Source organism: Cervus canadensis, chromosome 12 (assembly GCF_019320065.1).
Source record: "Cervus canadensis isolate Bull #8, Minnesota chromosome 12, ASM1932006v1, whole genome shotgun sequence".
Lineage (NCBI taxonomy): Eukaryota > Metazoa > Chordata > Mammalia > Artiodactyla > Cervidae > Cervus > Cervus canadensis.
The window spans coordinates 8,328,042-8,400,130 of NC_057397.1; the positions used below are offsets into that span (position 1 = coordinate 8,328,042).

Here is a 72,089-nt window from a genome sequence, read left to right on the forward strand (position 1 = left end):
AATCACAATAAGGTGCCTTTGCGGATCCAAACAATCGGAGACCAAATCCTGGCCATACCCCTGAGCAATCATGTGACCTTGGGAACATATCTTTACCATCACCTTCATTAAATCAAAACCGTGGTACTTCACTTTGCGACTCTTCAGTTTTGTATGAGAAAATCGTGCTTTATGCTTTATGTGACCGGTGAAAGTAGGGAAACCTGGAGACTCGTGCCGTGGAAGAGAGAAACAGCGAGAAAATCGAGTTGCTGAATCCCAGCGTTTCAGAGTTGGGAGGGAGGCGTTCGGTCGCTAATTTACCGAGGAGGAAGCGGAGGGGTGACGTGTCCTCGAGTCTCATTCAAGACACGGACACAGCTCTTTATTGAGGACCCGGGGGATTGCTATGGTTAAACTGAAGGCGGAAACTAACACTCCTTCGAAGTCAATTTGAGAGGAGCATTTAGTTACAAAAAACTGTCAACAATTCGGGTGTAACTAAGTTCGTTGAGGAATGCATCAAATGAGTCAGCTGTCAGACCCGGTGAAACCGAGTTGCTTAACGGAACTGACTCTTTACTAACAAGCCTTCTATAGAGTCCACTGACTCTCTAGCTTCGATTCACAAACTCCCGCAATGCTTCCCGAAGGACACGGAAAGCTCCGAGTGCCGCACGAGGAATGGAAACAGGAGTCCGGGGCGCGCCACTCGAGGGGCGGGGCAGTCGCGGGGTGGGGGCGGGGCATTGTGAGTCACGTGCCTGCTCTCTGAGGCGGGCGCGGGGAGGAACCTCTGTGTGTGATTGGTCCGTCGTAACCAGGTGACCGAAGGACGCGTTCCGGTTGGCAAGGGCCAGCCTGGCGAGCGGCTTTCAGTCGGGAGGCGGCGGCGGAAGGAGGAGGAGCTCCGACCGCGCTCTCTCCCGGCAGTGGCTGTGCGTCTCAGCGCTTGTCGGGTCCCCACCCCTTTTAAATAAGCCGGGCTGGTCGCCGCCTTCACTGACTAGTTGACTCCGGGGAGGCGGCGGCGGCGAGACAGCGGGGGTGCGGCCGGGCCCGGAGCCCTGCCCCGGGCCCGGCGGCGTGGCGGACAGGAGAGAGGCAGGCGAGGCCGCGTCTACATGTGCGGCGCAGCCCCGGCATAGCCCGGGTCTGCCGGTGCCCGCCGCGCCATTGTTGGGGGAGGGGGCGGTCTCTGAGCTTGGCGGAGTCCGGGGCCGAGCGGAGGCGACGGCGGCGAGGAGCATGGGGAACACGTTGACCTGTTGCGTGTCCCCCAATGCCAGCCCCAAGTTGGGCCGGCGCGCGGGGCCTGCGGAGCCAGACTACGAGTTTGAGGTCTACGAGGCGGCGGCCGGAGACGCGGTGGCCGTAGCACCGGCGCCGGCTGCCGTGGAACCCACCGAGTTGGATTTCCGAGCGGGTGAAGGCCACCACCTGCAGCACATCAGCGACCGGGAGATGCCCGAAGGTAAGGAAGCGGCCGGCGCGCCTCGCCCCTCGCGGGGCCGGCGCCGTCTGCTCTCGGGCTTACCTCTGGCCTCCGCCGACCCCCAGGTCCCCCGGGAGGAAGCCGCCGCCTAGGGCTCCTTCCTGCCTGGAGTTGGCTCTCTCGGGGCTGGGCACCAAGGACGGAGGCTGGCCCTGCCTGGCGTCCCCACCCCTTATTCTTTCTCCGTCGCGTCCGGCCAGTCTTTCTCCCTCTTCTCTACCCGAACGCCCAATTCTTCCCCATTCCCTTTTCGCAACCCGACCCAAGACCCTCAAGTCTGTGGCTCCTGTTCGTGATTCTATTTAACATCTTGTGGGACTTTGTAAAGACTTTCTGATGTATTCTCTCTTTTCTCAATGAAAACTTAAATACTCCCAACTTCGGCGATATCCATCCCATCTTCCTATCCTTACCTATTCAGATGGTACCTAAGAGAAGGAACGAGGTAAGGATCTAGATACACTTCCACTCGTTAGGATAGTTGATACTCGGGACAATTAAGACAGATTTTAGGGTTTGTTATTTAAAATCAAAACTGCTATCGACAGAGTTAGTGTGGCGTTAAGTAATATTCTGTCTAGAGTTGTCCTGATTGAAGCGACCTTATTCTAACTATAATTTGAAAACGATAAGAAAGAAAAAGGTTAGAGGGGGTCTTAAAATAACTGAACGGTGTGAAACGTTACTGCAACGGCTGCAGGGAATAGTTTTGTTGTTGTTGTTGTTGTTTTTACCCAAAGACGATCCCACGGAGCTCTGATTAAGATTCCCACTTTGACACAAAAATGTCTTCAGCTCCCCAGCTTTAACCAACTTCACTTGCATGTTGCCTCTTCTAAGGGAGGATTGGGGGTGGTTCCTGAGACTGTTGGTCAAAAGTTTCAAAGGAGAAAAAAGAAATTCAGACTTTAATTTGTAATACAAAGATTTGGCAGTTAAGATGGCAGATCCTGCAGGAAAGTTGTCTCCATGGCTACCTCTCCTTCCAACCCCCTCCTGCCCGTGGAATCCTGTTCAACTTTTATAATGTTCAGGGTAAAATTCTGAAGACGAAGTGGCTGGGGGTGGGGGTGGGTTGTCATGGAGAAGAGGAGAGAGAGGAGAGGAAATGTTTGATTTTTTTTTTTCCTCTAGAATTTTGAAACTGGACGGCTCTAGGTTTTAAAAAAAAAGATTCTGGATGACACTGTGGCTCATTAATAAAGACTGTGTTCTTTAAAGTAGAAAACATTGTGCCGTGAAGATGTTAAAGCCCCACTGGCCCACTTGTTTCATTTAAATGCCAGAGAGTATTTCTTTATTTCATAGAGGAAATGTCTTATAGCTCTTCTATTTAAATTTTATTTGGGTTTACTTAATTTCTTTCAAAGTTAGAATAGGTAAGCCTGTGAACTCACCCATATGATGGACATGGCTTTGTAAGTGGAAAGTACTCCCTTTTCAGAATAGTCAGATACTGTGAAAGAACAAATTATGTAAATTAATTGTAGCTTTAAAAACAAAGCTTGTGCATACCTGTGAAAACTGCTCAGCTTGTTGCTATAAGGTAAGCCTCTAAGTGATTTTAAAAAACAGTAGTAGGCTAGTGTAGGGAGACCAAAGTTGGACTTCTGTATGATTCTTTTACGATTTACAACGTATTTTCGGGTGTATTTCACCTGACCCTTCCATCTATAAATAAGGCCTGTGAATATTCTCCCTGTGATGCCAATGAAGAAGCCAAGACTTAGAGCTCTGAAATAACTGTGTAACATAGCTACTGAACAGAAGAGACAGACTTGAGAATGGTAGATACACCAAATTCAGTTGTTGGGTGCTTAAAAAAAAGTTTGGAATGCACTTTTTATTTTATAATTTATCCATAAGATAGGCCTAACTCAACTTCAGTTTGGTTATTTCCATTTGAGTTTATTGTTCACAACTCAGAAGCAACACATACCTCTGCATTCTGTGTCTGTACATTTCTTACAATGGATAGGAATAAAAGAAGTCGTGAAATAGCCTCAATTTACCAGTCAGGTAAACATGTTGGTATATTTTAAAGAGTTTGTTCTGCTGACTCGAATTGAAGCCGAGAATGCCCTGGACAGAGGGACATTAGGAGAAACCGGTAAGGGGGCAGGTAAGGTACGAAGCATTTAGTGAGGGGGAGTGCTGAGTCGGGAACTAGAAAAAGAGGGTTCATGAGCACAGAATTTACCTTTTTATGTTTGACATGATTGTTAAAATTTTACTTAAATTTGTCTCTCTTTTTTGGCATTCAATAAAGTGATGAGAGAAACCTCAATTTCAGCATTTGCCTATTATTAAGTTTCCATAGATACGAGGTCAGAACACGAATGTAAAGTGCAAGCACATTGGAAGTTTGCTCTTAATGTTTTTATTTCAGACAATTTTATATCAGTTTCCCTGGAAACTGAGAAATACCTGCATTGATATAAAACATTTTGGCTTTTCTGCAATGAAGAATTATTTGGTTACTTAGACAAAACCAAACATAAATGATGCTGTGTGTTTTTCTTCAGAAACCTTTGAGAAGAACATGATTTCTTCAAGCTGTTTCAGTTAACTCCTACGAACCTAGTATAAATATCAGATAGACTCAAAAGAATTTTGTGGCTATCTTGCCTTTAACAGTGTATCTAATGTAACTGATGTTAGTGTCAATAATAGAAAATAAGATGCTAAGGTCCTATTATCTGATTTTATTATTATGCATCAGCTTTTCAAACAGCCTTTATATTCTCCTCTTAGGAACTTTGCTCATTCTCTGGTGCAAGCTGCTCTCTCAAGTGATTCCTTCCTTCCATCCTCCAAGGAGCGGGTAGGGAAGGAATTGACAACGTAATGGGGGAAAACCTCTGAGCAACAGGTTTTTCCTCCTTTCAGTAGCTATTATAAACACTTTTTTTTTTTTTTTTTACTTTTTTGATACCAGTAAACATTTGGGGTAAAAGATTTGCAAAATACTAAAAAGTCATTCACTCATACTCAGAATATCCAGAATTTTCATTAATATTTTGGTGTTGGTTCTTCCTGAACCTTTTGTATACGAATAAACAGAATGTTGTGTTTATTGTATGAGATCGTTCTTTGTGTGCCACATTGTAACTTTCTCTTGTAAAGTGAAGACGGGAAGCTCCTGGAACCGTGCTGACACCTGAAGCGTGCCCCAGGATGTATTTCCACGCAGCTGCATGTAGCTGTGCAGTCTGCTTTTTACCACCTGTTTAATGGTTGGAGCATCATTCATTTACCCACCCTTTATGGTTGTCTTTTATAATCTCATTATATTGCTTTAATCTGGGCACAGACATAAAAAGTGATGTATCGTACTTCCCTGCAGAATTCTGGTCTTGTGGCTTTGTCTTTCGACTTAATTAAATTCATAGGGTGAGTCATTTTGTAGTTAAGGTATTTTAACATTAAATGTTCTGTCCCCAAATTAAAGTTACCATTGATTTGTCACTGAACAGTAGATTTCCTCTCTTAGGTTTTTGTGGGTCTTGGTAACCTGTCGGTGTCTTTGAGTCTGAGTAACTAAACTACCGCTCGAAGAGATCTGAAATTAATGCTGGTCTTGGGTGACAGACCCATCAAAGGACAGCATTAGAAGAAATCTTAGATGATGAAGGAAAATTGGGAGAAGCATAAATGATTTGGGGTACACTGAAATGGATGATTATTGGGCACGATTTAGGGGCAGGACAAACAGAGGTTATACTGACAAAACCCAAACCCTAACTCTGGTCTTTACTTCCTAGAGGTCCCTGGGGCCTGTTGACACAGGAATAATGTCAAGTAGCGAAACACTGAGAAGAAAGAAAAGGATGGTCATGGACTGGGGAGGGGGCAGTGTTACTGGGGGTGGTCTCCTTAAGTGACAGTGAGCATCCTAGGAGTGAAGGGGAGCCCTGTGAGGTCCTCAGAAGGAAATATGCTCGGTGTAGGCAGAGGACAGAAAGAGGGTGGCTGCAGCTGAGTGAAAGAATGCCAGGAGGAATATCAGGGGGTTAAGGCCTTGTGTCTAGTAGACCTTGACAAGAAAAAATACGGATTTTAGTCTAATTGTAATGGGAAACCATTGAAAGGTTATATGCAAGGGAATGGTGATAATTCTTAAAGAAGGGGAAGGAGACGTGGGGAGAGGGGAGGGAGATCAGACGAGCTACTCGCTACTCTCACGTGGGCAGGGGTAGAATGAAGCAGGGAGACAAGCTAGGAGGCTGGTGTAGTCACTCAGCTGAGAGCCAACAGTGGTTTGAACAAAAAAGCAACATTAAGAAGGGCCTAAAATAGGCTGACTTGAAGAAACTGAGTGAATCTAAAAGTAGGCTAACAACAATATGAATGGGATAAGTCACAGAAAAAGAAATGCGGATGGCTTTTAAGCGTATCCTCACACATAAGAGAAATGAAAATACAACTACTGTAGCTTGTGTTGGGAGAAAATTCAGAAACTCGGCACTGCATTCTTTGGTGATACTGAGGAAAGTTACATTCATATATTGCTGGTAAAAATGGGAGATTGGTCAACCCTTGAAGGGGAAGTTGGCACAGTCTCACTTAATCCAGAGATCCTACTAAAGGAATTTATTCTGAAGGTATAGGCTGCATATGTTGCATTATCTTCAGTAGCAAAATACTGGAAATAATTCAGATGTCCAGTAAGGGACTGGTAAACTAGCACATCCAGACACTGAAGAATTAGGGAGCTGTGAAGGAGCTCTCTCCACTGTTAATGACTTCATCTGCAGGGGATGTTAACCTGAAAAAAAATGGGGAGAAAATATACACCAATCTCCATGACAGAAGCAGGAGAAATGATATGTATTTGCTTATTAAAGAAGAAAAAGGAAGAACACTAGGAGAAATGCTTGCCCTTGGGTACTCTTATCCTCTTTCCTTTAGTGGGTGGCCTGACTCAATGACATGAGTTTGCACAAACAGAATCGTGTAGGACTGGGAAGCCTGGCGTGCTGCAGTCCATGGAGTTGCAAAGTCAGACACAACTTAGTGACTGAACAACAACAAAGCACTATCTACTTAAGATGTTATTTGGCTGAGGGTGATAAGTGGACATCAGTTTTCCTATGAAATGCTAAATGTTCACTTTTGGCTTTTGAGTTAATTTGTGAAAGCTGTGATGTGTCATTTATTATGCTTTATATAGTATATCCCCTCATGGATTGCAGCCTTGTCATGGTGAAGGGGCTTGTGTAACTCTGTGAAGCTATAGTGTATGGATTGCTCTTGAATTTCATTTGATTCTTATCGTGTTCTGAGTTAGGCAGTGTAGGGATTCTTCTCTGAGGTATAGAATTGTCCAAGGTTTTACTCATTTTTAAAACCTTGATAGATCAGGACTGTAAATTCCATGTACATGACATATAGGGATAAAATTTATTGATGTCATTTTGTGCTCTGCTTTGAAATACTACCTTTTTTCTCGCCCCTTTTAGAAAAATTGTTTATTTTTAGGGTATTAAAGCAATAAAACTTGAAGAGTTAAAACAGTAACATTGTATGATGTGAAATGAAATCACCATAGCTTGCAACCCAGAAAGGTTCCTAAAAGTCCAAGAAGCCCGAGCTAAGTACTCCTTAGAAATACATAAATCCAGGTATACTTACCTGTCTATCATCTCTTGGTCATCATCATTACAGCATTTGATTGAGGATTAAGGTAAGGCAGGACTGAGAACCAAGTTAGAGGCAAGTTGAGAAGCAGTTTGGAAGCCAGGTTGGTCAGAAACTGGGGAAGCAGGTCAGTTGAGGGGGTTGCAGGAGCATGCTGTGTGCCCTCCGGTGAGACAGCCCAGGTCAGCATCTGCTGGCAAGAACCGCTTGGCTAGGGTGTGAAGTGTGGACTCAGATGAAATCACCGGATGACTGTAAGACATGAAATGTAATATTAGCCATAAAACTAATATACTGTACTACTAGGGGTGATAGGGCAGTTCAGTAAATGGAGTAAACCTTTAAGTAAACTGGAGCCCAGAAGTTGGCCCAGAAAATGCTGACAGTCCTGTTTAATTGCAATATATTAAGTGAAAAAGAACTAAAGAGCCTCTTGATGAAGGTGAAAGTGAAAGAGGAGAGTGAAAAAGTTGGCTTAAAGCTCAACATTGAGAAAACCAAGATCATTGCATACAGTCCCATCACTTCATGGCAAATAGATGTGGAAACAGTGGCTGACTTTATTTTTCTGGGCTCCAAAATCACTGTGGATGGTGATTGCAGCCATGAAATTAAAAGACGCTTGCTCCTTAGAAGAAAAGTTATGACCAACCTAGACAGCATACTAAAAAGCAGAGACAAAAGGTCCATCTAGTCAAGGCCATGGTTTTTCAGTGGTCATGTATGGATGTGAGAGTTGGACTATACAGAAAGCTGAGCGCCAAAGAATTGATGCTTTTGAACTGTGGTGTTGGAGAAGACTCCTGAGAGTCCCTTGAACTGCAAGGAGATCCAACCAGTCCATCCTAAAGGAGATGAGTCCTGGATGTTCATTGGAAGGACTGATGTTGAAGGTGAAACTCCAATACTCTGGCCACCTGATGCAGAGAGCTGACTCATTTGAAAAGACCCTGATGCTGGGAAAGATTGAGGGCAGGCAGAGAAGGGGACGACAGCGGATGAGATGGTTGGATGGAATCACCGGCACAATGGACATGGGTTTGGGTGGACTCCGGGAGTTGGTGATGGACAGGGAGGCCTGGCGTGCTGCGATTCATGGGGTCGCAAAGAGTCGGACTCCACTGAACTGAACTGAACTGAAGTCAGTATGTTGGCATTAGTCTCCTCCTGTCAGATGATTTCTTAGTCACTACCCTCTCTCTGATATTTTGACAGGGAAAAATCATTTATTGACAGTTTGACAGCATAATTTTAACACTTTTAGGCTTCAGTAATGCATCTTGTTTGTCCTAAGTGGCCTTTATTTTCATATTTTTAACATCTGCAATTGAGATGGATCTCACGATTGATAGAATGTTAGGTTGGAGGAAAAGTAATGTTCAGTGACCTGGTATTTTACAGGTTTCCTCCTGGGAGTGTTTATATTAAGACCCCAACTTAAATTTTTTTAGCCATCCTTTTTCCACATAAGTCTATCATGCTGTCAAATAAGTTGCAATTTAAATTGGTAATATAAAAGTGATGGGTCTTAAAATATAACTTTAATGATAACCCCTAATCATAAGCTCAAGAATATTTCTCCTGGGTTAAAACATTCTTAAAGATTGCTAGAGAAGTAATTTTAGGAAGAATTCACATATAAAATGCACAGTAATTTCTCAAAATACCTCTAACATTACTGTGTGTGCTTGTGGGAGAGGGGATGAGGGGAAGTGTGGGTGGTAATGCTTTGCTTCAGAGTTGACAGTCTTACCTTTGTGACAGTGAAGAGTACGGTAGGTTTTTTTCATCGTCTCCTTAGACTCTTGGCAAAACAGTTAATGGAGTGTGCAGAAATATTGTGTGTATGTATGAGTTTACTGTCTAATGGCTTACCTGTCAAGTCTGTTATAAAATAGTGATGTAGTTTTCACTGGCAAAAAGTGCAAGTTGTATAGAAAATTGTTATATAGGCTGTAAACAGAAGATTAATATTTTCTGAAAACCTCATGCAAATTGACAGCAGTAAGGCCCTGGTATGTTTAGTATGTATGAATGATAGGCAGCTCACCAAAGTGGAAATGATGCTGATAATTATGGGAAAGTAGTAAAAACTGTGTAATCGAAAGAAATACAGATTAGATCTACAGTGCTGTTCCTTATTTATATTAGTAGAACTTCCCCCCCGCCTCTCAACTGTACAGAGCAGGGGTCGGAACTAAAACTGTCATGATTGGTAGTATTATACATTAATGTGGCCCCACCTTCTTCAGGAAGCAGTTTAGCACTGTACCTTGAGCCATGAAAATGATCTAACCTTTTGGCTTAGACATCCCACTTTTGAAGATCTTTGCTAAGGAGATAAAACCATTATTTATTTAAAAAGCTGTATAACTATAGATGAAAAGTTTCCTCATCAAAGAATAGAACGTTGTAAGTACCTAAACCCCAGCAATAGGGGATTGGCTAAGTCCAGCACAGGAATAACGCTTGATGGACTGTTGTGTATTCATTAAACAGTAAATATGCAACAGTGAGATGTAGAAGGGTTGTTAGTAACAAGAAGACATAAATTATACACTAATTAGAGCTTTTTCTAATGTATAAGGAAAACAACTAAAAGTAAGGGTTGTAAGTCTGTGGGTTAATTTTTAAATAGGGTCATTTTGGCTCATGCAAATTTTTGTTCATGACATTTGTTAAAGGAATGAGCAAGTGACTTTTACCTTTCCCCACCTTCATTGTGATCATCAGTACTGCTGGTTAACCAGGTCTCTTTCAGTTGCAAGTTTGAGAAAATGTCTCAGAATAGCTTAAATTAAAAAATATATATATTGACTTTTATATAACTGGAGTTGAATGAGTAAATTAAGCAGTACTTGACCCAGGAGTTCAATGACCTCACAGCCTATCTCAGTTCTGCTGTCCTCTATTGATCTCTCCTGAAAAGCCTTTCCCCTCATGATGGCAAGAGGAGTGTCCAGCAGCCCCAGACTAGCTAAGGGTCCTAGGGCACCCCTCTGCCTTCTTCTGCTTCTTGGAAAGTTCCAGGAAAGCTGTGATCTGTCAGTCAGTTCTGGGTCATGTGCCCACCCTTGAAACCTCTAGGGTAGGGTAGGGGGAGTGCCAGCTCTTTTCTGATCACTTGGGCAAGTTTACTTTTTTCCTGCATGTTGTCATTTCTTTTATCCCAGCCTTCTTGATTTCTATATATAGATCCGTAGTAGCACATCATAGCATACCTGTAACACACCCTGGTTTGGCAGGGGTGTGTGTGTGTGTGTGTGTGTGTGTGTGCAGGTGTGTGTGTGTGTATGTTAAAGCTTGCTTCTCTTTGATCCTGACACTTATTTTCCCTGGACTTCCATTGACTCTTGTTAAATTTTGCCATTCCATAAACCCTGATGAAAAATATGGCTACTTTGCAAGCATTTCTGCTTATTTTTTAGATTCCAGTGTAGTCTGTTTACTTTCTGGTACAAGTAAGTAGTCATGAATCCTTTCAGAAGCCTTAGGTCGAAAGTCTGTGCCTGTCAACTTTGTGTATAACTGAAATAATTTATTTTCCCAGTGTCCCACTTTTCAAATCTGTAGGGGGGAAAAAACTTTAAAATAATTTTATGGGTCTTTTACATAAAACTGTTGAGTAGAATATTTTCTCCAAAAACAGCTTAATAAACTCCAAATGCAGTGAAGGAATTTTCACGAAGAACAAAGCAGTCGGTTTAGCTATGTAAATTTCTAGTGCTGGCAGTAACAATTAAATTCCCATTAAACCAGGAAGTCCCAAATTACTGTTCATGCAAAATTCTTTCTTTGGGGAAGAAAAGGCTTCTAGGTAGATAACATTTGTTAAATGCTGGGTCAGACAGAATTCACTATGGGACTGGTTAGTTTTTATTTATTTTTTCATTTATTTTTATTAGTTGGAGGGTAATTACTTTACAATATTGTAGTAGTTTTTGCCATACGGGATGGGGAACACATGGTTAGTTTTTAATATATCAATGTGTATATTCTTTTGATTCTCAGCGATAATGTGTAAATCACGTTGACCACCAAAGTCCCCTTTAAAAATAGGCCAATTATTATGTGGTTTGGGAAATGCTGCCTTAACTGTTGCTCTTTAAAAATCTTGGTCCAGTTTCTTAAAAGATTGTTTAATTGGTTTGAGGTGGACTTCACTAAGTAACTGCCCATAGGGCTTTTACGTTTGTTTTAAACAACAACCTTACTGTCCAGCATGGCAGCCTGTGCTTGCTTGATATTTCTGCCTAAATAGAAGACTGTCCCACCTTGGTGCAAGGTGAACTGCCAGCAGACCCACCTTTTTTATGTAGGTATGGGCAAAATTTTTTTCAAGCAGCCCTTTGATGTGCTCCAGGAAATACTGTTACTGAAGCCCTCTATTAATCATGCAGCATGAAAGGAAGAAGTGAGAGTTTAGCTTTGGAAATAGAGGGCAAAGTTAAAACTCACTATCCTGGAAGTGTTCCTATGGATCAGAACATTGAACTCTTATGTAATCCTCTTAAATCTGCCATGATGAATAGCCCCTAGATAAACGGCAGCCAACTAAATGAGTTGGTTTGTTGAGTGTAGTTGGAATTAGCCATTAGATTGTCTGAAGAACGTTTGCCAAAAGCAGCTCATTTGGTTATAGCATATTTGATTGATCTGGTATCTGATAGTAAGTGACTACAGCATAACTTGCTTCTTGAGACTTCTTGAAATGTGCTAGTAATATCAGCTTAAAGAGAGGTGACTGAATTTTTAATCAATATGTAGGAGGGGAATCACATACATGATTTGCCTAAAAGTGGCATAGATTAAGTGCAAGTTAAAAAAAAAAAAAGCCTAAGACATAGCCCTGGTTTTATTCCACATATATGGAGAATTTCTACAATTTTTCTGTTTCCCAATAGAATTTTTGTATTGTTGCCTTTACTACAGTTTCCTTCTTGTCATTACTAAACGCTCTTCTTAAGACTATTAAACTTGATTAAAATCAGCGTGTAGCTGTTTTAAAAGTCATGTCTTTTTCTACTCAACTAAATTGTCACACCTTTTTCTTTTTCCTGTGCAGACTTAGCTTTGGAATCAAACCCTTTTGACCACCCAAGGGCAAGCACAATTTTCCGGAGCAAATCTGAAACGGACGGTAAGACAGTGTTTTCCCCCCCTGAGAAAAAGATTGAAAACTGTTTTTGTTTTGTGTATTATAGGAAGATACAGAAAAGCACTTAGAATGGTTTAATTTTTTTTTTCATATGTGATAATATTTTAATATGTGATGTTTTATTTTAATATGTGATGATACATTTTTCATTTAGGTGTCACTGTTTTAATGAGGAAAAACACCCAGACCATCTGTTTATACACTTTGCTATTTCTTTATCAGCAGTCAGCTTGCCACATGATTTAGTTGTGGTCTGTTTTTCCATGCTACTTTGTCCTTTTCCTTTCGCTCCAAGAGCACATGAGGTAAAGATGAATGACACGGTTTAGGTCACAGTTAGGTCTTCATAATCAGTTGTTATGTATGGGAGTCGAGGCTTGTGATTTCGGCACCATTTTGCACAGTGCTCAACCGGGTGAACCTCTCTCACATCCAGATTCATGTGAATTTTTAAGTTCTTTTAAAAGTTCTTATAAGAACTTTTAGCTCTTCAAAGTTCTTTCATCCTGATGTAGTGCTGGGTCAGGGTAATCAGACCAATGTGCCTGCCATATGGGATTTTCCAGAAGGTTATCCTCAGTGTGGGAAACCTTGTGTAAATTTCCAGTGTCCTGCTTGTTTTAAGATGAGAATCAGAAGTTTTTGCACTCCTGCTTGTCTTGCCTGCTTGTCTTCCTTAATATATGTTAAATCCTAGTTTATTTGCTAAAAAGCCATATATGATCAGGTTTTTCGGTTGTTTATGAGAGCAGGAATACCAGAAGTGAACGTTCTATAATATTTGAAGTAATGCAGCACAGTAAAAAATAGAGGGTTCTTTTCCTCTTTTATTTTCATTAGATTACTGGTTTTTATCAAAGGGTCTGTCTCAGGAACAGCCAGACGGAAGAGGGCCAGGCATGGGGGCAGGGCCCAGAGTGTACCACATGTTCTCCAACCTGGGAGCTCCTGGGGTTTCTAGTTTGCATTTTCTTAAAGTGTGTGTACTTTGCCTTGAGGCAATTATTTTTAGTTAGGATTACTGTATTTCTCAGTCTTTTCCAGACTCCTGAGCTGCTCACACTGTAGAGAGACGGTGGAGAGAGTAAAAGAAACACTCTCCCATGCCCCTGTCTCTCCTCAGTCTAAAGGAATTCGTGCTTGTGATGCCATGGGAAAGTGTATGGCCTAAGACCCTCTTTGAGCTTATATTCTTCTGGCCTTTGTTGGAGCAAAACAGTTCTATGTGCTGTCGATGTATGTTCAGTGAGGTCAGCACGTATGTTAAAATTTATAGATTACTTTCCAGTGTGTAAAGAACCTGTATTTTTTAAGTTGGGTGTTTGAGTAGGTGACCAATAAGTGGTTCGGGATGCTTCCAGAGACACGGGTGCTTGACCAGAAACTGGAACTTGGAGTTGTCATCTGTTAATCCTGGTGACTAAAGTACATGTAGAACTAGAAAATACTACATACTGTGCAGCTGGTAAATTTTTTTATCAGCTAAATATCTCACCTGGCCTAATTTGCTTTGTCCTTTTCTTTTGTAAATGGAGAGTCTTTGATTTGTACCTAATACAGAGTATCTGTTAGTATTAGTCAAATAGTAAAACTAAGTTTTTAAATATTATTTATAGGATTCATTTTGCTGGGTGGTTTAAATTATATATTTTGTTGGAAGTTATTTTAAAAAACAGAATGAAATTTTAACTCATTGTGTATATTGGTAATCCATCAGATAATTAGTGACTTATTTTTCTATGGTAGTTTTATCAGAATTCATCAGTTAGTTTTTTTTTTATTCTTAGTGCGAGAAAAGAGGAAGAGCAACCATTTAAACCATGTGAGTAAATAGTTGAAAAGTTAAGAAATCAATAGTTTGATTAATTAAAAGTATGTCTGCCATGATTCCTAAAAAGTATGATGGATCCAATACTGTTAGCATTTAACCTCTTATTTATAAAATTTCTGAATCTCTAGTTCCTAATTATCAAGTATATTCAGAAAGGTTTTTGACTTAGTAGTACCCTTTTTTTTTTAAGGGTCCTGACATTTAAGTTAAATTTCAATAATATGGTTATAGCATAAAGATCTACCTTAAATTCTTTTGCCTTAAATTTTTTATCTTAGTTTTTAACCAAAGTAATAAAAGTGTAATAGGTAATTTAATTTTTAGCACCGTCCATTGACTTCTTGGCACAACAGGTGAAAGCTTAACCTCCTCGTCCACCGTGATTTTATTTCCCTCCTTCTGGTCCCTTTACATGCATCAGTTTTTGTTAAATCGGAATCACTGTTTACTTTATTATGACTAAGCAAGTATTGTTCATTGCTGAGCCATATAGTTCTCTGTGCCACCTCCTTATACACCTTTCATTCTTTTTCTTCAATATTAATGAAATCTGAGCACTTCTACACTTCTCAGGATAATCCAGTTCTGCTTTTTCTAGCAAACATGATCTCACACAGCCCAACATAGTTGAGTAGCTCCCTGGCCAGTCTCCCTGTTTTCACATTCTTCATTTTTGTTCTGTGGAATTAATTTCCTGACTATATTCACTCTAACAGCTATTTTTTCCCCCAAATGTTGTAACATTTGTCACATGCCTATCAAAAATATTTACCATCCAGAAAACCACATCTGTTCCATTTCTTCTTGGAGACACTCTTCGCCAACCTTTTGTCTTCCTACCTCCTACATACTAATGATTCCTGGACTAGCTCTGTGCCTGTTTTCCTGGGATATCTATGTGAAGTCACCTGGGATCTCACATCACTGCTCTCTCGTGTTGGATCGCCTATGTCCTAGATTCTGTTTCCCTCTGTCCTGTTTTACTGGAGCACATTTTCCTGGAAAAAGGCACATGAGCAAAAATTTTATAAAGACCTAGCCTCTGTGAAACTCCTTCTATTTGATACAGTGTAGAATTCTAGGTCGAAACTAATTTTTGCAGTTTTAGAGACATTTCCCTCTTGTCTTCTCATTTACAGTGTTGCTCTTAAATCTATTGAATTTGATACATTGTATATTACCAAGTTAGTCTTTTCTCCATTCCTTCCTCCTGTGGAACTTTGTAGTACCCTCTGTCTTTGTGGGGTTTTGAAATTTCATAACATGGTTTGGTATAGACCTTGTCACGCTATTGGGGCATTTAAACATGCAGAACATCTTTTCTTCTAGTGAATTTTTTTGTGTGCTGCTTTGGTATTTTCTATTTTTTTCTTTTGGATTCCTGTTAGATGTTGAAAATTTTAGAGCAATATTTCTGTACAGATTTTTTTCCCCTTCTGTTTTCCATTTTGTCTTCTTGTCCTACTTCATGGAGGTTTCCTTGACTCTGCTCTAATCCTTCTATTGAATATATTGTTTTGTCTACCTTATTTTTTAGAGTTCTCTTCCATCCTTTCATTCTTTTTTTCACTGATGCAATTTCTCATCTTTCTGTAGATGTTGAAGATTTTTTTTAAGTTTTTATTTGCTCCTGGATTTTTATCATTCCCATCAGTTCCTTCTCCCTGCTTTGATCTGTGACTTCTTGGAGGTTTCCCTCAAACATGTGATGGTCCCTCGCTGTCTGTTAAGATCTAATTGGAAGCATCACTTTGCTAACTGATAGACCTCACTGCACGGATTTGGCGACCACGTCTCTGAATTTTGAACCTGCCTTGGGTTCTGTAAGCCAGATTGGTTTTGTTGTTCCTGGCCCAGTCACTCTGTAGTTCCAAGGTTGTGCTTCCTCTGTTATGCCATGTCAGTTACTACTCCTTTATCTCATTTTTTCATCTTTCAAACATCAAAAATCATCTGCAGTTTATCCTGTCTTGGGTACAGCTTTTTTGACAAAATACTTTTAATTCTAATGAGATGATATCTCTGAAAGAAGGTGGGAAAAGAAGTAGATTTGTGGTTGGTCCACTCAAAGTTGGATTTATACTTTGAATGTAAATTCTCAGTTTAAAAGTTTTAATTCAGTATAGTTAATGATACTGACTCAGACAGTACTTTCTATTATACCTACAATTAGAATACTGCACATTTCTACTAAGGCCTTGATAAGAATCCTGTTCAGACTACTCATCCTGCCACATTGGCCATTAACGTGCAGTAATGTGGATGGAGTAGTTTCCACTCATGCACTTCTTGTTGTTTTGTTGCTAAGTCAGACATGACTCTTCTGCAACCCCAGGGACTGTATCCCACCAGGCTCCCCTGTTCATGGACTTTTCCAGGCAAGAATACTGGAGTGGGTTGCTATTTCCTTCTTCAGGGGATCTTCCTGATTGAGGGATCAAACCTGCGTCTCCTGCATTGGCAGGTGGATTCTTCACCCACTGAGCCACCAGGGAAGCCCCACGCTAATGCATAGAATATTACAAAATTTTAAGTTAAAGTCTTAATAATTATTAATAAACACATCTAAAGCTTGTGGAAAGGGGAAGAAAAAAGTGAATTTCAGCTTAATTTTTTTGATGGGTTAAACTCAGAGGCAGTAGGCAGGATGGGAAGATTCACTTGGGTGGAGGCAGAATTTCAACAGGTGCTTGACTTTTAATGATAAGTTTTGGGGGGGATTGTTACTTATTAGTCTTCCAGTATGGTGATTTTCTAGTCTTTGCCATTAAACCTGAAGTCTACTAAGTAAGCCTTTTCCCTTCTTGTAAAGATTGTAGAAGTCCATCTGTTCTGTCCTTAGCTCTGAATGAAGGTAAATACTCTTCTTCATTGAACATTAAACTATCAGTGAGTGGGTTCTGCTGTTTGATTTTTGTATTTGCATTTTATATCATTAATCTTTGTCAGTGTAGTTTATTGAGGTTTTGAGCCAGTGATGATAAGGCTTTAATCATAAAGGACAGTTACCTTAAATTTTAAAGTGAGATGAGGGGAAAGTAACCTGTTGGCAGCTAATACATCCAGGCTTTGCTCAGAGGCTTTAATTCTGCCATCCTTTAGTGAATAGTAGATGCCAAAAGTTTGAATCGCTTCAGGAGTAGGCCTGGAGAAGTGTTCACTATTTCTTTGGTAGGATCTAGCCAGTAGTCTGTAGGTTACTGATAGACTAAATGAGCGCCCATAGTCTGTAGGGCTACGTCTGATTAAACTTCTTAAACGTTTCAGCACTAATATTTCCAAAGATAAACAGATATAATTCATAATAAAGAAAAAGTTTTAATAGAGAAAAACGGGATAAATGTTACCCAAAGCCAAAGCTCTACAAACTAGTCTATATTTTGGTGCATTTTCTCACTATTTTTATTCCCCTCATAGGTAGATTTTATAGTCAGAACTGACTTTTACTGTGTGTAATGTGTCATACTCTTAATAGTGGTGACCTTTTAAAAGATAACTTCATTTAGAATATAACTATTTGAATGAACAGTTTTCATGCTGTGTCTCTTTTGAGATTCTAAAATTACACATTAACCAGATGGCTTAAGGAATATATGAGTTTCAGTTGAAATCATTTCTAGCTTGAAGGAGAAATTCTTCCAAATAGTGGTACTTTTCAGGTATGTTATGTGTAGAACTTTTTGTTAATAAGGAGTAAGTGGCCTTGCCATAAAATACCTGAAACAAGCAAAACGGTGGCTTATACACCCATTTGGATAGTTCTTATTATTGGCTACTGGCAATGTTTATTTAAATGCTCTGTATTTAAAAAAAAACATTGACTAGACTTTCTCCTTGTTTCACCTTTGATGCGTTTGTGGAGGACATGGATAGAGTGTGACAGCGTGGTGAAAACTATTTTAATAGAAGGAAGGAAGGCTCATCTGAATTAGTAAACAAAACCCAAGAAAACCAAGTGTTAAAACTGTTTGTGTTCTGTGGTATTAAAGAATGCTATTACTCAGAGCTACTGACAGTGACTGGGATTTGATTATTGGCCTTTACTTAAAGGAAGAGAATTGTCCTCACATAGTTCAGGCTGTTTTAGTATTTGACTATGGCTGTGTTTTGGGCTCTTCACAAATAAATGGATACTTCTAAAGTGTTTTAAAGATAGCTTGTTCTCTAGAGGGTCTGACAAAGCTCTTTGTCACCTACCCAGCACCACTGCAGATAGTTTGAATGTGTATCATTAGCATGATTTACCTTCCAGTTGTAATCGATCTTAAATAATTGGTCAAATGCTTCTTGATTCCTAATTTGTCCCAGATTCTGTTCTCAGCAGCTGGAGGAGGAGCAGTAAGAATCTGTCACCTGGAGGAGCTTGTTTGCTTACTTAGGAGGGGGATACCAGGCAAGCAGTTGAGACCATGTAACAGGTGGTGAAACAGAGGTGTAAGTGTGCAGAAAGGTAGAAGTTTGGTGGTGTGGCTGCTGGCTGAGGTTTGCTGGAGGTCGATGGGGTCAAGCTTGCTGGGACAAGGAGGAGGAAGAAGCCACTGCAGGCAGAGAGCAGCATGTGCAAGGCAGCAGAGTGCCATGATGAGTGGCAGATAACATGTAGAGTAGAATTAATAAAACTGTGAGATGAGTGGAAAGTATTCTCTGAGGCTCTCCCTTGTGTAATATAATGGCAGTCTTACTTAACCGTGAAATTCTCAGAGCTGCTTTGTCTGTTTCTTGGCTGTGAGAGAATCTTAAAGCTATACCCTTTCATCCTCTAGATAAGGAAACTGAGGCTCAAAGAGATCTATGGCCTTCAGGTCACTAGTGATAGAGCAGCCCTGGCATGCCCAGCCTCTGATTCAAAAACGCTTGTTTCCTCACACTGTCTCCCAAACTAATACATTTATGATTGGCGTTCATTGACTGCAATGAAATGCTCTCACATCGATATTATATAAAGCATTGCATTTTATTGTAGTAAATGAATAGAAATAGAAATCTCCGCTGCATTTCATTGCTTAGGGAAGAAACACTGAAGTCTTACTTAAAGCTTTCTCATTACTATAAAGGCAGTTTATAATAGGTGCTTTCCAGGTTCACTTGTGGGTCCTTTTTCAAGAGCAGCAGTTTATACCACATTTCTCAGGTCTTGCCTGTGGAAGTTAGAGTACAGAGGTTTCCCATGGAGCTGCACGTGATGCAACACTCAGCAGTTCATGGAGTATAAGGAAAATCTTAATGCTTTATCGTTTGACATTTTAACCAAGGAAAAAACACACTTTTATAGGTTTAACTTACTGTGACATTTTCTTCTATCTCCCTTCCCCTTCAGGTATCTCCAAGGAAGCTTACTAAAAGGTATAGCTCATGCCCAACCATATTTCCAGATGACAGCACAGTCAGCGAGCCTAATCTTAGAACCACAATAAAATGGTGAGTACAACTAGGTTGCCAAGGCTGAGTGGCAGACCCCCTTCATGCTGAAAGCATCCTCGCCATACATTATTTCATTCGTTTGGTTTGTCCTTTTCAGTGATCAGGTTAAGAAACTGGTGTCAACTCTATGTTGGCTTCAGGGACCTCTCAATATGAGTCTTCAGTTTCCATGTTAATCATAGAGTACATGATAGAAGGGAAAGTCAGTTAGCAAGTGAGAAATCCCAGGAAAAATGTAAACCTCATTTGATTCATTTCTATTGTTAAGACAATGTTGAACATAATGAGAAACAGAGGTACCTGTTTATTGTATGTTTCTAGAAAAAAAATTATTTCTTTATGAGTTGGGAGAGTCCTACAACTATGTATACTAGTTTGGAAGCTACCATTAGAAGAAGGAACAGCTTGTCCCCTATTGGCACTGAAGTGAATCTGCAGTTAAATTTAACTGGACTTGGTCAGATTTATCCCACCGTGCATTTTTTTCCTGCAATATTTCTGTAGGAAATTTTACTTCTCCTTCCTCTCCCCCAAAGAGGGGGAAAATATATCAAAACCGTTTTAAGGGGCATACTCTCAAGCTTAATTTCTCCATAGATGAAATTTGTTCAACTGAGATTTTAACTTAATAGACACATTAAATTTTTGTTTTTGTTAATTTTTGTTTATATATGTGTATCTCTAACACACTGTATCAATCAAAGCAGAGAACAAAAAAAGAGATGAAGTTTCAGAAACAAGGCTGTGGCCAGGCTTATACTTAAGAAGACACGAACAGTGTTACAATGACGAAAACTATTCCTCAACTTCTGGAAGCCCCTCATAGTCCACAATTGGAGATGCACAGTTCAAAACGCCCTAATCATGGGAATGTTCAAGTTTATTTAAGAGAGAGAATTAAAAACGAAACAGGATGCAGACCTTCCTACCTCCCTTGGGGTTGTCCATGGAACATTAAATAATGTCTTCTTAGCATATGAATGTTGACTTTCCAGAACAGTTTGGGAAATGCTACTTGAAAATATTAGTATCCTAGTTTCATTCTTTTACAAGTGGTTGACCAGCTTTCCCAGCACCACTTGTTAAAGAGGTTGTCTTTTTTCCATTGTATATCCTTGCCTCCTTTGTCAAAGATAAGGTGTCCATAAGTTCATGGATTTATCTCTGGGCTTTCTATTCTGTTCCATTGATCTGTCTTTCTGTCTTTGTGCCAGTACCATACTGTCTTGATGACTGTGGCTTTGTAGTATAGTCTGAAGTCAGGCAGGTTGATTCCTCCAGTTCTATTCTTCTTTCTCAAGATTACTTTGGCTATTCGAGGTTTTTTGTATTTCCATACAAATTGTGAAATTCTTTGGTCTAGTTCTGTGAAAAATACCGTTGGTAGCTTGATAGGGATTGCATTGAATCTATAGACTGCTTTGGGTAGAATAGCCATTTTGACAATATTGATTCTTCCAATCCATGAACACGGTATGTTTCTCCATCTGTTTGTGTCCTCTTTGATCTCTTTCATCAGTGTTTTATAGTTTTCTATGTATAGGTCTTTTGTTTCTTTAGGTAGATATACTCCTAAGTATTTTATTCTTTTTGTTGCAATGGTGAATGGTATTGTTTCCTTAATTTCTCTTTCTGTTTTCTCATTGTTAGTATATAGGAATGCAAGGGATTTTCGTGTGTTAATTTTATATCCTGCAACTTTACTATATTCATTGATTAGCTCTAGTAATTTTCTGGTAGAGTCTTTAGGGTTTTCTATGTAGAGGATCATGTCATCTGCAAACAGCGAGAGTTTCACTTCTTCTTTTCCTATCTGGATTCTGAAACTAGAACACTTTCTAACACCATACACAAAAATAAACTCAAAATGGATTAAAGATCTAAATGTAAGACCAGAAACTATAAAACTCCTAGAGGAGAACATAGGCAAAACACTCTCCGACATAAATCACAGCAAGATCCTCTATGACCCACCTCCCAGAATATTGGAAATAAAAGCAAAAATAAACAAATGGGACCTAATGAAACTTAAAAGCTTTTGCACAACAAAGGAAACTATAAGTAAGGTGAAAAGACAGCCCTCAGATTGGGAGAAAATAATAGCAAATGAAGAAACAGACAAAGGATTAATCTCAAAAATATACAAGCAACTCCTGCAGCTCAATTCCAGAAAAATAAATGACCCAATCAAAAAATGGGCCAAAGAACTAAACAGACATTTCTCCAAAGAAGACATACAGATGGCTAACAAACACATGAAAAGATGCTCAACATCACTCATTATCAGAGAAATGCAAATCAAAACCACAATGAGGTACCATTACACGCCAGTCAGGATGGCTGCTATCCAAAAGTCTACAAGCAATAAATGCTGGAGAGGGTGTGGAGAAAAGGGAACCCTCTTACACTGTTGGTGGGAATGCAAACTAGTACAGCCGCTATGGAAAACAGTGTGGAGATTTCTTAAAAAACTGGAAATGGAACTGCCATATGACCCAGCAATCCCACTTCTGGGCATACACACTGAGGAAACCAGATCTGAAAGAGACACGTGCACCCAATGTTCATCACAGCACTGTTTATAATAGCCAGGACATGGAAGCAACCTAGATGCCCATCAGCAGATGAATGGATAAGGAAGCTGTGGTACATATACACCATGGAATATTACTCAGCCGTTAAAAAGAATTCATTTGAATCAGTTCTAATGAGATGGATGAAACTGGAGCCCCTTATACAGAGTGAAGTGAGCCAGAAAGATAAAGACCATTACAGCATACTAACACATATATATGGAATTTAGAAATATGGTAACGACAACCCTATATGCAAAAACAGAAAAAGAGACACAGAAGTACAGAACAGACTTTTGAACTCTCTGGGAGAAGGTGAGGGTGGGATGTTTCGAAAGAACAGCATGTATATTATCTATGGTGAAACAGGTCACCAGCCCAGGTGGGATGCATGAGACAAAGTGCTCGGGCCTGGTGCACTGGGAAGACCCAGAGGAATCGGGTGGAGAGGGAGGTGGGAGGGGGGGATCGGGATGGGGAATACGTGTAAATCTATTGCTGATTCATATCAATGTATGACAAAACCCACTGAAAAAATAAATAAAATTTAAAAAAAATATATTAGTATCCTTATCATTAATTTTACTTTTCTGTCTTAAAAGTATAATTAGCTTATAAATTTAATTTAATTTTTAATGTGCAAGGCTTTTTATTTTTTAGCTATTTAAATGATCAGTAACTTCTAACTTTAATTAAAAACAACCAGTTCACAATCATAATAATGTAACTTTCTTATAATATTAGTTTCGGTCAAATCGTATTTCAACAAAAACTGAGCCCCATTGCTCTTTAAAGTCCTGAGTTTTGGCACTTCTCTCGTAATCACTGAATGTTTTTATTCAGCCAAGACTCTAAATCTGTGGGTTAAAAACTACTCTCACTGTGGCTAGACTCACAGCTTCTTTTGAATTCAAAAGAGCCTGATGTTCCAGTATATAATTCAGAAGTAGTTTTAAAGATTAACCTTGCTCAGACAAGTAGGTTTCATGCTTTTTATTCTCAACCTAGTCTTAGTGTTTGGAAATAAAGTAAATTTTTTTCTCATTAAGTTTTAAAAATGACCATTCACATTCATTATTGATGAAATAAAGGTTTACTGAGAAAATTAATAGGGCAAATTGGCTTTTAGGAATGATCTTGAAAAATACGATGGGATTAGTTTTCATTTGGGGTAGGTGAGCCTTATTAGAATCACTTGTGCAACTTTTTCAAGATGTATGTCTCTGAACACATACATGAATTCCACCTTTCCTCCCTGCCCTCAAGACACAGTCTGTGGGTCTATCTGCCTCTCTGTCCCTGTGTCTCTTTCTCTCACACACACACCCCTTTTGACAAGCTGAGGAATGATGTGTGAGGCATGATTTCATAGACAAAAGCATCCTGAGAGATTCTGATCTTAACCCTGACTCATTCATTCCTAGACTTGGCTGCACGTTGCAGTCACCTGGGGAGCTTTAAATACAATCCTGTTGCCCAGGTCGTACCTAATGCAGTTAAATCAGAACATTTTGAAGCAGAAGCCAGGCAGTGTTTAAAGCGTCCCGGGTAATCCAGTGTGCAGCTGACCTTGGGAACCACTCTCTGCTTTGAGGGTAGGAGAAAGAGAACTACTTCTGATAACTGGTGGGACGTTGAGTAAGTCAATTTTAAGCCTTGATTCTCTTATTTGTAAAATGGGTTAAGTATCATATTAGGTTCAGTTGCCCTTTTTATCGTGTAACTTTTAATTCTGTGACTTTAAAATCAATTTGAAGAAACTTTGAAGCACTATAGAAGTATCCATCTTTGATGCTAACAGTGTTACAGGCCTTTCTGCAAATGCTAAGATTCTATAGAGGAGTTACAAAATTCAGATTTGCCTTCTCTCTATTATTTTGAGTTTCATTTTAGATACTGAGAACAAAGGGAAGCAAATAACTTAACCAGAGAACCCCTTAATTGCCTAATACACAGCATCTGTGAATAACTTAGGGCTATAGTAGTGTAAAAACTATCTGAGGACTTGTACCTGTTGGTTAGTTAATACTTTATTTAAAATAATGTGGAAATACCTGTCATTAATAGTGTACTGTGTTGTATTGTGCTGCCTTATTAGCAGTGCTTATTTCAGGATAACTAGGCCTATCATCAATTTTGTGACTATAAAATTTTGCTATTAAATTTTCTAATAATTATGTGTGAAAGTGATTTTAAATCCATTTTATTTGATATGGAGCACTTGTATTACTTACTTTTAGAGAAATAATGGAAAATAGATGTGTTAGGGGGACTACCGAACGGAATCAACTGAAATGCAGTGCCTAACAAAAAGCCACACGCACAAAATCTGTATGGCTTAAATTTAACCATGTGGATAGATGATGTAACTTGTATGGGATGAAAGATTCTGTGCATAGAAGGACAAATGACCGGGGAAATATGTAAGAATTTATATATTATAATAATCAACCCAAACATGTCTTCTAAGAGCACATCTATATTTTGGGTCTCCTAATTTTGCTAAAAGCCAAAGAACCTAAAACATGGGGGATACCACCTATGGGTACTGCTCTGAATTAGGGGGTGTGGGGGCCACCGGGCATCTGGATGGTCTTACCTCTCTACCAACCCTTTAAAATGTCTTCAGGCCTAATGTGATAAAAACCAATTATTACAATATTTTTTTTTCCTCCACAGGGTGAGCTTAGAAATATATAACCACATAAAAAACAGGTGAGCTCTTTTAAAACCTGTCTTGTTATTCCAGCTAATTAATTTACACAGTATCAAGTTTAGTGTTAATAACAATGGACAGTATTAGAGTAAGCTTTTACTGTTAGGAGTCCTTTCATTACAGTATTGAAGTGAATCATTTATTTTTATTTTGAGACTCTTAATTCTTTAAGTTTTATGTGGTTTACATGGATATTTACTGTATTAGAAATTGAAATTTAAAATTTAAAAAATTAAATCCACTGTATGTGAAAACAGGCTTTCCTCAGCACTGCTGAAGTTCTGAGCCGGATGAGGCTTTGGCGTGGGGTGCCACCCTGTGTGCCGCAGAGTGTTTAGCAGCACCCCGGCCTCTGCTCTGTAGGTGCAAGTAAGGTGTTCTGCTTCTCTCCACATTAGGACAGGAACACTGTCTCCTGAGGGATGAGATCACCATCTGACTGGGGACCCCAGTGTTTAACATAAGTCATTTTTTTAATGAAAAATAACCATTTTCCACAACAAAATAGTGGAGAGGATAGTATCTCATTAATAGGAGACAGTTGATTCTCATGTCAACATTGTCTTCAGTCATTTGCTTTGAAGAAGCAATATGAAGATCCAGCTACATGCAGACATATAGTTGGGAAAAGGTGAATTTTTAAAGCCTTGAGATAATTGGACATATTCTTTGATACTGTCCCCAAAATCCACATGTGCCAGTTTATTAAATTAGTTAAGATGGAGTTCCAAGTCATTATCAGTGAACTTGAGGTAGATACTATGTTAAATTAATGCCCATTGATCTGTCATGCATACTGAGTGGATCTTTTTATCTGTACATGATTTTATATTATACATTGTCATTTGCAAAGTATTGGTTCACATGTCTTCAGACAGTGTCAAAAACTCACTCTTGTTAGTATCACTACCAGTCTTATCAGGAAAGTCTTTAAGTATTGATAAATCAAGCTCACCATAAATAACACACTGGAAGGTACAAATTTTCCAAAAATCCTAATATTTTTAGCTTGATGGTTTGAATTTTATCATTGGCAACAAATAGTTTAGAGTTTTCTTTGAAGTGACAGGCTCACTTTGTTCATTTTTGAAAAAATGACTGTCAATTGGCGTTTCATGAAAAAAGTGGTTTAAATATGATGTTCTAGGGGGAAGAAAGTGACTTGGTTACCAGTAAGTTACAAATGCTCTTCCTTAGCACAGCCATATTTCAGTCCATACAAGCGCTTAATGCATACTTTCCGCTTACTCAGAATATGAAGAAGAAGAGTAAAGGTTTAAGAACACTTAATTTTTACTCTTTCATCATGGATGTTCTTAAGTGAAGCAGATTTTTTACATTCATTTGGCCAGGAATAAGTGAATGACTTCTAATTTAGTTTCATACCACTGCCTTGATTCACACTCAGAAATGAGCAATTTTACCCACTTTTGCTTTTATACAATCATAGTTAAGTGTCAAACAGGGTAAAGGCAGGTGATGTCTTGGTATTCTTATAAAACACGTTTTGACCTCTTGGACTTACAGGATTTCTGAAGAGGGGCCAGGGGAGATTCCTATAGAGGCCTATAGACCACATTTGCAGAACTACTGTTTAAATGGGCACAGTGTAGTAGTGTGGTGGAATTTAAAAGAAAAAGCCTGGTCTCTCTTAAAAGACAATTAAAATTTTTAACTCAAACTATTTAAAAGAGACAAGAAGAAATAAACAATAAGAATATAATATGAAGAACAAAAGCGGGGTGGAGACAAGAAAAAATCATGAATCTCATATTTACATTCATTGAAGTTAGAAGACTTTATTGCCTACTACTACCACTTTATAAAATGTTCTTGTATATTCCATTGTGAGGTTAGTGAAGTGGAAATGTATTGGTCTACGAACATTGCCTGTTAGAAGGGGTCTGTGTGGGTAAAGGCAGCTCTGGCTGGTTATAGAAGAGATTTCATGCAACTTGGTGTGCTGAGTATAAAATAGGTCAGAAAACCTTTCTAAGGGCAGAATCCAGGAGAATATGTAAAACTGTTTGCTTTATTAAGGTTAAGCTTCCTCTACTCCTCTCTCTACTTTTAGCAGATATTTTACTAAGCTAGTAACTCCTGAATTAATTTTTAAAATACACATTCTTATTTTATAGAGATTCTAATAGGTCCTTGGACATTTTTGATGAGAGATCACATCCACTCACAGTAAGTGTCACTTTTATTGAAGGTGTATTTTTCTCTTATTACAGTTGTGTTTATTTCATGCTGATTTGCTTTGAAATTAATTACTAGAAGAAAATTATTGCCTCCAGCTCAAAGCCAAGATTGTCTTCCTTTAAGTCTTCTTCCCCCACCCCATATTATGTCAAGTAATTTTACCAAAAGCATGTTGTGTCAGGGGTGTGACTGATAAGAACCAAGTTACGCTTTGTATGACGAATGAGCAGGTAAGTAAACATACACAAGCAACAGAAAATGTAGGTTTTTAAAGGATGATTTTCCATAGCGTCACACAATATAAACATTTCCTAACACATATGTAAGACCTCTAAGGAGAAAATTTAAAAACTGTTTAAATTTTAAACTAATTAAAATGACAGGGTTTAAAAACTCACTTCTTCAGGTGCTCAGTAGACACATGTGACTGGTGACCGCTGTGTAAGAGAGCACACTCTTAGAGCCTCTGGTTACAGGACACTGGAAAGGTGTTTTCATAGTTGACTGCAGAAAAGTCTGATGACGTACAATGATCAGCAAGACTTTGAGCCTAAAAATAGTTTGCATTTGGTTAGAATTCTTTGGGGAAGAAGGTGAAAATACATTTTCTGAGGTTGTGCTTGCATTTTTCTTTAATGAATGGTAGTGAGTATTGAATCACTATGGTACTTTAGGATCCAATTGTTTATATTTAAAAGACTACAAGATATGTCACCTAGTCAAAATTATTTTAAGTAGCACGTGGGCCCACGTGTGAAGATTGCTATCTTGAGGGTACTTTTAAGTATTTTTCTTCAGTGGATACTTAACACTGTGTTTTTTCTTCTTTCAGCGAGAAAGGGTTCCGGAGGAGTACTTTCAGCATGATCCTGAACCCAAATACATCTACAGATTTGTGTATGCTCTCTTCAGTGCCGCCCAGCTGGCTACTATTAAATGTGCAATAGTGACTTTGGTAATATATTTTTCTCTTAATAGAAGCATCTCTAGAAATTTTTTTCTTGTACAGAAGGTATGGGCCTGTTTTTCAAATGAAAGTAGGTTCCTGAAATGATCATCAGAACTTTATTAAAGAGAAATGTATCAAAAGGAATGAAAACATACAGATTTGAGCTTTAGTAATCATCATGATTTAAAATGTTGCCACTGCTTTTCTCATCACAAAACAATTGATGTTAAAGGCAGCAGGAGAGACTTCTGGTTTCTCCTTCCACACCTCAGGATGCATGCACACACAGGGCACACAGGCGCACACCGGCAAAGTGTGCTGGGTGGTAGGATGGAGGCGATCACTGAACTTCCTGGCCCACGGCAGGTGTAGATTCAGTGTGTTTCTGAGTCTCAGGCTGTGTTGCCTAGGCAGTGTGATGTGTGTCTTGATTGAGACTGACTGCCTTCACCTCCCTGACCTTGGACGACAGTGTTAACCATCTCTACTGTCCCCTGGTGCCGGCGTGTGAAGGTACCCAGGACTGGGGTGTCAGCAGTGCTTGGAAAGGCTTTACTCAGGTTAGCCTGCCGAGCTCCAGCTATGTGAGGACCTTTCTGTCATCCATACTGAATTCCTGTGGTAAGATTTCATCATTTGACTAATACATCATATTCAGCTGAGAGGTCGTTGGGATTGCCTAACTCCTCCCTATAGCAAACCCATAGGGGAAGGTCAGCTGCATGGTCTGGAGGGAGGGCCTGCGTCCACCGCTGCCCGCGCCCCTGCAGGCAGAGTGTAGGAGAGGAGGCTTCCCCTCAGTGGGCCCGGGTCAGACGCAGGCCTTTTCTTGGAGCTGCGAGCCAGGTACAGGGCTCAGTTGGCATGTGCTTGAGAGAGGCGGGAGTGGCGCTGGCACGTGGAGAGCTGGGAAATGCAGGCAGGAGAGGGTGTGTGGGTTGGAAGAGGGGCATTTCTTTGTAGACAAGTTAAGCCCGATGGACCTGTGAGACAGCAGAGTGACAGTGTCTAGCAGTCATTTGACTGTATGGGATTGGAGCCCGAAGCTGAGCAAGAGGCAGGGAATTACGTGTAGCTGTTCAAATGCAGAGAAAGTACGTTAAATAAAAGTTGAGGAGAAGATAGATCTGTGGGGACTGTCAGCACTCACAGGACACATCCCCAGAGGAGTGGCCGGAGTGGTAGGAAACCCAGGACAGAATCAGAAGAGCTGCCAGGAGAGCTTGAAGAAGGAGAGCATGGTGCACGTGCTGAGTGCTGCCAAGGAACTCCTTAGGGCATACATGGGCACCAGATGCCTGCCCGTGTCACGGTTCTAAGTGCTGGGCATAGAGGAGAGTTCTTGCCTTTCTGAGGTAAGTATAGCAGACATAAGGGTTTTGTTTTTCTCTAGTTTTTATGGAGTATGGTTCATTTACAGTGTGTGTAAGTATCGGGTGTACCACAGAGTGTAAGACTTTTTAAAATGAGTATTTTTAAAAAGATGACTGTTTGAAGTAGTAGTGAAAGCTAGAAAGAGAAAGCAAGGTAAAGGGATGGAGAGATTCGAGGGGCTTCCCTGGTGGCTCAGACAGGAAGCAGTCTGCCTGCAGTGCAGGAGACTTGGGTTCCATCCCTGGTTTGGGAAGATCCCCTGGAGAAGGGAGTGGCAACCCACTGCAGTATTCTTGCCTGGAGAATTCCCCATGGACAGAGGAGCCAGACGGGTCCATGGGGTCACAGAGTCAGACACGACTGAGCGACTTAACACATGCACGCTAGAAAGACCAGGAAGAGCCTCTTTACAGAGGTGAGATCTGAACCAGGACCTGGCTGGACTGAGGAAGATGAGGGGCCTGAGAGCACAGGCAGGGGGCAGAGCACGAGGCGCAGACAGGAGCGGGTTCTGTGCTGAGGGGTCAGCAGGGTGCCGCTGTGATCAGAGTAGGGAATGAGGGAAGGCACAGGCAATGAGGGCACAGAAGGACGATGGCATCTCACCCAGGGCCTCGTGACTAGCAGGCCACAGAAGTGACCTGTTTGATGGGAGAGCCCTGGCAGATGTTGAGCAGGCCCGTGAAGTGCACTTAATCTGAGAGGCTCTCCTGGCTGCTCTGGGGAGAACAGACTGTGGTTGGCTTTCAGTGGAAGCAGAGAAGTTAGGAGGCAATGGCAGTGATAGAAGCCAGAAGTGACGGACAGAAGAGCAGAGCCGGCAGGTGACCAGTGAAAGTGGAGATAAGAATTCCCAACAGATGGTAGTGAGATAACTCAAGTGGAGGTCTTTGGTCCCGGCAGCCAGGCGTGTGGCAGTGTCTCTCAGCTCTGAGGGCAGGCCTGGGGAGTGGGGCGCTGTGATGAAGAGTGCTGGCTGTTTGTCATGAAGGCAGCAGTGACCATGCCTCAGTAGTTTCAGGGGGGCAGTGGCGGCCAGGGGCAGACTAGATGGGCTAAGGAGAGGATGGGTCATGAGGAGCCAGTGTCAGAACATTTCCTGAAGGAAGTGTTCTAAGGGGTGGTGACGGATGGGCTGAGAACATGTAAGAAAACATTGGAGAAAATCTCTGACAGAGAGGGGGTTGTTCAAGAAGAGATGAATTGTGGGAACAGTGTTCTGCAGAAATGAGAGGTGGGACTGACTTCATTCATAGAAGAGTTAGCTTCAGGGAAAAGAAAGAAGTGTAACTTCCACTGAGACAGGAGGGCAAGTGGTGTAAATGAGACCAGGTTTGCCTTTATAAAGTGAAGCTGAGAGGAAGCTGAGGGACTGCCCCTAAGGCTGAACTGCCTCTGTCAGTGCCATAATACAGCAGAGGGGCGGACCCTGCGGGAGACTCGTTCTTGGAGAGTACTGGCGCGTGTGGAGTTCTCTGGGGAGTGGGGTGCAGAAGTTCACTAAGAGTATATAATCTCAGTAACCGTGTTTGAAACACAATTGAGTTTGGAGAGCTTTGGCAGATCGGAGCTGTCAGTCTGATAACGGGACATTTTTCTTTTTGTCAAATGGCATATATTTTCTTCTGCAGAGGTAACACCATCACAACTTATGTCTTTAGTCTTTACTCAGCTGTTAACTTGGTCTGGTTCTTTATAGAATAGCCATTTGACACATATAAAAGAAGCCATGAAGTCATCTCACAAACTACCTGGCAGATTTAGAGGAGCCCCAGGGATTCAGACATCGGCAGCTCTTAACCACCTTAGAACCAAACAAATTGACTAAGTTGCAGAATATGTAAGACCAGTGAGTTATGAAATAATGGAGATGTGAAAAATCGGGGTGTGAACAAAGAGCTCTTTGTGCGTGAATCTTCCCTGAAGAGGCCCTGAGTGTAAAGCACAGCTGCTCCGTGCTGCCTGCCCTGTGGGGCGCAGCAAGGAGGCTCCTTGACCTGGGAGGCTCCTTGACCACCAGTTATTATCTTCAAGTTCACCCTCTGAAGAGAAGATAAAGAAATGCTCAGTCTTACCAGAGTTTTACATACTCAAGCTTTATGTAAAATTGCCACGTACCCACCACCAGTATGGTAGGTACATTGCACACGGTAGGCACTCAAGCATTTACTGAACGGTTGAATCAATGCTGGGCCATACGTGCTGCCTTTTACAAGTGGGAAGGTAATAACACAATGCCTGTCTTTAGAATGCTGAGATGTCCTTTCATTCCTGCGACCAAAATTGGGTTGGAAATTCACATGGGCAGAGTAGAAATACCAGACTGACAGAAATATTTGCCTTACAACTGTGACCTGGCCTTTGGCCTTGGCTGGCCAAGCAAAAGTCTCTGTAGAACCAAAGAATAAAAGATATGTTAAAAACAGATGAAACCTATCATTCCTAACAATTCTATGACAGCTTTTAAACTGAACTAAAATCAAAGGTCAGTCCTCTACTTTTGCAGGTTTACTTAGAAAGGCTTTTAACTTATGCTGAGATCGACCTTTGCCCCACTAACTGGAAAAGAATTGTTTTGGGAGCCATTCTTCTTGCCTCCAAGATTTGGGACGATAAGGCTATTTCGGACTACTGCCAGATCCTAAAGGACATTACACTTGAGGACATGTGAGTTTGTAAGGTTACGGTGAACTGTCTAACCATTTTCCAATACCTTATTTGCTCCCATAAAGTTTACAGCTTAAGAAATGTTACATTTTAAGAAATGTTACATTGTGCAGAGAGCTGAATTAGGTATAAATATAAAATTAGACTTCTTTCTGTCTAGCTGTAGTATAACCATTTGTATTTCCCATCATTAATTAGTTAAATCTTGGTGTGTTACTGTTGTAATATTCTGCTTGATAAATTGAAATTACTTTTCTGGTGGTTTTTGCCATTTTACAAGCTCACTACCAGAACAACATGATGCAGTAAATAACTTCACGTCTTTCTTAAAGCTGTCTACCAGGTCCAGTCTGTTTTTAAGAGACACATGTCTGGCCTTGGAAGTTAAGTGGTCACTGCTGAGATCTTAGCACCTCCAGACTACTGAGGTTATAACTTCAACTTGAGTCACACATTGTATGTTTGTTTTTGCAGGTCTTTTCTTTTGTAATCTGAGGTTGTCTCTAAGGTTCTGTTGTTACGGAAACCATGATGTACAGATGACCAAATAGAAAGGTTTCAGATCTCTGTGTTCTGTCTCCTCCACTGTCAGGAGTGTTCCCCATGTTTAGAAGTAGGTCTGCTGAGTTAGGAAACTCCTTTGTCTCAGATAGCCCAGGAAGTGTCAGTGGGGCCTCACCCGGGGCACTCAGCAACCACAGTGGTACTTGGTGGGGCCTCGAGTTAACTTGGGGGGTTCCTCACAGATGGCATGCTCCCATGGGCGTGAAACATCAGGCTTGCTGTCTGGCTGCAGGGAAGGGCCTCGAGGGTGGGAGGCAGCAGGAACCAGAGAGGTATTTGCAGCAGACTCTAGAAGTGCTCACTTGACAGGAAAAATGTCCTTGTGGGTGGCATTTAGGAAAACGTAAAGGGGCACCTCTTTATTATACTGAACAGCAGAGGACGATCAAGGTCATGGCAGGCAGTGGCAAGAGTTTGTTCCCTTTGCCCCTGACTCTTAATTCAGATTTACCAAAGTGCATATTTACAACTGAAGCAAAGAAGCTTGTGACTAAGAGAAGGGACCAGTGATTGTTGGTAGCTGTCAAAGTGGCTTTTGGTGAAAATGTCCACTTTGATGATAGAAAGTGTCATGGTGATATTGCTGGTAGCCACCTTAGTGTTACGGCAGATAATTCGAGATAAGTAGAAGTACTTTTGGAATTTGTAGAAACTAAGGTGACGTTGAGCACCACTATCATCCATCTTTAAACTGGTTCCTTGAAGGAAGGAAAATGTGTAATCATAAACACCAGGTCTGCCATGATGGCAGCTGAAATTTTCTCAGAACCTGCAGCTAAGCTGACGGGGGCTCTGGGTCCAGTTACAGCATCAGAGAACATGCAGGGAAGTGTGTGGATGTTCATAGATGTGAGCCCAATAGCACTGATGGCAGTGTCTAGCTACAGGAAGAAGCTAATTGTAAACAGCCCTTTTCTGTGTACAACAGAATCACCAGGAGCTATGTTCGTAATAGGTTGCTTTTGTTTATGATCTTTGGAAACTGGAAAGCATTACAGCCAAGTGTTCAAGTCACATTTGTCTCATCCCCCTGCTGTTGGCTGCTATTTGTAATGGTCTCATTTTGAGTCTAAATTGAAAAATTGGCATCTATCAGCTTTTCCTTAAAAGTTTTCTAACATTCATGTATCTTGTTTGAATATATTGAGCAGCTGCTGTTCAGAAAATTTGCTGCACCTATAAATGGCATGCTCTTCAGTCATCTAGTCATTTAAAAAAAAAAAAAACGCAGAAGCGTATTCTGTAGTTCTAATGCCTTTTTCTTCAGTAAGTAAAGCTCTGTTAATAGACATGTTAATCCTATGAAGTACTGTATTTCCACACAATTAAAATGTATTAGTGGAAGAGAATATAAAAGGGATAGTGAAGTGCATTTATTCCCATAATAAATTAAGTCCTCATTAGCTGATTATCAAAACATTATCTGTTTTACATTTCTATAGACTTATGGCCATATGAACAGGAAATTAATTTTGGAGGTAGGTTCAGTTAGGTTTAAAGTTCAGCAAATGAGAAACCTCATTTCTGCTCACACTCTGCTCTCCATGCAGGAGAACATCAAACATTTGATGACTTACCAATGGATAAAATATTAACACTTTAAAACCAGGAAACAAATATTTTGAAAAATAAGTCACTTTCATTTGTCTGGGTATTTATCATTTGTATATAATTAACTCTTTAAAGTGATTGCTGTGAAAGTGGTAAGACTTACTCTGATTTTATTTACTTAAACATTAGACAAGCTAATGACTGTGTATGGTCCCACAGGAAAGACCTGCTCCCAGGACCCTACTTTCCCACTTCATTGAATTCGCCCCCTGCGTGCCTATGCACCTTCTGTCCTAGTCAGGGCCGGCGGACAGAGCGCAGGGGGAACTGCTCCATCGGGGTCATTGCTCAGGTGCATTTAGTCTAGCCAAGACGTCTCCCCTTAATCCTACTGCCTCCCATAGCTTGAAAAGTGTATCCCATCCTGTCCCAGGAACACCTTCTGGTCCTACTGGGATTAAGAGGAACAGAAACTTGCATTCTGCCCTTTGCCACAGTCCCCTGCACTGGAGCGGGGGGAGGGGATTCCCTTTCGCATCGCGTGTAGCTTATTTATTTATTTATCTGAGATGAATCCTTGTTGCCTCAAGAGTCTTCTCCCCTCAGAGATAATAGCAGTGGCTCTCCATGGCCCCATTTGTTGCCGTGGTGATGTGCCTACTCCTTTTGTTGGCGTGTCTCTACTTCAATAAGCCCCTTCCTGTTATCTGTGGGAATGTCTGCAAGTTCTCCAGAGCTAGTAAACAGCACACATCATTCCTGTCATCTGATGACTGTAGCGGGGCCGTGTGAGCGAGCGTGGAGCATGAATGCGCAGCTGCACTGATGGAACTCTGAGGAATGAGCCCCCGAGTCAGCAGCATGGGTGCATAAGAGGGCCGTAACCTCCCCCCCTTGTCCCAAACTCCAAGTGCCAGGACGCAGGAAGAACCACCAAGAGCTGTCCCTTGTTTGAACATGAGTGTATTAATCCAGCTGGGGAGCCGTTATTTGTTTCCAAGCTGTATTTAGAGCTGTTGTGGCACAGAATGGGGTTTCTGAAGATAGCCCAGTTGACTAAAATTGTCCTATGTTGGTTTTGTCTTCTCCTCCCCCAGGAATGAGGCGGAACTGCACTTTGTGGAGCTCCTCCAGTTTCATCTTAAGGTTTCCACCAGTGTTTATGCCAGATACTACTTTGACCTTTTCTCCTTAGCAGATGACGACAACCTGAGTTTTCCAATTGCTCCTTTTAGCACAGAAAGAGCACAGAGCCTAGAGGTAAGACTGGGGATTCACTAACTGGGTTTTCTGTCAGCCACCAAAGCCAGCGTCTGTGGCTGACTTACACTCTGCAGTGACTGACAGTTTGCAGAGCTTATTAACCCATTGGCATCTTATTCCCTGTGTCTTTTATGGGTTAGACAGAGATATCACATTATTTTTTTAAAAAAATTACAGATATCTCTTATGTAACCATAATTCAGAATATTTTAAATCAGATTTAATTGTTCTTAATGGTTTTCCATTTGAACCTCCACACTTACATATAACCATACAGGAATAATTCTTATAATTGTGTCCCTAATCATATGTACATTGATAATTACTTACCATTCTTAACTGCCTGAGCTTGTAGTGTGTGTTTGTGTATCACAGTTCAGCCCCATGAGTTTATTAGACCAGAAGCATCAGGGGCTAACCTGTGAGACCTATACTTGGAAATTAGAATGTGGGTTCAGAAACTGGATGTAGAAAGTAGGTGGGTTTTTAATGGAAGTGGTAACATACATGGGATGAAGGAATTTGTAGTAGTGATTTGAAGAGTAATTTGAAGTAGTTTGTGATTTCTGGTGGGTATACAGCAAAATTTACAACTGAAATGAATACATATAAAGTTGACACTTTTTCTGGTACCTTGGTACTTTAGAAATAAGACATTTTTCTACAATAATTTACATGCATGTGAAATAGCACCTTGTAGTGCTTCATCACTAGACCTTTCTTGCCTTCAACACACACCTACCCTCATTAAAATGTTCGTAGTGTAGTAAATAATGAAGACTGAATAGAAGTTGAATAGCTGGGTAAACACTGATTTTGCTCAGGTGTGTTCATTATGCTTAAGGACCTAGTATGTAGGTAACATCATATTGCTGTTAGATGGGGCCTATTTTGGGAACCCAGTTTTTAAATATGTTCCTCCCTGCCCCAGCAATCTCATCATAGCCCTTGAAGAATATTATCTTAGGGAATCAGCAGTGTAGATATGAGCTATCCAAAGTAGCAGCAACTGTCAACCTAAATGAATGCAGATGTGTGGCTTATCAATGCTGCTTTCTTTAAGGTTGGAACTTTTTTCCCCCAATTATACTTATGTTCTATCTGATTGACTTTCTTAGGCCATCTCCAGACTGTGTGAAGACAAATACAAAGTGGGCAGAGTTGCTGTGAGAAGGTCTTTCAGCGCTGATCATTTCATTGGTATTCAGCGCTCCAATGCCATCCTCTCATGAACAGAGAGAGGTGAGGGGTTGTAACATCATGAACCCCTCGTAACAAGGACTGGAGAAATACCACCTCTCCTGCTCAGAAACCAGCAAAGTTAGTATTTCACCCAGAAGAAAGACACTGAATTCAAGAGACTTGCAGACAGCAAAGGTTATGGTCATAGGAAAAAACTGGACCTTGTCAAGACAACACACTCTTCTGTCCTTTTTAATGTAAACAGAGTTACAAAAACCACTCCAAAGCTAAAAGCTCCCAACCCACCCACAGATATTTGCTTACTGTGTAGGCCGATAACTGTGAACTATGTGAGGTTTTTTTAATAGTTTAAATTTTTAGACTTTAAAGACACTAACTGTATAACTTTTACTTTTTCCTATTTTTCTCACCCATATTGCTGCATATTCCTTTAGAATCAGTGCAGTATTGCCGTTCAAACACGGGACTCCTGACAACTCATATAGCCACTTAGGAACAGACTGCTGTAGCACTGTTAGGTTTTGAAGGATTCTTCCTCCCTATTTCATTGAAGCTGCTAGTCATTTTTGGCAATCAGTTTAAACCAAAAAGCTGCTGAATAACACTTGTCATTCAGTTTTTTTGCAAGCACTACTTATTAGCATATTAGCATGTTTGGGATCATAAGCAGAGAAAGTATGTTGTTACCTGCTTCTATTGGGTCCCTGCTGCGTTTCTTGTTAACTCTAATGGTGCTTCTCATTTTCTGATGATTTTCCTCTTTGTTAAATACTTGTATTAAAGGATATTTTCATAATTGCAGCCAACCTGTTAGTCCAGGAATAAGCAGATAGTGAAATAGAAGGTGTCCCAAAAGTCTTGGTGCAATTTTAAGCTTTAATACAGTGTGCTTGGACACTCCAGGACACTGCCGTGGAAGTATAAATGCTACAGACGCAAAATGTGACTTGAAAGTTTACTTGAATTTCTTCTAAACTCATTTGGTTTTGTAAATCTTAGATGTTAAGCTTTTAATTTGAATTTTTTGTTTCAGTCCCTCTTGAAGATGGCAAACAATAGGCTAAAACAAAAGATTAAAATTAAGAGCTTAATGTTTAAAATTTACAAAACTAAATGAGTTTAGAAGAAATTCAAGTAAACTCTCAGGTGATGTTTTGTAAGTTTGTAGCATTTATATTTCTACAAGTATCAAAGCTTCAAATTGCACAAAGACTTCAGGAGGATATCTTGTATCTTTATAGACCTGGCCTCCTCTTTTTAAAATAGTCCTTTGCCTGGCTGGGCTGTTGATCTGCTTGAGCCCGGAAGTTTCTTTTTTATAGGTTTGGTAAAGGAATTACGAACAATAGCATTAGTTATCGATAATAAACTGAAAGGAACTGGACCCTAGTAGTAGTGACAGGGAAGTAAGCGACATGAAACAGCTTTTCTGTTCTGCGTGTTAACCTGGCTGTAGGTGTGTCAGTTCAAGTTGTTACTTGAGGAAAGATAAATCTTAGGAACCCTTACCTCAGGCTTTTTAAAACACAGGGTACCACTTAGCCACCAGGAAGCCCATTAAAAGACAGGGAGGTCCAGTAATCAGTCTTTTAGGAAATTGGTAATGATGTCACCTAAATGTGAAACATTAAAAAAAAAAAGTGTTCTCAACTATGTAAAATCTTTCTCCTACCTTCTCAAACATAATCCTAGGAATTTTGCCTGTAAACAAAGCATTTCTGGGCTATAAATACTTTCTCTCTTTATAGCAAGGCTTCACATTATATTGAGTGCCACAGGTTCCATCATTTTTAAAGGACAGAGACATAAACGATAAATAATGGATATAAAATATTACAGTCTACCACCTCAAAAAATGTTGTTTATGGAGCTTGGAGATTCAAGTATCGATTGCAGTTTTATTTTGAAAAGGATGCTACAACTTGTGTGGTTTTTCTTCCTCATGTTTATATTAAAAGAAAAGAATAAAAGTATTTTAATTAAAATACGTGGCTGTTGTGCACCTTCTCACTGCTCACGTAACATCACGGCTCTGCTTAGCGCAAATGTTCTCAATCCGCTCTGATAGGCAGGCCTGAAAGCATTTTCCGACTACCCATTCAAAAGTTTCTTTGACCGTTGCCTTTAGTTAAGAGGCATTTATTTCTTCGGCTTATGTTCTTTTCAACCAGAAGATAATTTAGTACACTTAAAATCACTGGCTGTGGTGCTCAGTGGCATAGTGCATTAGATGGCACTTTGGAATTGTGTGTTATTGTACCAACAGGGGAAAAAAGCACATTGGAAGATAAAAGGTAAAACACAGAAAGGAGTTACAGAAATACTGTTGAATCAGAACATGAGTTACTTGAGGATTTCAAGCCACTGAACAGGAAAGAAAATGGAATAAGAGGAAGTAGAACTGCGGTTGTTGTAAAGAGGGTGATGTTAAACAAGCCATGTGATGTACCAGATCACCATCAGGTTTCTCTAAGACCCTAGTCACTGCACTCGCGCAATATTCCATCACTCCTGATAGTATTGTTGTGTCTTCATCCACCTTAATTCACTACCTAAGGTCAGATCTTTTAACTTTGTTCTTGGTAAGTTGTTGATTAGGAGAAATAATCTGAATTAGTGCAGAAGGAGAGAAAAACTATGACAAATCACTAAGATAGTTTGTACCATGTAATAATATGCCAGTTACTAAGCAGAAATGCTGTCACATCTTGAGTGGTCAAAGGTTAAAAAAAAGTGGGGGTAGGAACACTGCTTGGACACGACTGTAGTTTGAAGACAAGTTAGAATCACTAAACATTGCTCTTTCAGTGTTAATTCTAGAGACAATTACAGCCATTTTGATAAATGGAAAACTTAAAGATTCTCATAAGTACTATAGGGCATGAAAACTAGTTCCTAGTAGGGGCAATAGGGTAGTGTTGAGATTTTATACCTAGGAAGAGTTTATTCCCTAAAGTACTAAGACTATAAAAGAATACCTCAACTCAAATTTATTTTCATTTTTAGTTTTTGGAATATACTGACGGTGCAATTTTAACTGGAATACTGTGAACTGAACTTTATAAGGACAAGACAAAGGTTTCAAATCTATGTATGAACCAAATGAAATTGTCATTTTTCTACATTAAATTCACGTGGTTCACCCTAAGACAACTTAGGGCCCAGTGTTTCTGAGAAGTTTTTTCCATTCTGTATCAGATTCTATCATGACCCTATTCTATCACATCTAAAGTACCCTGTATGCCCATTATTGAAATTCAACCTTACAAAGTCCTGGTTTTATAACAACTCATGTTTCATTTGTTAGTTTTCCCATTTTATAAGATATACCATTACTTGATTTTTTAAAAGTGCTGATGAAGTCAGTATTTACTGGAAAATCATTCACTCTATATTTCAGGTTATGCAGTGTTTTGGGAAGTGTTTCCATACAGCATGTAGGTTACCTGAACTCTTTGATCACACAAGCCTTCTACCACGTGTAGAGTGACTAGGACTGTTCCTCGCCCAGAAGCCGTGGTCTGTGAGTTCAGAGCTACTAGGTAAAGCACCTGATGGCTGGCAGAGCCTCTCTCAGGCAAGCGCTAGTTTCTGTGCAGAATCTGTCGATTATCCCTAGCATCTACCAAGGATTAGATCACCTAAGATCTCAACTGTTGGCTACTTATCACCCTGGCCGGCCTGACACTGCCAGCAAAAATAAAATCCAGGAGCCCTTCAGCAAAGTCTGGTCCCTTGTACACAGGTGCAGTCTGGTTTCGGAGGCAATTTAGTCTATTTTAAATGGGTTTGGCAGATGAGAGAACAATTTAATGTGAAACAAATTTTAAGAATACCAGTTTGTGGTTTAGGGAACTCTAGGATGCAGAAAGAACTAGGAAAGTGAAACAGAAATTAAGAGGAATCCAGAGTCAAATGAAAAGTGGTTAACATTCTTTAAAAAAGGCCCAGGTATGCAAAACAGAAAAAGAGACACAGAAATACAGAACAGACTTTTGAACTCTGTGGGAGAATGTGAGGGTGGGATGTTTCAAAAGAACAGCATGTATACTATCTATGGTGAAACAGATCACCAGCCCAGGTGGGATGCATGAGACAAGTGCTCGGGCCTGGTGCACTGGGAAGACCCAGAGGAGTCGGGTGGAGAGGGAGGTGGGAGGGGGGATCGGGATGGGGAATAAGTGTAAATCTATGGCTGATTCATATCAATGTATGACAAAACCCACTGAAATGTTGTGAAGTAATTAGCCTCCAACTAATAAAAAAATTAAAAAAAAAAAAAAAAGAAATTACCAAACAAACAACACGTCATTTCTGTTTTTTCAAAAATACAGGAATAACATTGGTGCAAGATAAACTGCTAAGTTAGAAGCATAAAATGGATACAGGAAAGTAATCTTCATAAAAAAAAAAAAAGGCCCAGGTAAATGTGAAGGGAGCTAGTAATTTGAATATTAGAAAAATTCAGCGACAGCCTCAGAACCTAAGGTACTCAAGAATGTGTCCATATCTACTCAGATTGTTCTGACTTTTTCTTAAAACATCTATTCCTTCATCCTAGCATTCTCATTTCCAACCTTTACTTCTGGCTCCCCAGACGGTGGCCCTGTATTACCTCCCTGTGGGAACTGACCCTTCCAAGGGCAAAGGTTGAGTGTTCGGTCACCTCCCACTGGCCTCTCTCAGGATCATCTCAGCTTCACCCTCTGATTTTCTGCTAGTGCCAAATGTGGCAGTGCTTGATGCTGGTTACTACTGTGATCCACTTCCAAAGCCTTAGCAGGTTCCAGGAAGTACAGGATTTATATGGCTCACAGGCTAACTGGTCCCTGTGATCCCCTTTAATCAACTGCTTGGGCCCTCCTCAAGGTGCTTGTTCCCCATCTGCTGCACTCAGTCCCCTGACCTGCCCACAATTCTAGACGTATCACCTCAGGCTAAGCAGCAACCCCACGTGCAGACTCCACAACTTGTTTCACCTGGCGTTAGGAACAGATGCCTCACTCTTAAGGTAACCCCTCTCATCCAACGGAGGCAATTCCATCCCAAGGCTTAAAATCAAACTGCTATATCCACCCCCATCCCCTCCAGAACCTCACCAGTTTATTCCCTTCTGCTTCAAAATTGCATTCATCTTCCCAACATGAGGATAGGGCAGTTTGACCTTGCTTGGTCCTTTACATGTCCCAGTATTTCACAAGATGTGGTCTCTAGACCATCTTGCCTCTCATGGGCTGAAAACTTGTAAGAAATGAGGGGAATCCTGGAACAGATAAAGAAACATTAGTAGAAAGTCTGGTGAGATCCAAATGAAGTCTGGAGTTAATAGTAATATGATAATCTTGACTTCAGTTTAACAAAAGTGCTATGATAATATGTTAATATTAGGGCAAGATGTATATATTTTTGCAACTTCTGTGTAAACCTAAAATAATTCTAAAAGTTTAAACAAGCAAACAAAACAAAAAGAACCACTTCCTGGGCCCTAGACTAAACGAATCTCAGTTCCTGGAGCGAAGCCAGGAAATCTACATTTCTAATAGGAACCCCCAATGATTCTTACACAGACACAAACTTGAAAACTAGTCTTTCAATTCTCTCCCATCCCATGCCTGAATGGCTGCTTCCTCCTCATTTTATTGATACTTACCTTAACCTGGTTTAATCCTTCAGGTCCTCTCAACTCTAAAATATAAATACTATCATTATCGCCCTTTCACAGATGAGAAAGTGCTAAGATGAGAGTACTAAAAGGTTAAGCCATCTGTCTAGGATCAAGCAGCCCATGATTGATGGAGCTGGAATCTGAGTCCCTCGTCAGTCTAGCTCCCAAATCTATGCATAGAACGCTTATACTGCCTCTCCTTCTGCTGGATGTGACCAATTAAAGAGCTGTGCAACTAAGCCACTAAAAATGCATTATGACCTACTTCTCTAGCCACCCAAGTCTAACAGGCCCCTTTTCTACTGGTGGGGAATAAGCAATGTCTTAGAAAGCATCAGGAAGATGTGTCAACTATGGAGACCTGTATGGGGAAGGCACAGTGGCTCTTCTACCAGGATCCAGCTCAGCTGCTGTATTTTCTATTCTCTCAAATGCCCTAATGTGTACCAGTCTAACAATGCTCATCTTACTTTGACACTACATTCTCTCAGGTTTGCTAAGCATCTGTCCATATTGTCAGGGAAGTGGCAACTTTAAATCAACTTACAATAGGTCCTCTGTACCCACAGATTCTGATCAGTGGATTCAATCACCATGGGTTGGAAATACTTGGGGAAAAAATTTAAGAAAGTTCCGAAAAACAAAACTTTAATTTGCTGCATACTACCAACCATTTGCATTATACTTAAAACAACTCCTTACTGAGGATTTGTATTAGACATTAGAAGTAATCTAGACATGATTTAAAGTATATGGGAGGATGCAGGGGGAAGACGGAAGGACTGTGTGTAGGTTATATGGAAATATTGCACCATTTTACATAAAGGACTTGAGCATCTGTGGATTTTGGTATTTGCAGGAGGGAAAGTTCCTGGAACCAGTACTCCACAAATATAGAGGGAGAATATATATCTCCTTATCTGGGCTCCTTGACTGGTGTTTAGACCTTAATGAAAGTGAAGGTGTTAGTTGCTCAGTCATGTCCAACTCTTTGTGACCCCATGGACTATAGCCCACCAGGCTCCTCTGTCCATGGAATTCTCCAGGCAAGAATACTGGAGTAGGTTGCCATTTCCTTCTCCAGGGGATCTTCCAGACCCAGGGATAGAACCCAGGTCTCCAGCATTGCAGGCACATAATTTACCGTCTCAGCCACCTGGGAGGCCTTCATACCAAGTTGTAAATTGAATGATCAAGTTTGGGGAGTTCATGACTGCCAAGCAGACACACAGAACAGCACCGCTTCCATCCAAATTGCTTCAGCAGTCTAGACAGAGCTGACAAAACAACACAATGTCAGGCAGTGCCTCTGCTCTTGTGTATTTCCCTTCTTCCAGTGAATCATAAAACAATCACAGGATTGGCAGGAGAAACCTAAGAAGTATATTCAAGTAAAACATGTTTTCATTAGTTCTGCTTCTGTGATTGGAGTTTGCTTAATTTCATTATCAACAAAAAGGTTGCCACTCATATCTGAAAAATCTGATAATTAAGTTAGAATCCACATAGCGCCTTCAGCCAGCACATGCTCATTCATGTCCAACTCTGTGAGATGCCGTGAACTGTAGCCCACCAGGCTCCTCTGTCCTTGGAATTTTTCAGGCAGGAATACTGGAGTGGTTTGCCATTTCCTACTCCAGGGAATCCCTTAGAAAGCAGTGTGTCTCTTTGTAAAAAGCATGAGGAGAAAAATACTTGTGTAGCATCTTTTTACTTACTTTACCATTGCTTTAATGCACTTTAAAATTTATCTATATTGGGAACAAAGAAACAAAAACAGACATTTCTTTGTTTTTCATAAATAGCTACTCTCCATATTTGATAAAAATCTCAAACCATTATTTTAGCTTCCCACAAATATAATACATACAGATTTTTTATCTGAAATAGTGTCAGCAAATTAAGTACCTTGAAACTAACATAACCACATGCAACTGCTGTTCTACTGACTTCCAGGAACAAAACAAAAAACTTTTTATCAAGATGCTCTGGATTTCCTTTTGTTAGTGTTAAGAGATTCAATATTATAATCATCTGCCAGTAATAATTTATAGATTTGAGTTGATTGTCTACAAATAAAATACCACTGGCATTGCTTTATGAGTTCTGGATTTGACATGACATCGACAATACCTCATGGGACAGGCAATACACATATGTGGAAATCAGAAAAAGTAGTGAATGCCCTGGGCTCAAACTACTGACTCGGTATGTGCCTCATTTGGCTCAGTAATAAATTCACCTGCACCAAACCCGTATCAAAAGTCACTAAATCTCCCATATATAAAAATTATTTATATACACCCACAACACATACATACTATGCATACAGTTTTTAACAACATGAAGTAATATTGTCTTCAAATGATGTACCACAGACATTATCCTGGCTGAAATAAATCCTGTAATTGTCATCAAGCTGCTAGAAGCTTTTGAGAGTTCTGAGTCGGGTTACTTAGTTACTTTCATCCTGCCTACCCTTCACCCTGCTTTCATGTCCTGGTAGCTTTTTCTTTCAGAACCACCCTCCTCAACCCAGGCAGATTTCTTTCCCAGGATCACTTGATTGGACTTTGGAGGCAAGAAAGGGCACGCTGAGGGAGCAGGCAATTCTCAGCCACTGTACCTCACACCTGCCTAGATTTGTGATGTTCTCTGTCCTGTTGGCCCCATTCAGTGTTAGAAAGCAGTGATTCAAAGCTTTGTCCCTCCTACCCGCCTTGGTCTTTCTGTAGAGCACAAAAGTGAAAGAAGCCTCTTTAGCAGGGGTGGCAGTTCATTAAAATATACAACTACGTCTCCTAGCTCTGGGGTTCCCATTCTGTACTTGAGACTGCGGGTCACGGATGCTGTTACTAAGGTTCGGTGCGGGATCCATGAGGTTTTCTCCTGGCAGCCGGTGTCAGGATTAGTGCAGCCCTAGCCCAGGAGGAAAGGGCCTAATGAATACCAACTTGGAAACAGGGCTGCTGGCACATTATTTAAGCCTGTACATGCGCACAGTGACACACAACACACACATGGGCCCGTCGTTGGAAGCGACGGCAAGAAAGTATGACAAAGGTTTGCAAGGATAAACCAATAAGGCACCAAGAGAACTTTCTTCCAGTCAATTTAGACAGCTTCAGAATGTGAGGTTAATAATACATAGTAAAAAGACTTCCTAAGGCTCTTGTCAGCTGATTCACTGATAGGTCGCATATTAGTTCCTTCTAAATCTTCACCCTCCTATCTATGCTGAGAGACATTGCTTAAAATTGAACCACGAAAGGGACAGCCCAAAAGCTGTGTATGAGACTAAACTGGGCCTTAAATCCTCACTAAAATCAGAGCTAGCTGTAAAGAAGTTGCTAAACTACCTCACATCCTTTCATTTTATAATTGCTTTCATGAGTATGGATGGTCTGCCTAATGAAAATAAAAATCAGGAGAGAATTGAGTATGAGATGGAAACAGGGGGTGAGCATAAATAGATGGGTTTCTCTGCCTGGGTAGGGGGAGGGGTGGCTGATGCAAGACTTCAGGAAGCAGTGGGCTTAATCTTTGAGGGAAGGGAGAGCAGGGGTGAGAGAGAGACTGAAAACAGGCAACGCTAACAACTGGGATGAACCAAAAAACCTCCAGTGCATTACCTCTATTACTGCTCTTTGCCTTAGTATCCTTTCTCTTAACTGTCTTAAATTGTTTTTAAAGTAAATTGGTTGTTCTTTTTAGGTTTGGTATGTTGCCGAAATAAAAAAATAATTGTTTTAAAAGTAAGAATTAAATCACTTCAACCACATCCTCTCACAACTTTTAGATAAATTCTGCATCATCTTTACACTCTTCCACAAAAAAAAAAAAAAAAAGGAAAAGGAACAACCCAAATTAGACACAATGACTGAAGGCAGCAGAATAATCTATGTATTTTCTGGGAAGAGGTCAAGGTGATCAGAAAAGGTCCTCATTTGAAAAACAGGAGAGGAACTGGCCCTCAGGCAGGGGATCTATTTCAAGGTTCTAAGCAGCTGCAGAAAAAGCAGACGAATTAGATGTGCAGAAAGTTCTGTAGCTCGGTGTACCAGGTTTTGTCAAATATACTGAAATTTAATTTTGATTTAGGTGAGTGTTTAAGAGCAGTGCATTTTTATAAACATGAACAGCCTTTGAAAGTTCATGAAGACTATTAACATCATGCTTCTTTCCATCAGCATAGTGCTTAAATCCATTGTGGAAAATACACACTTGTTTACTTAATATCCATAAAGTAAAAGCTGCCCTGGGCTTAAATCTTACTTTTCCAACTTTGGTATAAATGAAGTGCAAATCGTTATACTTGTCATTTTTCTAGAGAGGCCTTCCCAAATTTTAATTGCATTTGCCATTTTAGCTTCTTAAATCTAGTCCCCAGTATTTTACCGGAAAATGCACTGTCACTCCCTTCCCCAACTATAGCCTCACACTCTTCTTGAATGAATGGTTAAACAGATTAGAAAAGCAAACAGCATTTTTAATAGTAAAGTGTGTGTGTGTAGTGTGTGTACGTGTGTATTCAACAATACGCAGGCTTTCATATAAGAATGAGGGAATGGTTCAACAGATTAGAAAAGCAAACAGAATTCTCTAACAGTAAAGTTTGTGAGGGTGTGCTCACCAATATACAAGCTTTCTCAGAAGAGGAGGAAAAGAAAAATATATTGAGGTGGGGTGGGGAAAACGGCTTTCCTTTTGCTACACTGATTCACGTTTCAAAAGCTTAAGCAAGTGTGTTATGGGTCTCATTTGTTGTCAGAGGCTGCAGAGAGCAGTGTCTCGCTGCTTTTGAAATATCTGGCTGTAATCTAGTCCAATGTCCAGGGACAGTCATTTTCCCTCATTGCTGCCAATGTTTGTTCACAGGTAGCCAGCCTCCCTTTCAAGCCCCTCATTCAAGGATGGGTGTGGTTTCTAATCACAGCTCTCCAGGAGAGGAGGAATAAGAAAAGCAAAAGGACTGTTTAACATGATAAAGGAGGTGGGATGGGGGAGGAGCAGATAAGAGAAGTGTTGGAAATTTACTTAATTACAGGAGGTATATCCAGTTTAGTCCTTAAATGTAAAAAGGAGACCCCTTCAGCTCTATCACTAAGTACTTTCAGAAGAAGGAAGTGGGCTCATTTTTACCAAAATATAACACAAGTTTTTTGTTGGTTTTTTTTTAAGTAAGATCACTAGAGTCTATTAAGAACCACCCACTCCTCCAGCACAAAGCTGCCATCTTAACAGTCTGGAATTGAAGTTCAACCAATCGCCATCCCTTAGGTTAGCACTATTCCAAACATTTATTCTGGACACTTACAATGCTACCTCTAAGTCATTCAAGCAAAGCTGGCACTGTTAAGAATGAGAATGATTACAAGGACTACAGAAAAGAAACTCAAGCTTGCTAAACAAAGCTAGGACGCACACAGAAACTCTCAACATTTCCTAACCTTGTCACTTTCTGGAGGTGTAAACCCATTATGCTCCCCCTCCTCAGTATGACTTAGGGTGTCCCCAAAGTTAGGGAAAGGGCCAAGCAGCTCATCTTAAAGCATCTGGGACACTTTAAGCAGTGGAAGGAGAAGTAAGCTGGAGAAGCCCACGAGAAACTTCCCGCTCACAGCAACCTAAACTTTCACTGTTCACATTATTTTTAAAGACACAAGTATAGGAAATACATTTTCCCAATTGAGACCACACAGTTCACAGAACCCTGAACCAAGTGGACCTTCATTATAATGCCAACCTCAGGATTGTAACCGCCCCCCCAAAGCAAAGGTAAGTTTTGTTGCCAAAATGCAACAAAGTTAAAAATTAAGAAAACGACATATAAATTAAAAACATGGTTCCCCTCAAAAAGGCAGGAAGATAGAGCAGACGTCAGCTGAGCCCCTCTGAGAAGTCCTGGGACAGGTGCCCCCCTGGAAACAGCCCCTTCCCCTCCTCTCCAAGTTGCCCCAGGAGCGGGCGTCAGCACCATTAAGGTAAAACGGAAGTGACCTTGGCAAAGCTACCAACGGAAAACAACCTAGCTCCCTCAACTCCCGCCCGGCTCCTGGTCCCTTGTCCGCCTCCTCCTACACGTGCGACAGGGACACCTACTTGTGGTAGGTGGCGGCGGCGGCGGCTGGGCCGGGGGGCCCGGTCCTGCCCGTGAGCGCAGCGCTTGCCTCAGCGTGGTCCCCCACGGCCGTGGTGCTGCACGTGTCGTGGCGGTCACCGGCGTGATCGGTGGCTCGGGCGCTGCTGTCATCATGGGTGTCGTGAGTGGAGGGGGCTGAGCTGGGGGTGACGGTCCTCGCCTCCGGGCAGGGTGAGGGAGTGGCAGGCTCTCTGGTCTTCTCCTTGACTCCTGGTTCTCCTGCTGCTGAATGGTATCCCAAAGCCAGTCAGGAATAAGCATGGACACTTCAGGGCTGGCGGGAGGCATGTGTTCTTGGCTGCTGAGGTCGGAGGAAATGGCCGGCCTCACAATGATGGTGCGGGCCCCCACCTTGGGTTCGTTGGTGTCACTGCCACTGCTTGTAAGCCAGCCCTGGATCTGGTCCCTCCACCAGCCCAGTATCATCCCCACTGTCACCCCAGGGTGCTCTTCACAGATTCTATATCTGTATCATCTCCATCTATTCTACATCTACATCTATATGAACTACATCTATTCTATGTCTCTATTATTTCCATCTATTCTATATCTATATCAACTACACTTATTCTACTGTTAGCACACATTCCTGTGCATGCACACTGGGGTCAAACAAACTGAAACATCAGAGTTTGAAGCAGAGAAAGGTTTATTGCAGGGCTATGCAAGGAGACAGGTGGCTCACACCCTAAAAGCCCAAACTCCCTTAAGAGTTTAGCAAAGCACTTTTAAAAGCCAGGTGAGGGGGGAGGGGTGAGCTGGTATACAATTCTCTGATTTGGGGAGGGAACAGGGTGGTGTCACATTATCAGTCCTTAGGCTCCAGGAGGCCTGAGGCTGTGTGCTTTTAGTTGTCAAGTAATTAGTGTCTTCTATTCTGTGGAGCCATGAAATTAAAAGATGTTTACTCCTTAGAAGGAAAGTTATGACCAACCTAGATAGCATATTAAAAAGCAGAGACATTACTTTGCCAACAAAGGTCCATCTAGTCAAGGCTATGATTTTACCAGTGGTCATGTATGGATGTGAGAATTGGACTGTGAAGAAAGCTGAGCGCTGAAAAATTGCTTTTGAACTGTGGTGCTGGAGAAGACTCTTGAGAGTCCCTTGGACTGTAAGGAGATTGAACCAGTCCATCCTAAAGGAAATCAGTCCTGGGTGTTCATTGGAAGGACTGATGCTGAAGCTGAAACTCCAATACTTTGGCCACCTCATGCGAAGAGTTGACTCATTGGAAAAGACCCTGATCCTGGGAGGGATTGGGGGCAGGAAGAGAAGGGGACGACAGAAGATGAGATGGCCGGATGGCATCACCGACTCAACAGGCATGAGTTTGAGTCAACTCCGGGAGTCGGTGATAGACAGGGAGGCCTGGCGTGCTGTGATTCATGGAGTCACAAAGAGTCAGACACGACTGAGCGACTGAACTGAACTGCACTGAATCTGTGGAGGGATTTTCACATCTGCAAAACAACTCGGGAAATGTGCATCAAATCTAGGTACTTTAGAGAGAAGCATACGGCATCGAGGAAGGCTTGTCTGAAAAAGCCCCCTAGAATCCTACTCAGTTGCACTATATCTATACCATCTATTAATAAGTCTATTCTACATCTATATCATCTATGTCATGGTCTGTGTGCGGGTTGGAAAAGGATTTCCAGACATGAGACAGAATGAGAGGGAAATAAAGTTTATTAGAGTGGAAGAGGCTGTTAGAACAGCTGGCCAGCCCAAGAGAGAAGGGATGTTGAAAAGGGGTCCTTAGCTCACTTTTATACCCAGGGTACAATGAGTGTGATAGGGGACTTGCGGGTCACTTGCTGATTGGACTAGGCACATATATGGTGTGGGAGGAAGAGTAAGGCAAATACCTTCTCACTATTGGGTAGGAGGGAGACAGGTTATACTTCTCAGGAGAACCTGAAATCCATTAATAGTTACAATGTGGGGGAAGGAAGGACAATAAGGGTCTGGTTTTCTGTTCCTGAATTCCAGGACCCTCCTTGGTTTCATCTGCTCATTCGTCCTTGGGTCACCACATTCCTCCCTCTCTTTACTTTTAGGACCAAATTTTTGGCCCCTGTTGATACTCTGCTCACGTCTAACTATCTACCTATTTTCCTTTTCAAGCATTTGGGAACCCAGTCTCAAAGGAAAAGAGGCGATGACCACTCTGGTTTCTTCAGGCTGTAGGGGCATACTGGGGCTCTGGGTTTCAGTTCCCTTTGCCTGCTCTCTGTCAGGGTGCATTTATGGAGGGAGATGAGAGTCCATGGAATAATAAAGTGGCTTGTTTCAGCATTGTCTAGGTGTTGGTCGGGAATATTCTTGTCAAACTATCACTCGGAGATTTTTTGTTTTCTAGAAGAAATCAGCTTAATGAGAAATTTAAAGATATATGGCCTAAAGACTAATAGAAGTAGAAAAGATTCTGAGGAGCTAGCCAGGAGAACCAGGACTAGACTTTGGTTTGTGACATTAGTGTTTTTCCAGGTAAGAGAAGATGCAAGAATTTGGGCTCATAAAAACCTTTACCTGAAAGCATCTGACCCTCTGAAGGCCAGTTCTTTTGGGTTTTTCCCAGAGCACAGAGTGCCTTATTTCTGATCTCCACCCTGAATTTCTTTCAAGGGGTGTTGAAGGTCAACAGCTTGCAATGGTCATGATGTAATCTTTGTAGAGATAGCTGGCAAGCACCAATTTCCAGTCAGCAGGATCCCTTCATAGTCACATATTTGACCATGTTTGGGGGGCATTTCATGGCCATTGTGTCCCACGGTGCTGGGAAGGCTCATTCCCAGGTCTTGGGAAGATCCCATTGAGAGGCCACTCAGTGTGCTGTTATTGGACCAGACCTTGAGAGTAGCAAAAGTCTCTGGACCATACCTGTCTTACTAGCCTCTTGGTCCAGGAAAGTATTCCCTCTTGTTGCTTCTTCCCAATTCTAGAGTTACATTATTACAATCATTGATCTCATATGAAACTGCATATCAGCATTTTATCACAGGCTCAGGCACACATTTAGTAACATAAGAAACAGTTCTGAAACAAGTGACACAGAAAATAATATAGCTAGCAGGTATTAGTAAGGTCATAAGCAAGAATTTTGGAGAAGGAAATGGCAACCCACTCCAGTATTCTTGCCTGGAAAATCCCATGGACGGAGAAGCCTGGTAGGCTACAGTCCATGGGGTCATAGAGTCGGACACGACTGAGCGACTTCACTTTAAGCAAGAATTTAAGTCAAGAACTTTCATTAGGTATAGCCCAGTATACCCCAGGTCATCTGACTTAGTTAAATGACTATAGCCATGTGTTAATCTCCTGGTGTACATCATGGAGCCTCTGACCTTTATCCAAAGATTAGTCGTTGAGATAAGCTTTAGAAACAAACTTAGAATGTCCTTTCTAATAACTTAATTAATTAAACCTTTTAGCAATATAACATAACAACAAGGAACTATCTCAGAAATGAATCGTACTAAACCAGGCCTTAATTAGCAAAACTAGAACTTAATATTAAGTGAAATATAATTTTTTGTCATTGTGAGGACATTAACCCTGTAGCCAGGGAAGGCTTTAACTCATCAAATGAAAATGAGGTTTGTCAGGGAGCAAGGAAAGCCAAGCGGCCACCTTGGATTTCCCACAGCCCTGACTCTTTGATTTACAGCTATTGTTCACCTATTTCTAATTCCCCGATTTAGGAGTAGACTGTTGCCATGTTTTAAGGACATCAGGATAGCAAAGGTCTAACAGTGAGGACTTATTTTTTGTAGAAGCAGAATGAGCTTTGCCTATATGTACCATAATCTTAAATAATACTTATTTACTTTATCAAAGTAACAAAAGATTTTAAAAACAAATATAAATCACTTAAAGGCAAAGAAATTCATAATCCATTAACAAAAGTTTCATTCTAAGAAAACTTTGTTCTCTTAACAAAGAGAGTAGAATAAATTCCAGTCTGTTACCAGTTTACCAGATAAGAAACAAAGAAAATTTGTTTATTGGTTAATCTTAGATAAGTCTTTTCCATAAATCTTGAAGTAGCAGTATTCTTGCAGTTATCAGAGTGAAACCATAGAAGGCATGTTTAAAATCTGATTAAATTCCAATTGACAAAATAGCCTGGTCATTGCTGTGAGATGTAACACTTCAATATGCTAACTAGCATTATAGTTAACCACATTTTCTCAGGGTATATCAGATCTATATGAATTCCATATAACTTTAGGATATCTATATTAATAACATCAACCATTCAGTATAACCTGAGAAGATTTGTCACCCCTTCAATAGTACTTCCCATGTACTTTAACATGTCCAATGAACCCAGGTAGTTTAATAGCTCCTTGGGATGTCTCAGGGGCCCTCTGAAGCATCCCAAAGTTAGCTAGAAGTTAAGTTATTTAAGAAGTTTTGTCGATAAATATCAAAAGGGTTTATAACAGTCAGATAGAATCATATAGATCACTGTAAAACAATATATTCATTTAACCAAAGTATTAAGGAAGATTTCAAAGGTAAACATAGAACATATCACTTCAGAGGTAAAGAAACTTAAAATCTATTATCAAAGGCAGTTCAACATCTCAAGAAAACTTGTATTTATGCAAAAAACTCTTCCCTTGGGGTCCACTTTCCATAAAATCTTCTTATCACTATCTGTACCCATTACTTTCCTCACCCATCCTGAAACAGCCACCTATAAGTCAGACCTACTCATGTTTCCATTTATAAAATGTAATTTCATTCCTCATACCTTCTTTACTGAAAACACACATCCTACCTTCCTCAAGCAACCAAGAAGTGACTTTTATATTAGCATTCTATAGATTGGTGAACATAGACAATTTCTAAAAAAAAAAATTCTATAGAACATCTCAGGATGCCATCAAACATTATTCATTAATAGTCCAAAATCTCTAGTTTCTCTGTAAGAGGAAGTTAGTATTCAGTAATGAATGTTTCAGAATCTTATTTTATTTGGAAATGACCTATCTATTCAATAAACTTCTGTTACTTAGTTTAGCACAACCCTAGAAATTCAGGTTACCAAAATCTAGAGAGACTGTTTTAGACAGACATTTCTAAAGTATGGTTATTCTTAACAGAGTTTATCTAAAAGCTCATATCTCATTTACATATTTTTTGGAAGTTTCTTCTCTTGAGGTTCTTTCCTTGTGGATAAACTTGTAATAGATAATAACAATATAATAACACATAACTTATAATAAACCTAGGGACAGTGAAAATAGTATGCTTAATGTTAATAACTCTTGGACATGCCTATATTAGGTTAACAAGCAAACATTAATACTAGATATCTAATACTGAATATTTCCCAGTTCATGTGAATCTTAAATTCATTTAGGTTAATTTCTCTTGTATTTAGAATTATCTCACTTGTAAGTGCTTACTTTTCTTTAGGCCAATTTAGAACTCATTTACAACTTCAGCAATATTATCAAAAAAACAAAACACAAAAGACACACACTGAGACATGCATAAATCCAGACAGACAGACAGAGATCTCAGTTTTCTGCGAGATCTCATAATTTTCTGCTTGAGCTTTAAAATATCACTTTGACACCACCTCCCCGGCCCCCACCCTCTTTTTTGGCTTGCAGTTCTAATTTGGCCAAGGTTGAGGTCTCAAAGTTGGTTGTGTGTTTCAAGGACATGGAAGGGGTTAACTTCAAGCTTTTCCCTAGGCAGGCCTTTTGACAAGCTAGTTTTTTTTTAATTGCATATGCAAAAAGAATTGGTCTTGCAATTTCCAAGAAAAAAAATTTTCATTTTAACCAGATTTCTCCAGAGTCTAAAGAATATCATGGCCATCCTGTGTCAAAAAGTCATCTTTCCTTTCTGTAGTCATAGTTCTATAGCTAAAATATAGACCAAATAGTGCTCAAACTGACTCTGATATCAGGCGATATCAGCTGATAAAAATCTCTGGTGGGAAGGGAGGTCTTCGTCACATCAGAAGAATCTGAAGGGTTAAGGGAGTTTGCAGGAGTGGGGGAAGCTTGGTATTTCTCTACCCTGAGAAACAGAAGTAGTTAGAAGGGAATTCTTTAGGATGTTCAGGAGTGGGGAAAGCTTGGTTCCCTCCACACCCGTGAGATGAGTGTAGTTAGAACATTCTTTAGAATGTTAGGAGAGGTTTTAATCCTTCAGGCTTTTGAATATAGGAGAAAGACTTGGACCAAAGGGAACCTCAGAATCCTTTCCTAGAAATCATGCGGATATGAAAGGTCGAGTAGGGGTCGCCTAGGAAATCTGGTGGAGAGAGTCAGAGGGGGACGGGAGATAAGGAGGCAACAGACAGACACGTGAGGCATGAGTCCTGAAATCCGAATTCTGACTGAGGGCCATGAAGGACTGAATGTGAGGAGATTCTGGGTCGTTTCCCTGCTCTTGGCAAGAGCTAGTGTGCCATTCAGAGGCCATTTTGGGGGCGTCCCCCAGTTTGTATTGAGGCCAGACCTTTCACAAGGTCAGAATTTTCCCGTCTCTGAGAATGTAGCCAGGGGGTGAGTCTGAGAGGGCTCCCAGGACACCCAGAACCCACTCTTAGCCTACCTGCCATAGAACGTGGGTCCTGAGAGTCACCGGCTGACAGAAAGGCGTCCCTTTGTCCCAGGGATCTCTCTGTGCCACTAACGGCATAAAAATGGCTGCCCTTCCCCACAGCCGTGTCCGACAGTGAGAGGCGACCCCCGAGAGCCGTGCAGCTAGGGCACCGTGTGACCCGGGCAGAGAAAGACAGCTTCCCGGGAGCAACAGGGTGACGCACGGCTGGGAGACTCCCTGAAACGCGGAGGGCACTCTTGGCATGGCCCAGAGGCAACACCGAGGCTCCTGTAACCGAATCCGGACTGAAAGGGAAAGAAGGGAGAGTGACAGGGAAGAAGGCTGAGGAATCTGCCTTCCGAGCCTCCTGGGGAGGCGGTGACCAGGGGACAGTGGGCTCTGCTTTGCGTTAACCACTGTGAGCCTGACACGGTGCATGGAAGTTGTCTTGCTGTGGGCGGAGGCCCTTGTGGCCTGATCTGTTCCGTGTGCCCCTTATCCTCACACGGGAGTCTTCATGTGGCTTTTAAGTGCCTAACCTGTGCTCACACGATATTGGTTGGCCTAGTCCTCAGTTGGAAAGAAGACAAAGGAAAGACCCTCACCCGTTCTGGCGGCAGCTACTGGGGCGCAGCGGGCAGCGGGCCCTTTGGAACACACCAGAGGATAACCCTGGCCAGAGTGCCTCAGTTGCTCCACAGCACTTGTGTGTTCGCAGAGGGTCCCTTTGAGAAAGGAGAATTGAGGCAGTGGGGAAGAGACCCCAAGTCCCCATACAGGCCCCAAAAAGGTCGTGGTCCGGGCAGTAGTAGGAAAAGAATTTCCAGACATGAGACAGAATGAGAGGGAAATACAGTTTATTAGAGTGGGAGGCGCTGTTAGAACAGCTGGCCAGCTCAAGAGAGAAGGGACGTTGAACAGGGGTCCTTAGTCCACTTTTATACCCAGGGTACAAGGAGTGGGATAGGGGTCTTGCGGGTCATTTGCTGATTGGATAAGGCACATGTAGTGGGTGGGGGGAAGAGTAGGGCAAATACCTTCTCCCTGTGGGGTAGGAGGGGAGACAGGTTACACTGCCCAGGAGGACCTGAAATCCATTAATAGTTACAACATGGGGGAGGGAAGGACAATAAGGGTCTGGCTTTTCTGTTCCTGCATTCCAAGCCCCTCCTTGGTTTCATCTGCTATTTCAATCTTGAGTCACCACAGTTCCCACTCTGGCTACCAATTGCATTGAGATTGTTTTCCTCTAGGGAGAAGGACTATTACTTATTGACCACCTGCTATTAGACTAGCTTGTTCTATCTTGTGTATTGCCTCAACCTTCACATCTTTTGGAGGTGGACATAATGGTCCTTTATAGATGGGGAAATTGAGGCTCAGAGAAATGAAGAAATTGAGAGAACTCAACCGTAGAAATGAGAGTGTGACAGACTGTATCAGATAATTAAGGATATGATTTTGTTCAGGCTATTGCAACAAGGACAACATTCATTAATGAAGAGCATCTCATAAAAAGGAAGAGAACCTGGGTTTTGTAGAGCAGATAAATAAGGAAGTAATCTACAAGTCTTATGGAAGTCAGGAGAAAGGATGGGAATGGATCTTGGAGTATACAAAGGAAGGATTAGGGGGAAGGTTTCTTTTTTGTTTGGTTGGTTGGTTTTGGATTTTTGACTTTTGGCATTCATTTTTACTTTACTTTTTGAAGTATAGTTGGTTTACAGTGCTGTGTTATTTTCTGGTGTACAGCAAAGTTATACACACACACACATATGCACAACTAATTTTCTTTTCAAATTCTTTTCCATTATAGGCTATCACAAGGTGTTGAATATAGTTCCCTATGCTACACAGTAGGACCTTGTTTATTTTATATACAGTAGTGTAGGGATTTCTTAACTGTTGCAACTTTCTGAGAGCACAAGTTTCAGAAAATAATTCAACATTGTCAGAACCCCTTTTTTCCAGACAAGCATCATTCATTGCTGAACAACTCAGAGGTAATTATAAGCCTCTTGAGAGGGCAAGGTAGAATCTAAGAAATAGTCTCCCAGGTGTTGCAGGAAGGTAGTTGTTAGAGAAAACACTGACTGAAACTGCCTATCCTGGCCAGCCACCACAGTAACAATTTGTGTGAGTTATTTGATGACAAGTGATCCTGGTAAGGAACATGAAACTAACAAGCCACCAACAATGATTAATAGAAGAACTTGGGAAAGTCAAAAGGAGGTGCCAATTCATTTCCAAGTGTTAGACAAGAATCCACTCTCAGGGTCCCTCTTCCTGCAATGCAAGCATTCTTGTTAATGCCATTCATGTAAGACCAGGTGAACCATCTGTTGAGAAGTGGTAGCGAAGATCAGTCGTTTTAGGGTTCTGGAGATCAGGCATCTTGAAAGAGGGATACCTAAAGTTAGAAAGGTAAATATTAGCACTGAATGTTGTATTAAGGTAAAGAGCCAGAAGCTGAATTCTAAGGGCAGCTAGTCCAATGGACTCCAAGAGGTTGGAGAAGGTTGTTCGGCAGTACTCGATTTCTTAAAGTTCTCCAGTTGGGACGTTGTTGTTCTTGGTGATGTTGTCCACTGTCTTGGTTACATCTTGTAAAAGAGCATGTATGACCTGAACTTTTCACTGCACTCACTTAGTGATCCAAACACAGCTTGTACAGGGAGAATTCTGCTGCAGTGGTGAGCCCTTGGAAGTTTATGGCAAGTTGCTGGGCTTCAGCTTGCAGGGCCTCTTCAGATCTTGGGAAATAGCACCACCTACAAGGCAATCTAGTATCCTAATAGGGATCTAGGCAGTCAGATTTCAGTTCTAGAAGTTATCAGATTTAAAGTAAAGAAATAAAGTTGCAACAAAGTTAAATTTTTTTTAAATACTGAAAATATGACTAATACTACACTGATGTTATCTAATATAAGGCAATGAAGAACCAGGAATCTGATAAATAGAAACATACTGTAGAAAGCAAGGGCACCGACAGATCTCTAGGAACTTCCTCTATGACATACAATTTAAAATGTTTGTATTAATAATATCACCCATACAAATTTACCTAGGGAAGGCTAAGCATCTCTTTTGATTTGACAACTCTTTGCTTTTCATCAATAGTAACATAGGAAATAAATTTGATTATTTCTAGCACCTCTCTTTTGATAAGGTGAAAGAACAAATTCTCTGTGAGTTTCTAGGGGCCCTCTGGGAAATCTCAAAGGCAGTTTTAGGTGTAAAGATATCATTTATAACTGTATTTTGGAAATACAAAACTCAAAAGTTGTTAGGAAATTTGAACATCTAAGATAGAATTGCATCATGAGTGCCTGAGACATTTTGCTTCTTGTTTCAAAGTGACAATGGAACATCCAAAAATAAACACCGAAGGTAACGTGCTTTTTCCTAAGTGATAAGCTTTTATTTTCTTAAATCTTCAAAGATACATTAAAACCAACATTAAACCATAGAGGGTTATTCTGTTAAGACACAAAATCTTTGTGAACTAAAACATTATGCAGAAGGCAAAGAATAATATTTTAAAACTTCATGCTAAATGGACAGAAAATTTTGCCGTTTTAACAGAGATAAAAACAATCTCAATTTTGCATCAGCATAATATTTGACACTCGGGCTTCTCTGGTGGCTTGGATGGTGTAGAATCTGCCTTCAATGCAGGATACTGAGGTTTGATCCCTGATCCAGGAAGATCAGGATCCCTTCTCCTGATCCTGGAGAAGGAAATGGCAACCGCCTCCAGTATTCTGGAAATCCCAGGGACAGAGGAGCCTGGCACTTTACAGTCCTTGGGGTTGCAAGAGTCAAACATGACTTAGTAACTAAACCACTACCACCAATATTTGACACTAAAAGCCCTTTTTGAAATCTTATAAGAAACCTATCAAAGTTGAGATAGCACTGACCACAACAAATAAAATTTCCTTTTCACAAATTTTCTATTAGGTTTTACATCCATTTAGGTTCGGCCTTCCTCTTTTCTCTTTCTCATTCTGCAGCAACCAGTGATAGCTTAGAACCAAACCACTCTCTTGCTTCATTAACAAAAGCACATCCTACCTACCTTGCATATGGAGTTAGTCCTCTCTGGCATCTCCTTCACATATATTGATTATAACTTTTAACCACAGCAACTTCTATTCCAGAGGGAAAATTAAGAGGCTGATAACTGAACAATCTGCCACACACCAGCATTTTGCAGCACATTAGCAGAGCTCACAACTTCCTGTAACCATACATGTCCCTTACAATACAGTGTCTCAAAGTGGCAAAAATTAAACATGCTCATTAACAACCCAAAGTAGAAAACCTCTCTGCAGTGTATAAAAATAAGAGGCAAGTGTATTCAAACTTTAAATTATGATTAGTAATTAATGTTTTAGTACTCTATCTTACTTGGAGGTGATGTATGTAAACTCAATTTAGTAGAAGTCTAAAGTTTTAAATCACCTAATATTCTGGGAAATTACCTTCAAGCTTACATATTACAAAAGATAATTACTGTTGAAATAAAGTTTTCAGAATAGTGATTCAATTTGGGAAAATATAAATGTATGTCTTTCATAACCTTAAGCATTAAGTAAAAGTAATGTTAATTATCTAATAAGTGAACACGTGTATGTTTAGAAAACCCATAAAGTACAACAAAATATATGCTATTTTTATACTTACTGTCAATAACTCAGAAAAACAGCTGTTTTTATTAAACCAAAATTATACAAGTCTTCTTTGTGAAAGATTTACCTAAATTATGTTAACTTGAATTCTTAAATCATTTCTGAGTTCATTTACATAGGAATATCTCTTTTTCACATTGAAAATATTTGGGGCTTAATTTCCTTAATTTCTTGGAATTTTAGGAATATTCCATTTACATAAGCACTTATTTACCTCTAAGGTAATCAGAATAGAGCTCCTATAAAGAGATTTATAATCTAATTTAGTAATACAATTCAGAAACAGGAAAACATTACACAGTCACACAAAGGAAAGGTGAAGGTCTTTCTGAATCATATATATATAAACACACAAACACATACAGAGAGAAATAGCTTCAAGTTTAAAATGTCAGCTATGGATCAAGCATAAAAACAGAAATACAAGACTCGCTGGTCTGTATCAAGGAATTTTTCCCATACAAATTCTTAGTTAATTCAAATTCAAAACAAACAAAAGACAAACAGGAAAGACTAACAATTCTGATTCTGTGCTATCTTCCATCCAATAGAGAAAAGAACTTTTTCATGATGTTACATCTGTTACATTTACATTAGTCTATTTACAGAGAACACCAATTTGTCAGACAATAAAACCAAGAAAAGCCAGGACTGGAAGTCGAGTGAGTACGCAGAATCAGCACCAAATCCTTACTCAGCTATTAACAGGCAAGAGCCCAGAATACCAGCCAGGAGTCAGGGGCACCATGGGGGTCCCAAGTTAGAAGTCAAGGAGGGAGCACAGCTGACTCTGAGAAGCTTCAGTATGTAGATAGAGTAAATGTGAATTCAAAGATGAGGTCCAATCTTGTTTAAGTCACAGCACCGAAACTGTGAAAGACAAAATGCATTGGACAATTAAGGATATGATTTTACTTATACTATTGCAATAAGGAAAATGGTAATTAATGAGGAATGTCTCACAGAAAAATAAGGGGACCTGGGATTTATAGAGGCAGGTAAGCAAACAACTTATTAGGAGTCTCATGGGAGTCCTGGATAAGGATGGAGACAGATCTTATCTCAGAATATACAAGGACCTCCTTTGTTGTTAGCAAGTCCAGGAACACAAAAGCTTCCAGGAGTGCAGGGCTCATATAAAATGCAACACTGTCCAAAGATTTGTTCTTTCAAAGATGAACTCCTGGACTTCCCTGGTGGTCCAGTGGTTGAGAATCCACCTGTCAATGCAGGGGACACAGATGCCATTCCTGGTCAGAGAAGTTTCCACATGCTGCGGGGCAACAAAGCCCCTGCACCACAACTACTCAACCCACATTCTAGAGCCCGCAAGTCACAACTGCTGCAGAGCCTGTGCTTGACGGCTAGAGAAGCCACTGCAGTGAGAAACACTCTTGCCACAACCAGAGGGTAGCCCCAACTCGCTACAGCTAGAGAAAGCCCGTGAGTAGCAACAAAGACCCCATAGCCAAAAAGTGAAGAAAAAAAAAAAAATGAAACAGTTTTCAGGCCTTTTACTACATTCCTTTATATTTCCTGGTTTTGGTTGCAGGCAGATAGAAGGTGCATAGTAAATGCTTGCTGAGCTAACTTTAACAGAATATGATGATGAGGGCTCTGCCTGCCAGAGGGGACTTGGAGAGAAAGGTGCTGTGCTGCCCAAGGAGGGGACTCAGGTCAGTCTGTGAATGTCAGCAAGGAGTAAATCCATGATGGAAGTGGACACTTTTCAAAGGTTCATCTCTGCTACAGGGAAAGTTCAATAATTTTTTGGAGACTCATTTTTTTCTCCCTAAAATGGAAATGCAACATATTTCATAGATGTCTCTGAAACTTCAGCCACATAATAACACTAAAATGCCTGCCATATGTTAGGCACTCGGTGTTTCTTTCCTTCTCCCCAGTCATCCCCATGCTGTTTACAGAGCACATTTTTTTTTTTTTTTATAATTAGGTTATAGCTCAATCTACAGTACTGGGATACTCTCTCACACCACACTGCAAACTCTCTCTAGGCAATGAATATAGGTATACACCTTTGAATCATCTTTGTACATCAAGCAGAACAAGTGCCTTGTGAAAGCCAAGTTTATTGCTCTTAGATAGGCATAGGCTGAGATGCTACCAAAGAGCCTGTAAAAGAAAGTGACTTGAATAAGACAAGTTTATCTCTTTGTCAGGAATTAATCTAGAGGGTAGCAATCCAGGCTGATGGAATGGTTCCATGTGACTTCAGAGATCCCATTCCTGCTGTGTGTGGTTTTGTGTTAATATAGACTCCTAAAGGAGAGTCAGCAAACTGAAGTTCGTGAGCAGACCACCTGTTTTTCAAAATGAATTTTATGTAAACACAGCCATGCCTACTTGACTGCACACTGTCACAGCTGCTTCCGTGACAACAGCTGCTTTTCTATCAACAGCAGAGATGAAGAGCATGTGTGGAGACCGTAAGGCCCACAAGCCCAAACTGTCTGTCCCTCAACAAAAAGTCTGCCCATCTTGCCCTAAGGCACAGTTTTCATATACATGGCTGAAGCTGGGTAGTTGCAACAGCGTGTTGCGTGAAGAGGGAGAAGATGGAAATTCAGAACACACAGTTTTTGTTTTCCTTGGAGATGATTCAGGCATAGCATGTAGGATTTCTGCTTTTATCTCATTGCTCTGAACTTTGCCAGATGGCCACACCTAGCTGCAAGAGAGGTTGGGAAAAGTAGCCAGATGCCCAGCTTAAACCCCAGAAGTTTAGTACTAAGAGAAAAGACTGCAAACCACATATCTAATAGAGGATCAGTATCTGGAACATACAAAGGACTCTCAAAACTTAAATAATGTTTAATTATTCTCAAATGAGCAATCTAATTAGAAAATGAGCAAAAGATATGAACAGACATTTCAGTGAAGAAGATATACAGATGGCAAACAAGCCCACAAAAATATTCCACATCATTAACCGTTAGAAAAATGCAAATTAAAACCTCAAGGAGATACTACATATCTATCAAAATGACTAAAACAAAAATAGTGACAGCAAATGCTGGTGAGGATGTGGAGAAATTGGATCATTCATACACAGTTGGTAGGAATGTAAAAATGGTACAAGGCACTTGGGAGTTTCTTATAAAACTAAACATGCCACTACCATACATCCTAACAATTGCACTCTTGGACATTTATCCCAGAGGAGTGACACTGTTGATTAAAAAACTGTTATCAGATGCTCATAGCCAAAAAGTGAAAACAATTACATATTCCTAAATGGCTGAATGGTTAGAAAACTGATGCACCCACACCTTGAATATTACTCGACAATAGAAAAATAATTTTTAACTAATTTTCATTTATGTATAGTTGTTTTACGATGTTGTGTTAGTCTCTACTGTATAGCAAAGTGAATCAGCTCCCCTTTCTTTTTTGCATTCCCTTCCCATTTCTTGTTCAGTCACTCAGTCGTGTCCAGCTCTTTGCGACTCCACGGACTGCAGCACTCCAGGCTTCCCTGTCCCATTTAGGTCACTACAGAGCACTGAGGAGAGTTCCCTGTGTATGTATCATTGTTGATATTATGTAAAAAATAGATAATAATGAGAGCCTACTGTATAGCTCAGGTCCAGTTCAATTCAGTTCAGTCGCTCAGTTGTGTCTGACTCTTTGTGACCCCATGGACTGCAGCATGCCAGGCCTCCCTGTCCATCACCAACTCCCGGAGTTTACCCAAACCCATGTCCATCGAGTCGGTGATGCCATCCAACCATCTCATCCTCTGTCGTCCCCTTCTCCTCCTGCCTTCAATCTTTCCCAGCATCAGGGTCTTTTTCAAATGAGTCAGCTCTTTGCATCAGGTGGCTTGCCCAATTTATCCCACTTTCTCCTTTTCCCCTTGGTGTTCATACATTTATTCTCTACATCTGTGTCTCTATGTCTTTTAAAAACCAATTACTGATAATATGAAACAACTTGTATGAATCTCAAGGGAATTATGCTGGGAAAAAAAAGTCAATCCCAACATGGTGTATACTGTAGGATTCCATTACACATCTTCGAAGTGCCAAAATTATAGAAATGGAATAGATCATGGTTTCCAGGGATAAAGACACAAGTGGAGGGCCAGGGGTTGGTTAGGCGAGGAGGGGAGAAACAGAAGGAAGATAGATGTGTTTATAAAAAGGCAACACTAGGGACCACTGTGATGACAGAATCACTCTCCACCTTGACTGTGAGGATGGCCACAAAGACCTACACGGGTGATAAAATAACAAGCCCACCAGCGAGGACAAGTGAAACTCCATCTGTGAAAAGGAAGAAGGAGACGATTGCCAGGGGACGGTAAGCAGTCTCCATAACAGTTAGTGTTCTGGTGCAAAGACCAGGGACAGAGGGATACTCCTATCACTCTGCCCTGGCTTCTGCCCATTTCTTCTTCTGAAATTTGCCACATGGCATGAGAGTATTAGCATGTAACCAACAGTATCTCTCTTCCACCCTCCCCAAAAAGGAGAAAAGATGACAGCAGTAGCTATTTCTCTGCTAGTTAAATAAGGGATTTTTATTATGCTGTTAAGAATTTCCCATGGAAAAGATTAGAGAATTAAACTCCCCCTTTTTACCAGATAACAAAATAATAAGATGAACCCTTGAGGGCTTTAATAGAGCAAATAACAAGGAGATTGTTTTCCTCTTTGTAAAACTTAGATGCATGAATCATTTAAATTGCAAGAGGAGTTCTTGGAAGTGGCAAATATAAACTCTTTTAATCATCTGAGCTTTCCAAGGCAACAGGAATCACATAATAATACATGGTCCAGAAGGAATTAAAGTCTGGTAAGGAGTATGTCAAGGCTGTATATTGTCACCCTGCTTATTTAACTTGTATGCAGAGTACATCATGAGAAATGATGGGCTGGATGAAGCACAAGCTGGGATCAAGATTGCCGGGAGAAATATCAATAACCTCAGACATGCAGATGACACCAACCTTATGGCAGAAAGTGAAGAACTAAAGAGCCTCTTGATGAAAGTAAAAGAGGAGAGTGAAAAAGTTGGCTTAAAGCTCAACATTCAGAAAACTAAGATCATGGCATCTGGTTCCATCACTTCATGGCAAGGAGATGAGGAAACAGTGGAAACAGTGTCAGACTTTATTATTTTTGGGGGCTCCAAAATCACTGCAGATGGTGATTGGAGCCATGAAATTAAAAGACACTCACTCCTTGGAAGGAAAGTTATGAGCAACCTAGATAGATATTAAAAAGCAGAGACATTACTTTGCCAACAGAGGTCCATCTAGTCAAGGCTATGGTTTTTCCAGTGGTCATGTATGGATGTGAGAGTTGGACTATAAAGAAAACTGAGTGCCAAAGAATTGACTGCAAGGAGATCCAACCAGTCCATCCTAAAACAGATCAGTCCCGAGTGTTCATTGATGTTGAAATTGAAACTCCAATACTTTGGCCACCTAATGCAAAGAGCTGACTCATTTGACAAGACCCTGATGCTGGGAAAGATTGAGGGCAGGAGGAGAAGGGGACGACAGAGGGTGAGATGGTTAGATGGCATCACAAACTCAATGGACATGAGCTTGGGTAAACTCTGGGAGTTGGTGATGGACAGGGAGGCCTGGCGTGCTGTGGTCCATGGGGTCACAAAGAGTCAGACACAACTGAGTGACTGAACTGAACTGACCAAACTAAAAAAATACCTTCTGCTCTTGAATGTCCTGGGAACACCTTTGCTACCCAGAGAGAGTCATTCAATTTCCCATCTATTAGTTGTGTACATTAATGCAAATTGGTTTCTTCTTCATTTCAATATGACAAGAAGAGGTGCAGGATTTTCTGTCTGAGGCACCCTGTGAAGGAACAGCAGTCAAGGGCTCTGACTGTGAACACAGGTGTTGGACCCACTCCAATAACCTGAACTGGAGGTCAAACGGGGCAGAGGTGGGCTCTGCAGGCTCTTGAATGGTACTTCCTTCTGCTCTTTGGCTTCTTTCTGAATGCCAAGGCACTATTCACCATGTACCACACTCCTGGTTTTCCAGAAAGATTCTAAAAGGAGGCCAGGTTAGGGGACTGTCTTCTCTCTTAATGAGGGTGAATTTATCCCTGAGTTAACTGGGAGGAGGACTCCAACCCCAGGGCCTGAGTAAGGGATTTGGTCTCTCTGTTCCCACCAGAAAGGATTGTTTTATTTATGCATCTTACATCTGCTTATTGAACATCAACTATGTGGCAGGCTTCATGAGGACAAAGATTAAATTGCAGACAGGGGTTAAATCCTAAGCTGACCCTGACACCTAACATCACAGATTCTCTCTCTGTCCTGTTATCAGAGTCTATGAGAAACTGAGACTGGCTGGTCACTTTGTGGCCAGTGTGGGCATGTTTGAGCCTTGGCCACCCTCTACATCTTTTGTTACTCTGGTAGTCTTTAGAGGGGGTTTCTTAAAAAATGCTGCTATAGACAAATATCATATGATATTGCTTACATGTGGAATCTTAAAAAATGCTACAAATGAACCTATTTACAAAACAGAAATAGAGGCACAGATGTAGAAGGCAAACTTATGGTTACCAGAGGATAAAGATGGGGAGGGATATCATGGGAAATTGAAATGACATACACACATTACTAACATAAAATAAATAACTAATAACCTACTATACAGCACAGGGAACTCTACTTAGTACTCTGAATGGCCTATATAGGAAAAGAATCTAAGAAAAGGAGTGAATATATTTATATACATGACTGAATCATTTTGTTGCACAACAGAAACTAATACAACATTGTAAATCAACTGTACTCTGATAAAAATTGACTTAAAAAAAGGAAATGCTGCTATATGTCATTAATGCAATCAAGAATGACTTATCTAAGCCAGTGGTTCAGTTTACTGTGCGTCAGAATCACTTGGAGGGCTTGCTAAAATAGTTTCTGATTCAGAAGATCCGGATGAGGCCTGAGAATTCACATTTCTAGCAAGTTCCCAGACGCTGCTTCTGGTGCTGCTTTAAGGGCCACGCTGGGCAAACCACTTACACCATCTCCTTAGAACACCTCCTTCTACTCCTTTCCTCACTCTTAGCCATGCATGATACAGTCCCAAGCGGACAGCTCAGCATTGCTTCTCTGTGTAGGTAGAGCCAGCAAGTCCTTTGAACACAGAACTTTATTAGAGAAGAGTCTTTGTGATAACACTCTCGGCTATGTAACTCTAAAACCAGAAGGCATCCAGGAGAGAAAGATGGAAAAGGACTTTGTGGCCTGATGTCTTCCTGGGTCCTCTTGCTGTGCAGAGCCCTGGGAAGGGAATGAATGCTTTTGTGTAAGGAGTCCGGGGGGTCTGCTGGGTGGGAAGGGACTCAAATTTAGTGACAAACAACATCCACTGATTATCTGGTTTCTGCAGAGAAATCTGCGCTCTGCTGAGCAAGATTTTCTGCCTGAGGGGCTGAAGTCAAGGAGTTCACCAGGCTGTGTTCCTTCTTAGAGCTCCGAGTCCTCTTCCAAACACAGGCAGTTGTAGGAAGAATTCAATTTGTTGAGATTCTAGGACTGAGGCCCCTATCCTCTTGCTGGTTGGTGACTTGGGCTGCTCTCAGCTTCCAGAATTTTACTGCAGTCCTTGCCATAGCACCCCCCACCTGCACTCAGCTCCACTGACCCTCTCACATTTAGTATATCTTCCTCTTCCCTAAGGTCAGCAGGACCACAGGTTTCTAACTTCTTTTAAAGGCTCTTCTGATGAGGTCAGACCCACTCAGGGAAATCTGTCTTTTGTTGAACTTTCGATCACTAGTCATGAAAGTGATACCCTATCACATCCACAGATTCCCCTCCCCCCCACAAAGGAGAGAGGATTATTCAAGGCATCTACCCAGGGTTGGGCATGAGGTGGGTGAGACTCAGAAAGGTGAAGCTTGAGAGACACCTTGGGATTCTTCCTAGAACTCCATCCTTCCTAGAATCTCCACCCTGAGATTCAAATTTATTAAATCATATTGAAGAGGATTCAAGTGATTCTGATCAAGGTCAAACTGACAAGCAAGGATGCCTAGGGACTCAAAAGCACTCCCACAAGAAGAAGAGGTTGGGAATGGTGACATGAAGGTTTAAAGGCTCCTGGGAGAGCTGTTTTGGGCCCAGTAATTAGCTGAGGCTGCACTGGGATTTACTTGGGAACAGTGACCAAGCAAACTGTATAAGAGTGGAAAGGCGAGAAGAACCCAGATGCTGAAGGACTGTGTGCCCTAAAGGCAACTGGATGCCATTTTAACTAGGTGAACAGTGGTGTGGTCAGCCTTATGTTCTAGAAGGTCTCTGACTGTTGCTGCTGCTGCTAAGTTGCTTCAGTCGTGTCCGACTCTGTGCGATCCCGTAGATGGCAGCCCACCAGGCTACCCCATCCTTGGGATTCTTCAGGCAAGAACACTGGAGTGGGTTGCCATTTCCTTCTCCAATGCATGAAAGTAAAAAGTGAAAGTGAACTCGCTCAGTCGTGTCCGACTCTTAGCGACCCCATGGACTGCAGCCTACCAGGCTCCTCCGTCCATGGGATTTTCCAGGCAAGAGTACTGGAGTGGGGTACCATTGCCTTCTCCTCACTCTGACTACAGACTAAGAAATTGATTAGATAGTGATAGCAGCAAAATTGGGGGATCTAGGAGGCTTTCGTAATAGTCCAAGTGAGAGATGGCAGGGCTAAACCAGAACATAGTACTGGGGACAGAAGTTAAGAATATTCAGCATTCCTACCCACCTCCAGCAGGAACAGCTTTGTTATTTAGTAGTTGATGAACGCAGTGTCTGCCTTCATTCAGAACTCATCATCTTTGCACTTGATTGTGTCAACAGCCCATTCCATCTGTTGTTTAACAGCTCTGTTTTTAGGAAGGCCAGATCCAAACTTCTTGGTTTAGTATTCAAGGCTCTTGTGAGTTGGCCTTGTTCTCCTCACCATCTTCAACTTCTGTCTTCCTTCATCATACAGCTTATATTCTGGTTACTTGAAAGATTTTCGTATTTCCTAAGCAGGTGAGGCTTTCCATATTATATCCCTTCAGCTAGAATAATGCCAGAACTCATTCATTCCTCAAGGTCCAGTCCCAATACCCTTTTCTCCATTCTATAATTGTAGTAGACTTTATAATGACTCCCAATGATATCCAAGTTATAATTCCTGGAATCTTTTACCATGTTACCTTAAAAACCTCTGGCTTCCCTGGTGGCTCAGAGGGTAAAGGATCTGCCTGCAATGCAGGAGACTCGGGTTCTATCCCTGGTTCAGGAAGATCCCCTGGAGAAGGAAATGGCAACCCACTCCAGTATTCTTGCCTGGAGAATCCCATAGATGGAGGAGCCTGGTAGGCTACAGTCCATGGGATTGCAAAGAGCTGAACACAACTGAGCGACTTCACTTCACTTTCACTTTATATGGCGAAAAAGAGGACTTTGTAGATATGACTGAGTTAAGGATCTTGAAATGGGGAGACTATTCTAGATGAGGTGAACCTTAAATGTCATCACAAGACTTCTTATAAAAGAAAGGCAGAGGCAATTTGACTACAAAAGAAGAATGAGGAGATGTGCAACAAAAGCCAGAGGTAAGAGTGATGCAAGGAAGAGGTCATGAATCAAGAAGTGCAAGTGGCCTCCAGAGGCTAGGAAAGGCAAAGAAATGGATCCTATTCTAGAGTCTCCAGAATAAACCACCCTCTTGGCACCTTGATGTTGACCCAGTGAAACTGATTTCAGACTTCTTGTCTCCAAAACTAGAGCAGGGAAATGTGTACCATTTTTTTTAAAGATTTATTTATCTTTGGCTGCATTCTTTGTATCACTTTTGTACCCACCCCCATCACCCTTTATTCATTCCTTGCTAAAGGTTTTGTTGTTTCTTTCTGACCATGGCACTCCAACAACACAAATGGAGGGGTCAGGAACTTAGGAAGTTGAAGAGGAAATGTGCCAAGAATATGTTCTACTCTTTCTCAGGTCAAAATGCACTCTTCCAGAACACTGAACTGGATACTGTATAGTGATTCTGATCAAGGTCAAACTGACAAGCAAGGATGCCTAGGGACTCAAAAGCACTCCCACAAGAAGAAGAGGTTGGGAACGGTGACATGAAGGTTTAAAGGCTCCTGGGAGAGCTGTTTTTGGCCCAGTAATTAGCTGAGGCTGCACTGGGATTTACTTTGGAACAGTGACCAAGCAAAGTGTTTGAGAAGAGTGGAAAGGAGTTTGAAGTCCTTAACTTCTGTCCCCAGTACTATGTTCTGGTTTAGCCCTGCCATCTCTCACTTGGACTATTATGAAAGCCTCCTAGATCCCCCAATTTTGCTGCTATCACTATACTGGATAGTATCCACTGACTGGATACTAGAGAAGATTGAAAAGTATTTCCTGGGGAAAAATCACCCCCACATGAGAACCATTCAAGATTCTCAAGTGAGGGAATGCTCTTGTTGCACTATGAGGAATCTGTATCAAAGTAAAACCTTTCTGAGGACCCACATTCTCATGGCTATAAGGTTGGTTTTGGTGAGATTGCACAGCCCAATTCCTTCTTCCCAGATCCAATGCAGCCTGGTCATTTTGCCAAACCACTGTTCCAAAGGATTATTCAACAAATATTTCCTGCAGTGAAATCCAAGCCTGAGGTCATATCCTCAGCTGCACTTGAATATTTCCTAAGTTTCCATCAGCAGCATGTTTACAAAGCTCTTCTCAGGGTAGACTCCGCCTGACATGGCCAAGTGTATCCACTGTTTGCTGAGTCTTCCTGGTTTGTCTCTTGGATGATGACCTCATCTGCCACATTCTTGAAGCAACTCATTGCATACTCCAACTTTCTATTCCTGAGCTGAACCTGAACAGAGCAGGATTCAGAATGACAAATGCACTCAACTCTGCCAGGCACAATTTATGCAGACTGTCTTGTGTCCACTTTTGGATGTGGGGGTGGGAGGTCTTACATTAAATGTGCTCAATTATTGTTGTTGTCATTCAGTCACTCAGTCATGTCCAGCTCTTTGCAACCTCATGGACTGAAGCATGCCAGGCTTCCCTGTCCTTCACCAACCCCTGGAGCTTACTCAAACTGTTGTCCATTGAGTCAGTGATGCCATACAACCATCTTGTCCTCTGTCATTCCCTTCTTCTGCTGTCCTCAATCTTTCCCAGCATCAGGGTCTTTTCTAATGACTCAGCTCTTCACATCAGGTGGCCAAAGTATTAGAGATTCAGCTGCAGCATCAGTTCTTCCAATGAATATTCAGGATTGATTTCCTTTAGCATTGACTGGTTTGATCTTGCAGGCCAAGAGACTCCCAAGATGCTTTTCCAACACCACAGCTCAAAAGCATCAATCTTCAGCATTCAGCCTCCTTTATGGTCCAACTGTCACATCCATACCTGACTATTGGAAAAACCATAGATTTGACTAGGTGGACATTTGCTGTCAAAGTAATGTCTCTGCTTTTTAATATGCTGTCTAGGTTTGTCATAGCTTTTCTTCCAAGAAGCAAGTGTCTTCTAACTTCATGGCTACAGTGATTTTGGAGCCCAAGAAAATAGTCTGTCACTGTGTCCATGGTTTCCCCATCTATTTGCCATGAAGTGATGGGATTGTATACCATGATCTTAGTTTTTTGAGTGTTGAGTTTTAAGAGAACTTTTTCACTCTCCTCTTTCACTTTCATCAAGAGGCTCTTTAGTTCCTCTTTGCTGTCTTGCTTAAGGGTGGTGTCATCTGATATCTGAAGTTATTGATATTTCTCCTGGCAATCTTGATTCTAGCTTGTGCTTCATTCAGTCTGGCATTTCACATGATGTATTCTGCATATAAGTTAAACAGCAGGGTGACAATATACAGCTTTGACATACTCCTTTCCCAATTTTGGACCAATCCATTGTTTCATGTCTGGTTCTAACTGTTGCTTCTTGACATACATGGAGGTTTCTCAGGAGGTAGGTAAGGTGGTCTGATATTCCCATCTCTTTAAGAATTTTGCACAGTTTGTTGTGACCCACACAGTCAAAGTCTTTAGTGTAGTCAATGAAGGAGAAGCAGATGCTTTTCTGGGATTCTCTTGCTTTTTCTATGATCCAGTAGAAGTTGGCAATTTGATCTCTGGTTCCTCTACCTTTTCTAAATCCAGCTTGAACATCTGGAAGTTTTTGGTTCACATACTGTTGAAGCCTGGCTTGGAGAATTTTGACCATTACTTTGTTAGCTTGTGAAATGAGTGCAGTTGTGTGGTAGTTTGAAAATTCTTTGGCATGGCCCTTCTTTGGGACTGCAATGAAAACTGACCTTTTCCAGTCCTGTGGCCACTGCTGAGTTTTCCAGATTTGCTGGCATATTAAATGTAGCACTTTCACAGCATCATCTTTGAAGATTTTAAATAGCTCAGCTGGAAT

The 72,089-nt window shown here is 40.9% G+C and overlaps 1 protein-coding gene across 1 annotated transcript; it reads left to right on the plus strand.

Moving 5' to 3' along the window:
* The first annotated feature begins 909 nt into the window (after window positions 1–909).
* Window positions 910–38,573, plus strand: LOC122451337 (cyclin-Y-like protein 1). Its single transcript, XM_043484104.1, has 10 exons — window positions 910–1,453; window positions 12,180–12,254; window positions 14,060–14,094; window positions 19,421–19,521; window positions 24,777–24,812; window positions 26,952–27,003; window positions 27,848–27,970; window positions 31,845–32,005; window positions 35,218–35,380; window positions 36,502–38,573. The coding sequence occupies exons 1-10, from the start codon at window positions 1,228–1,230 to the stop codon at window positions 36,613–36,615; spliced, it is 1,086 nt and encodes a 361-aa protein (XP_043340039.1). The 5' UTR covers window positions 910–1,227; the 3' UTR covers window positions 36,616–38,573.
* Window positions 38,574–72,089: the final 33,516 nt, after the last annotated feature.

Excerpts from the sequence above, each read along its gene's own strand:
- LOC122451337 (XM_043484104.1), top strand. The coding sequence starts at position 1,228 with ATGGGGAACACGTTGACCTGTTGCGTGTCCCCCAATGCCAGCCCCAAG. Across the intron at positions 12,255-14,059 it reads GAGCAAATCTGAAACGGACG|TGCGAGAAAAGAGGAAGAGC; the intron begins GTAAGACAGTGT and ends TTTTATTCTTAG. Across the intron at positions 35,381-36,501 it reads AAAGAGCACAGAGCCTAGAG|GCCATCTCCAGACTGTGTGA; the intron begins GTAAGACTGGGG and ends TGACTTTCTTAG.